The sequence below is a fragment of the Sparus aurata genome, chromosome 17 (genome assembly GCF_900880675.1).
Source record: "Sparus aurata chromosome 17, fSpaAur1.1, whole genome shotgun sequence".
NCBI lineage: Eukaryota > Metazoa > Chordata > Actinopteri > Spariformes > Sparidae > Sparus > Sparus aurata.
Window position 1 is genome coordinate 8,130,697 of NC_044203.1, and position 71,073 is coordinate 8,201,769.

Below are 71,073 nucleotides of genomic sequence, written 5' to 3' on the forward strand. Positions count from 1 at the left end.
TCAGTATAAAGTCTTTGCTCTCCCTCATGTCTTAATCACTTGATTCCATCTTCTTCTGGCTCCCCCCGTGTTTATCCGTGTTTGCCTGTGCTGCTAATCTGTCTTCCTCTGTGTTCGTCCATATTCACCAGTATCGCTGCTTCCCCTGTCATGTCTCCTCATGTCTCACCTGGGTATGTTTCTTGTTTTTGTTTCTGCATTGATGTGCTCTTTGCTTTTGTTTAAGCTCCTTGGTTGCTACTGTTTTCCATCGTGACTTGTTTTTTTGTACCATTTGGGTTTCAACCTAAATTATAACAGGAACACCTGGTTTGGAGTGGCGGTCCTGTCTTTGAAAAAAAAATGCATTGTGGTTTATTATTTGCAATTTACTGAGGTGAAAATATACCTAAAATGAAAAGTCATTCAGATTGAAAATAATGCTCTAAGTTGAGCCAATTAAATTGTATTAAAAGTTGAATGAATTTGATAAACAAGAAATAAGTGTCAGCTCAATTTTTGACTTTAGTGTTTTTAAAAAGTACTTGTCATGGTTGTAAAAAGTACATTTATTATTATTCAGTCTTGTACATGTTCAAAACAATACCGATTCAGTGCTGAATGAGTGTACACATTCCACAGACTGCAGTTTAAAAATGCCTGTTGTAAAAAGGTCTATGTGTATACCTGCCTTCAGCAACCTCCAAAGTAAAACTGCAGAGCTTAAGTTAAACACTGTTGTTTTTAAGTACAAATCAAAAGAAATATTGTTACCTTTTAATGTTTGTAACTGACATAGCTTTGACCAAATCAGTTTAACAGATTAAGAGTAAGAGAGAAGGAGGTGTCAGGAGGAGGTTGGCTTCTCATCCGTTCATCAGACAGGTACGACAGCAGAACTGACGGTAAAGCTTCTTTTCACATAGACGGTTGGATTTGACCATCTCACAGAACACCTCGTGAGCTGACAGAGAGAACAGAGGAAGAGAATCATCATTACTAAATAAAGACAGAGCACAAGAACTTTACTTCCCATGTCCTGTAGCCAGTACAGTCGAATCGGATTAACCACTGACTCTCTTCTTAGATCTGCTTTTCTATTGAATGTGTCTTTCATTTCTGAGAACATATGACTGATCAAAACTTGAACTGTGACCTCAAACACAACCCATTACCAATGGTGATCTAAAACCTAAAAGCTCATTTTCGTCTGGTATTAACATCCAGAATAAGAATTAGCTTCACTGACCAAGTACATGCATACACACACTACTGTTTATCAACAATAATGTGAACTGCAGGTTGTGAATTGTGCTATATCATAGGGAACTGGACTTGTTTCAGTTTCATGTGGAAGTTGACCCAACTGGCCTCATGTGGGTTGCTAGGGCTACTAGAAAAACTGGACCTTTGTCAAAACCTCTAAAATTTCCAGAGCAGACAGAGAGGAGGGCACGGAAAAACGTACAACATCGTCATTCCTTATGTTGCGGGACCATCAGAGAAACTCAATAGGATCTTCAACACCATATTCAGGTTCACTTCAAACATGCCAACACACTGGGGCAGAAACTTGTCCATCCTAAGGAAAAAACACCCAGGCATAAACAGAGTGATGTAGTTTATACTGTTCAATACAGCCAGGACTGCACAGATTTGTACATTTGGAAGACAAAAAAACCTCTCCATGAACGAATGGCGCAACACAGGAGGGCCAACTCCTCAGGTCAAGACTCTGCTGTCCACTTACATCTGAAGGAGAAAAGTAATTCCTTTGAGGATAACAATGTAAACATCTTGGCCAGAGAAGACAGATGGTTTGAAGGGGAGTAAAATAATCACAATGTCTAACTGGAACGACCATCTTTGAGCAGAGGAGGTGGCCTACGACATTACTTATCACCACCTACAATGCAGTATTGAGTTTCCTCCTGGGGCAGCTTAACAACTGTGCTCAGATAGCCCCAGCAACCACCATGAAGGCCGGTTGGGTCCACAACCCACAAGTGGCCCTAACGACTCAGAGCTCAGAGCTCACACGTGTCCTTATAACAACTCTGTAAGGACACTCCCACACAGGGTTTAAAGTCTGTAACTCCCCCCCAGTTAGTGAGAACTGAAGAAGCCTCTTGGATGAGAGCTGAAACGTCTTCAAGAAACTCAAACAAGTACAGTTGCTTATATCCAATAATTAGAAGATGTGGGTTACTATTTCGAACTCACCATTATTACATGATGCATTCACAATACAAGTCCTGCTGATCAGACTATAACCCTCTTTGCATTTGGTGCAAGTTGTTCCAGGGCCACTGCAGCTCAGACAGTTTTCCTCACACCTGGAGAGACAAAAAAACAAAAAAACACAAAAAGAGAAAAAGAGCTGCCTCAGGGGACTCGAGCAGCAAAATGATCATTACTTTTTTTTCTCAGCAGCTCTCCAGCTGAAGCTGATATGGTTCATTCTGCCTCTGCACCAGAAAATGTCAGCATGAGTCAAATATAACTGACCAGCCGAGATTGAGATTTTACAGCAGTTTGAATTATTACAAATGAGAAACATCACACTGACTGACTGACTGGCTGACTTAATACTTACTATTAACTATTAATATTTACTTGCAGCGCTGTTGTTGTGAGGAAAAACATTTTCATGTAATGCAGGGTTGAACCAGGGATATCTGTCAGACTGAATCACACACCTGTGACACATCTTATGAGGGGCTCCTGCTGCCTCTCCAGAGTAGTAGCCAGGAGCACATGTCTGCACACACCTCCACTCCTGCTGCAGGTGGCCCTCAGCACACTGGATACACTCCTCCTTACCTGGCCCTGGGAAGCCATCATGAAACTCAATGTCATGCAAGATGAAAACCTCCAGGTCACTTTACAAGCCATTATCAGAAGCACACAATCATTTAAAAAATATATATATATACCTGAATGCTTTCAACTTTGTCTGCTATGCCACATTTCTTGTGTACCCCAGGTGTTCAAATCACCATTTCACTTACAGCTGAGAGGTTTTGTTACTGCTGCTGCTGCTGCTGTGAAGGCACTGTAGAAACTGCATATACCTGACAATCACACTGACCTGTACACGTCCTACAAGAGGAATGGCATGAGCTGCACGTCATCTCTTCCAGATTGAGGAAGGTTCCGGTGGTGCATTCAGGAACACATGTGATCCCAGCCAGACTATAATCAAAACCCCACAACTGAATTATAATATGTAATTTTAAAACAAAGTTTAAAAATAAATGGCAGTCAAATGCTCCGGACACACTGCCTCTTGCTTTTAATTTTTTCATTTTTGAGCCTAGTAGTGTGTCCTGGGTGTGACTGTCTTTACATACCTATAGCCTTCTTTGCAAGCAGTGCATCTGTCTGCATACTCCAGGCAACTCATACAAGTTTCATGACACTTCACACACTGTCTCTGATCTGGCAAGACAGAATATACAAGCATTAATATAGTGATGAAAATAACAAAATTAAGGGTCCTGGATTTTCTTTACAGTTTACATGAATGTATGTATGTAACATAAAAAACTTGTGAAACATGCCCTTTAGTTAGCCACAAACTACACAGTATATACGTTTAATCAATAAAAGTATTATGACTGTTATCATCATAGTTGTGCTCAAACTGAGTACTGAGGAGTAAGTCTAAGGATGTGTTTGCTCTACCTGGTACATCTTGGCTGTACTCAACTCAACTCATTTGCTTTACTAGGTACACTCTCACTTTAGTTTTTAACTACAGATAGTTTCCATAGGCAGGATTCTTAGCTGATTGTCATTGTGATGCTGCATGAACCTGCCTTGACATCATCTTCAGGTCTGCCCTGTGTCTTGTCCATGCTCGGGACCAGATAATCTTGTAAAAAGGGTAATGTAATCTAATGTAGTAAACCTTATTCTCAATCTTTTTTTGGCACACGCTATAGTTCTTGGTACATTACCACCACTGACAGGGAGATGAGACTGCACTTTTTATCTACATAACTGCTACATATCATATATTTAAAGGTGAAATAAGTAAGAATTTTAGTTGAACATTAAAAGGTTATCTAAAATTATAAACAGAATGTGAATAAATAACACTTTTGATATGTGATTTCTGTATGTTAAGAATATATAGTATACAGTCCAAAGATCCCTTGCTAGCCATGTAAACACAAACGCTTCCAGACCGTTATAGCTGCCCTGCCAAGTGAGCTTACTAGTTATTGGCTGCCACATTCAGCAGCAGTTAGCAGTGTCAGTGGTCATTTGCTGACCCCTATTTGCTTAAGCATCAATTCAACAGGTGGCCAATTCTTACAAACTGCATCTCTAATAAAAGTTCAATTGTGTTTGGTCTAGACTGGATGTAGACTTACTGTCATCAGCAAAGTAACCTGGGGGGCAGTTATCACTGCAGCTGGAGTTGAGTGTGTCAAGGTAAATTCCCCGTCGACAAGAGAGACAGTCACCAGCTGATTGGCCAACACATCTCTCACAGCCTTTATAACAACGTCTACAGCAACGAGACGCTGTGTCCTCGTAGTGTCCCAGTGGACAGTGGCTCACACAGCTTCTAAAATCAAATGTGCATAGAGAGTTAGCTTACATATCATATCTCAGAAAATTAGCTGGTCATGGAGTTTGGATTTTTTAATTGGTTAAACTCCAGTAGGCTTGGTTGTGAGCTTCACAACCAAAATATCTTGAGCTCAAAACTGACAGAGCAGCAACAGGAAAAGAGCAAGGGTATTGTTTCACATGGAGCGCTGCTCAACTTTTTTGTATTGCTTCAGTGCTTGGAAATTCAGAAATGTAGTCTGAAGTATACTGGAACACACTGATATAAAGGTTAAGGGTTCAAGTCAAACTTTGGCTGGGGTGGGTGTTTTCTATTTGGATCCTTTGGGCTCTGTGCAGACATCTCACTCCACGGATGGTACTGATGTTGGTGATGTGTGATGAGCACAATAGGTTCTCTGTTCTTTCTGAGTTTATTCTCAGGAACCTATAACTCTTCACCTACTCCACCTCAGCTCCACTGATGTAGACAGGGGAGTGTCTTGGCCTCCTTTTTCCTAAAAATCAACTATCAGCTCCTTGGTTTTCTTAAAGTAGATGGTCTCTGTGCACCACTCTGTATAATTGTCGATATACTCCCAATATCCACACTCATTATTGTTTATATTTATATTTATGGCCGAAAATGGTGGTGTTATCCTCATACTTCACAATAGAGATCTCCTGATGTCGGGGAGTACAGTCATAGGTGTACAGTGTGAACAGTAGGGGCCCGAACACACAGCCCTGAGGGGCTATGGTGTTGAGCACTAACGTAGATGAGGCGTGGCTGCTAATCCAAACTCTCTGGTGTCTGCTTTTGAGGAAGTCCAGTGTCCAGTTGCAAAGTGTTTTACTGAAGCCCAGAGTGTTTAGTTTTATAGACATCTTCATGGCGAGACTCTGTTAAATGCTAAGCTGCAGTCAACAAACAGCATCCTGACATAACTATTCTTATTCTCCAGGTGTGTGAAGTGACGGGAAGTAGATATGACATCCCCTGTGGTTCTGTTTGTTCTGAAAGCGTACTGTTGAGGGTCCAGGCTCGCAGGGAGGTTGACTTTGATTTCCTGGAGAACCAGTTTCTCAAAGCACTACATCAGGATGGAGGTCAGAGCCATTGGGCAGTAGTCATTAAGACACAGAAAATGTTTTAGGTAGAGGGACAATGATGGCTGTCTTGAGGTAAATGGGAACAGTCTCCTGTGGTTACTGACAGTGGCTGGTCCTCTAGATGTTGAGTAGATTGTACAGATGACTCTTGGTTGAGAAAATCAAAGCGAACATAAAAAGTGTTGAGAGCATGTTGCCTTGTTGCCAAATGTCATCGTTTGTTGTTAGGCAACAAACTGACACCATCAGAGTCAAACTATACAGAGACTCCCATCATCTAATATAACCTCTACTAATTAAGAGCTTATTCAGCACACGCTGGAATAAAGGAGAGGAGGCAATCAAATGCATGTAGGCAAAGTTCACATTAAAATACTGTTAACCCTGCCTACATACAAACTTGTAGAATTTATATGGCTAATCATCGACATCAGAGTAAATTCACTGAATAAATTATTAATTGTATTAACTACATTAACTATATATGACATATAATTACTTTCCACCGTTTCCTTATTTCAACACTTACCTGTCACTTTTCATGCTGCCTAAACTGAAATGGACACAGTTGCGGCAGTGGTCAGCATCTGGTCCATCACAGCCCTGGACTCCACACTCACTGTGGCAAGGTCCTTAATTGAACACCACATTATTTATAATTAACATCACCGTCATCATCACCAGTTAGAATGCATCATAAATCTCTGTCCACAACAGTGTTGTTCCATTCATTATTCAATTGCATGTGACCAGATGAGACCAGGAGACAAACTTATATTTAGCTTTATTCTTACTAAAAGCTCAAAGAAATGTTTTGCCAATTCTAAGACATTATTTATAACTGTAACAGCTGCCTAAATTATCAATAAAATAAATGTTCTTGCCTGTTTGTGCTCTACGTGAAAATGAAAGAGTCGTATTTGTAGAGTTGTAAAATGTATTGTTTTTAAATATATATATATATGTATTTTTAATTTTACAGAAAATAAATGATCTACTTACATCTTACCAACCTACAATCTTTGTACATCTAAATGATTTATGTGTAATGTATGATATCTTCTCCACTTATTAATTATTTATTTATTAATTAATTATTTTAATTTATTAATGATAATCGAGTGCTGAAACTATTGTCAGACACATTTTTATTAGATTTAATTGATTCTGTGTTGCAAATTCTTTTTTAAAATAATTAGCAATAGAGTACACTTATCATCTCAGTTTATATGTAAACGTGTGATTCTCTCACCATCGTACTCATCTTCCTCCTCCTCCTCCATCTCCGGCTCCTCCAGGATCTCCTCTGGGGCTTGTATATCCGACATTGTTGAATGGGAGTGCAGACCACTGCTGGGATGGTAAGGATTCTGAGATGTGCCATAGAGGATCAGTCTCCATTCTTTCAGATTGCCTGGGCCAACAACAACAATAATAATGTTGCTTTTCACAGTTTGCTCTGAATAAGGACAGCTACAGGTGTAAATCTAAATACAAGTGCGCCTGAGCATGCATATGTTTTTTTAACCTTACCCAGCACCTCAGGATTGCGTAGCTTTGACAGTGAGTCAATAATCTCTAAAGTCCATGTGCCCTCTGCCCTCTCCCCCCAGAAATGAACTGTCATGAACTCCCAGTTCCTGAAACCCTCGTTGGAACTGTCAAACAACCTATAGACATAAAAGTAAGGTGAAATATGACTGACAGAGGTTAAGGTTAAATGTTCAGGGTGATTTATTTGTCATTATACAACACTGAGTTGCATACTGAAGTTTTTGAACTCCTTTATACTACACAAACATAGAACATGTATACAGTTATTTATACACATATATACATTAAATGTTGTAGTAAAGACAGGTCTCTGTAAGGATGCAGACACAACAGGCTATGATTTCCCATAGCTTGGCCAGCCTGAGTTCCATTTCAGAGTCCTGTGACCAGAAATCAGCCCAGAGAAGCCAGGCTCCAATTCTGGCTCTCTACCCTCTCCTCCAAGGGCTGGTCTGGCCCGTCAAATTGTTGAAAGATACTGCAGGCTCTTAATCCAAAACCGTTGCTTCTTTTTCCACTGCTGATCAATGTATTTCTGTCACAGGTAATTCTTAGTTTCAGCAAAGAAGCCCCAAATAACAGCTAAGAAACAAACATTTTGCCAAATGTAAAGCTACCAGCAGCTGCATCTACCTACGCAACTAACCTTGAAAGAAACTGACGAGTGGCTCTTTAATATCTGACCTCATCCACAAATCTAAACCCTCCACCTCTCAGCTTGATCCAATTCCCACCACCCTGGTCAAATCTTGCCTCCCATCTGTGCTTCCCCTCATCTCTGCCATCATTCACTCTTCACTCACCACTGGAATTGTTCCTCCATCCCTCAAAACTGCAGCCATCACCCCTATCCTGAAAAACCCTGGCTTGGATCCTAATAATTACAATAATCTCCGCCCCATCTCCAACTTACCTTTCATATCCAAAATCCTCGAAAAAGTAGTTGCCACTCAACTGCACACATCTTACACAAAATTCTCTTTACGACCCTTTCCAGTCTGGTTTCCGCCCCCACCACAGTACCGAAACTGCCCTCATAAAAATCACTAATGACCTCCTTACTGCAGCTGACTCCGGTTCTCTCTCCATCCTCATCCTCCTTGACCTTAGTGCAGCATTTGACACCATCTCCCACCCTATCCTTCTCAGCAGACTCTCCTCCATCGGCATCACTCACACCCCCCTTCAATGGTTCCACTCCTATCTCTCAGGTCGTACTCAGTTCATCCAGCTCAAATCCTTTAAATCCGACCCCTCCCCAGTCACTACAGGTGTGCCCCAGGGCTCTGTCCTAGGCCCCCTCCTCTTCATCACTTACCTCCTCCCCCTTGGCACCATTTTCCGTAAATTCAACATTCAATACCACTCCTATGCTGATGACACCCAGCTCTACCTCTCCAGTAAACCAAACTCCACACTCCCACCCTCTTCCCTTACCGCCTGTTTATCAGAAATCAAATCCTGGTTCACCTCAAACTTCCTGAAATTAAACAGCGATAAAACTGAAATTCTTTTAATTGGCACCCAATCTACACTATCCAAAGTTGACTGTTTCCCCATTCTCATCGACAGCTCCTCAGTTTTACCCTCCCCTCAGGTTAAGAGTCTGGGTGTCATCCTCGACAGCACTCTATCCTTCAAATCCCACATCAATAACACCACCCGTTCTGCCTACTACCACCTACGAAATATCAACCGACTCCGTCCCTCCCTCACCCCCAGCACTGCCTCCATCCTTGTCCACAGTCTTGTCACCTCCCGTGTAGATTACTGCAACTCTCTTCTTCTCGGTCTCCCTAACAAGTCCCTTCATAAGCTCCAACTGGTTCAAAACTCTGCTGCACGAATCATCACCAAAACCCCTTCTTCCCACCACATTACCCCTATCCTACAGCAGCTTCACTGGCTCCCGATTAAACAAAGAATCTAATTCAAAATCCTTCTGTACACTTTCAAAGCCATTCACAAACTCGCCCCTCCTTATTTGTCTGATCTCCTTCGCATCTCCAATCCAGCACGCTCCCTCAGATCCTCCTCTTCCCTCCGCCTCACTATCCCCCCAGTACACCTCCGCACCATGGGGAGCCGAGCTTTCAGTCACTCTGCTCCCCAGCTTTGGAACTCCTTACCACCCGACATCTGTAACACCAACTCCCTCCCTGCTTTCAAAACCAGACTCAAAACCCACCTGTTTAAAATTGCCTATTCACTCCACCCCTAACTGTTACACCGCCCTACCTCTATTGTTGTTCAATTTTGTTGCACACTGTATTTTCACTGATGTTTTTGAAATGTTGTTAATTGTTTCTCTTTCTTTGTATTTGGATGTTTGAATGTTGTCTTATTGAATGTTTTAAATGTTATTTTTATTTTTTTATCCAATGTTTTTTCGGATGTCCCTCTGTAAAGTGTCCTTGAGTGTCCTGAAAGGCGCTTTGTAAATAAAATGTATTATTATTATTATTATTAATAAATGTACATAGCACAGATAGTGCTGCTGAAAGAAATAAAAAGTGGTAAGTGTAGCTGGAAGCAAACTCAGGTCTTTTTGAAAACAGTGACAATGGCAGATAGATATCAGAATCAGAATCAGAATACTTTATTAATCCCCGGGGAGGAAATTGTTTTTGTTCCAATGCTCCATACAAAGTAGAAATAGAAATACAGCATGAATGGAAACAAGAGATAAAGATAAAGATATAAATAAAATACTAAAATAGACAATAAAATAAAATAAAATAAAATATTAAAGTAGACAATAAAATAAAGTAAAATATTAAATTAGACAATAAAATTAAATAAATAATAAAGTAGACAATCTGGAAATATATACAATGTACAGTGAAATGGTTGTAGCTTTATAAATGAAATGAGAATAAGTAATTATAGTTTGTTTTGTTTTGTTTTAGCCTCTCGCTGAAGTTGCTCCTCTGTTTGACCAGAGCGTTGTGGAGAGGGTGAGAGTCATACTGCAGTATCACCCGCAACTTTGACAGCATCCTCCTGTCTGACACTGCTGTCAAAGTGTCCAGCTCCACCCCCACAACGTCACTGGCCTTCCTGATCAGCTTGTTGAGTCTGTTGGCATCTGCGACTCTCAGTCTGCTACCTCAGCACACAACAGCAAACAGAATAGCACTGGCCACCACAGACTCATAAAACATCCTCAGCATAGTCCGGCAGCTGTTAAAGGAGCGGAGCCTCATCAGAAAATAGAGGCGGCTCTGTCCCTTCTTGTAAAGGACTTCAGTGTTCTTAGTCCAGTCCAGTTTACTGTCGATGAACACCCCCAGATATTTGTAGTGTTCAACGATGTTCATGTTAGTCCCCAGGATGGAAACTGGTTCTCCTCCGATCCACCACCAGCTCTTTGGTGGGGTTAGGGTTAGGGTTAGGGTATATTTTGATGTAACACCATATTCTGCAAACGCAGAGAGATGCTCTGATGCTCATAGCTTATCTTTCAGTCTGCTATGTAAGTCCTATACTGAGAAACTCTAGCTGATTTCTCTTGATTTTGTAAACCTTAATAAAATGTAAACACAAATGTTGAAATTACCTTATTAACTTAAACACCAAGCAATAACACACAAACGCACAACAACTCCGATTGTTGTGGTTTTTGCATTAACCAGTGTTTCCCACACATTTAATTATTTGTGGTGGTCAGCTGTTAAGTGTTTCTCACCTGGTTGGTATCACCTGTTGGATCTTTGTACTTTGTACACTGTACTTTTGAGGCTTGTTAATGTCAATTTCATTCAGCCTATTGTCTTTTTCCAACTGGTCTCTTGTCTGAGCCAACTCTTGGTGAAGTTGGACTGTCAATTTCTTCTGACTGACGTATTTGGTTTTCTCTTCAACCAACTTGTTCTTCAGCTCTGTATTTTCTTGAGAAAGTGCTTGGCACCTGTTGGACAACCTCTCGCAAGAACTGTCTCTGAGCCGCCGTTTAGAGGTCCTCTGGATACTTTTCGAGTTCCTCACAGACAGCATTTTTTCCGCTGGCATTTCCTCAGAGTAATGCTCAGTATTACACATGTTCTGATGGACTGATGTCACCTGATGAACAGATGTCGTCAGGTAAACGGATGTCGTCTGTAGCAGTGATCTGCCTGTTGATTGTTCGCTTTGCTTTCCCTCTTTATCAGCAGTGATACCTGTTGAGACGATTGAACATATAAAACGATGAGACAGTCTGAAGAACAGCTGTCCCTTTTATACCCCTGCTGACATGCATCATGGAATCTTTGCTTTGATGATTGGAGGGTCCATTTGTCTTTGTTTTTTTTTATTTTTTAGCTGGACAGTTCCATTTTCCTTCATCTCCTTTGATTCTAAATGTTTACATTCAAAATCACATTTTGTGATTCACATCTAGACAACATGGCTGCCCACTAATTAGTGTGAATGCTGAATGCACGAAATATTCAGCTTTTTCTGCAAAGTTTTCCCCAGTCATCCCCATGGGGAATTTTTAAAATTTCGTTCCGCTCCTTCTTCAGCATATGTTCAGCTAGAGAAACCGTCCAACTATCAACATTTTTTATTTTTTTTTACATTTTTAGAAAACGCAAAACTCACTGCTCGGACATGACAGAAAATGAAAAATATTTTGCCTGATTATTATGTACGCATCTCTTAACTGTCTGTGTTTCAGACAGTGCAGGAAAGGGTAAAATGTCATTTCCTGTGTCCAACATATGGCGCTGTGACTTTAACTGTATATTGGCCTATGTGTTCAGGCCTCGACTCTTATCAAACATGTGAACTTTGGTCCAGATAGGAATGAGGAAGTTTGTCCTTTATGATTTGGTGGCCTGCTCCTGCCGGTATTAAATACTGTACGCTGAAGTCAGAAGAACTCTCTGCAAACTGCATAAAAACAAAATGGACTACAGGTGAAAAGTCGCTCAAAGTAATCTGTGGTCAGTTGTGTTTTGATGATTTATTGGCGGCAACATTGTCGGAGAGTGTGCTCACATTTTAGTTGCATGTCATCTTGTAGTGTATGATATGGAGGAAAAAACCTATAAATGTCATGGAAATAGGATGTTTGTCTGAATTCCTGTCCAGTGTCCAGTAGGTGGCGCTATGGATATGACACGGTATTGATGCATGAAGGTATTAAGGGCGACATCGTATACGTGTGTGATGAATTTGGTGTACATGGGAAATTGTATGTTGAATTTATAAGGACTTGATGCTTTATGGCGAAGCATGAAAATGGACCGCACCATGACACCCACCATGTTTGACGCAGGCGAAAGCTTTTGATAACTTTTCACGTTCAAGGTTTGAGGAGTGAATTGGAAGGCTGTGGTGTTCAATCCGTAGGAGGAGTTGTTAAAGTACGAGGCATGGAAATGGATCAAAATGGGGGTGAAATGGGAACTTTGAATCAAAATGGCCGACTTGCCGTTGGAGTGACAGTTTGGTACCCCGGCTGTTTTTTGTGTGTCTTGTCATGATACATATGCATACCGAATGTCATTCATGTCCATTCATGTAGGAGGCGGGGCTTGGATTTTTAATATTCCAGGGGGCGCTACCGACCAACCTATTGTGGAGATATAAAACACTTCAATTTAAAGAGCGCCACCCTAGGGGTAATCGGTCAAAATTTTGCACAGAGCCTTAGGGACTCATGAGGAAGTAGTACCCTGAGTTTCATGTCATTAGGACACACCAATGTGTAGATATGCAACACTTTGTGTTTCGAGAAAAATGTACAGGAGGTTGTTATTTAATAACTTGAGTACTGTTCGAAATATCAAAATTCTTTTAATAATGTTTTCTCAGGAGGGTCCACAGATGCTGTGTGGAAAGTCTCATGCAAATCAGTGAAATCGCTTGCGAGGAGTTTGAAAAAGTATGTTTGCAACATTTCAACAATTTGCGAAAAAACAGATGCAGATATGGGCGTGGCCTATATCAGGAGACTCAACACAATTCAGTGAACGTGTGGATATAAGTTTTTTGAATGTGCCATAAAGTATATGGGAGTTACAAGGCAAAAAGCACTTTCCTGGATTATAGCGCCATCTAGTGGTGGAAATTCACATTGACAATAGATTATAACATTTTTCAGCAGGTGTGACCTATATTCCAAGTTTGGTGAGTTTTGGGGTATGTTCAGGCAGTGAAAAATGCGATCATTTGGGACAAAAAAGTCGTCAGTATAAAAACAATAGGGACCTCGGCGGTGGAGACCTGCTCAGGCCCTAATAACAGTGGGCATATTTTCCATCCAGCCTCCTCCCTTTCAATCTCCCGCAGTAAGACAAGGCAGTATCTAGATGGCAATCAATACAGAGCATACAAACATAGCAAGGCTACAAGGTGTTTGTTTGATAGTGAGCACTTAAGACAAAGTCACAAAGACAGGCTAAACTGATCTCGTAAATCCAGGTAGCAAGGACAGCATGGGCCCGATATGCTGCAAGTAAGGGTCCCAGACCTTATAGAAAGCATCTAGAAAAAGTGTGGGTGTTGAACCCTCTCACCTGGAAAAGTGTGGGTGTTAAAACACCCAGATCCCCCACAGGTGCGATGCCCCTGTCTGCCAGTGAGGTAATCCACAATCCAGGACACAAGGGGGGGATCCACCAGCATCGCCAGTAGAGCAGGCCCGATGGTATTGAAAGCACTGGAGAAGTCAAAGAATGTGACCCTCACAGTGCTCCCCAGCCTGTCCAGGCGGGCGGAGACATGGTTCAGCAGGTTGATGATGCCATCCTCAACTCCAATCCAGGGCTGGTAGGCGAACTTTCCTGGAGGGGAAACAGGTGCAGGCCTGACCAGAGGCCTGAGCTACTCCAGGACGAGTCTCTCCAGGGTCTTCATGATATGTGACATCAGTGCCACCGATCGGTAGTCCGAGAAACCACTGGGCTGCGGCGTCTTTTTCACTGGAACGAGGCGGTGGTGGCTGGAGACAGTCAACAGGAGAGCCAGCAAGGGCCGGGGCTGCAGTATCAAACCAACTGAAGAACAGATTTAACCCAGTGGCCCTAGCCAGACTACCATCAGCTCCACTGCTAGTTGGTCTGAAACTGGTGATGGTCCTCATGCCACTCCAGACCTCCCTCATGTTATTCTGCTGGAGTTTCCTCTTCAGCTTCCTTCTGTAGCCGTCCTTAGCCTCTTCAATCTTGGCATTCAGGTCCCTCTGAATGTCCCTCAGCTCCTCCCTGTTGCCACCTCTGAAAGCCCTCTTCTTCTGGTTGAGCATGGCTTTGATGTCTTTTGTTACACAAGGCTTGTTGTTTGGGTAACAACGCACAGTCCTTGCTGGGACAATGCCGTGTGGAAACCCTTGGTGGAAACGTTGTGGTCAGGAACATCCGCGTGTAGCCATAATTCCGAGAAAATCATCAAACCACACTCCTGGTATTTCTGATGACTCCGGTTATGGCTGTAAGATCGTCCATCTTATTCCCCAGTGATCTCACGTTGCACATGATGAGAGATCGGAGACACGGCTTGTATGTCTTCCTCTCGATAAGTCTCTGATGTTTTGCTCCTTTCCTCCGCCATAGCGATCCTTTCCATCTGCAACCCCGGTGTGTTTTCCTCCAAAGTTCAGCAGGGATATCCTACGCCACCACAGCCAAGCCGGCCGGCTTCAGCTCTATCAGCTGATCCCTGGAGTAAACCATGCGGTGCTGCTGAGTGCGGTCGAGAGGCAGAGTTAAGGAGGGGTAGCATACCCGTAATCATTCATAACAATGTGGTAGCCTCTTAAGAAACTATGCAGCTGAGAACTGGGCACCAGTCAGCCTCAGGCAGTGCTTGAATCTCCAGGTGCTGAAATGCGCTGGGTGCGGATAGAAACGTCACAATTAGGGCTGTCTCGCCGTCAGCCAGGGGGGTGGGGTTGTCGCATTTTTTTATTTAACTTGCTCCTCCGGCGCTCCTCATGGGCTCCCGCAGTTCAGAGTGCTGTTTTCACAATATTAAAAACTCGCCAAATGTGGACATAAGCACCCAAAATTTTTTTCACCCGCCCAATGTATTTTTTTCCCACCTTGCGTCAACAAAAGTAGCCCAATTGGGCGGAAAACCGCCCAATCTGGCAACACTGGTTAGGAACCTGATTCTGTATGTCTGTCTGTCTCTCTCTCTCTCACACACACACACACACACACACACACACACATACAATCTCTCTCTCTCTCTGTCACACATACACAATCACCCTCTCTCTCTCCAGGACTGTCACCAACCTCTTCAGCTTATCTGTTGTTGGCATGGTGACTTTGGTCTCATGTAGGGATGAGCTTGCGTTGGCTTGCAAATGATATTTGAGACTCGACATGCTTCAATGGTAACTCACTTCATGTCGACAGTACGTGCAGATAACTTTTGTCCTATCGACCAAACCATCTGGCAGTGTTTTGAAAGTGAATTTGCCGTTCATAAGTCCTTTCTCCATTTCCTTTCGCTTTTCAGTCCACCGTGTTTTTCCCGAACCGCCAACCCCACTTCTTCTTCTGATTCCCTTTCTTATTCTTCTGGCACCATCTGGATCAAGACTACGGACGGCCGTAAATCATACAATGCGCGTTTCTTTTCTTTTTTTAGACCGAGCGTTAATCGCGCGTTAAAAATAATAACGGCGTTAAGAGGATATTGCGTCAACTCGTTATTAACGCATTAACTTTGACAGCCCTAGTTACAATCCTACGATCTAATTTGTGTAATCAACACAAGGTGAATATTTTCTTTGCATTTGGTCTGAAAGTTATAACAAAGCTTTTTTAAACAAAAATACTTAAGAGTTAATTAGGTAATTAGGTAAAAACAGAGTATATATTTGTTGTCACTTCACGGCCTGGAAGCATACGGCACGCTCAGTTTAGCAGAGAGTGGAGAGTGACGTTAATAAATTCCACATAGGTACATTGAAACATAACTTCTTCTTTCTTACAACAATGTTGCAGTGAGTGCAAACTGTAAACTACAGCATGTGCATGTTTGGATATACCAAGGGTATACTGTAGAACTGACCCTTTAATAAAAAGCCAACATGGGCTTCAGATGCAGTCAGAACTGCTCAGTGCATTGGTTTGTGCAGTGTAGCTCTCACCTCTTGGCTAGTAGTTGTGATTTTGTTCCAGACGGGGATATGAGGTTGACCTCCAGGTCTCCTCGTCGTGGGTGGACAATCAGGGCCTTGACCACCACATGCTCCAAGTAAACCACCTGCTGCTCAGGTTCTTCTGAACACCCAGAGGTGGTTATGCTGCTGTTCAGTCTTTGACCTGCATGGATATACCTGGGACAGCCATAAGCATGATTATTATCCAACATATGGTCACTGGCAGAATAGATTACTCTCCCACATTTCACCTGAAAGATGCAATAAAGCACATGAGCAATGTTGGCAGTATGTCAGGATGTAAGTGAGGGACAGCAGCAGTCCCTGAACAAACTCCAACAACAATAGTAAGAAAGTTTGAGAGAAATGTGCAGTCAAGACCTCTATATTATTTCATAAATTTGTATTTCAACTACATATTGTGATTTGTCTTTATGTAAGCACTAGCATAAACACAATCATATTTAGTTCCCTGTAGGAGCCTGTTCAGACCTTGTATTAGTCACACCCATCCTGAGTGATTTGATCACAAGTGGACAGCTTTAAGGCGACCCACTTGTGATCAGATCTTCACTATATGCAAATAAACACTTTACTGGGACAAACGGACATAGTGTTTTTGGCATAAAGAAAGAAAGGACTTTTAATTACAAATATTTGAGAAGTTTCTCCTTATTTAACAACTTTTAAAAATTGAGAGATTTTTAAAAAGAAGTCTGGGGACTTTCTCAATGGATGACAAAGACACAGACTATGGTTACTGTTTACTGTACAAATTTGATATGTTAGCATCAATAAAATGTTGTCTTTTTTCATAAATTGAGTGTAAGTGGTGAAATCTATGGAATCAGTGCGTTCAAACTGCTGCTACATGTTGGCAGGTAAGACACACTTTAGACACAGAAGCAGACAGATTGGTACAAATGGACACTTTTTACAAGGAAACAAACAACTTAATATAGGAGATCTGAAAAAAAAAATTAAATAAGGAACATGTAGTGGAAGCATTCAAAGTGACACTGCATCATGCATCTCAAATGTTCACTGTGTAACAGTAGCCTAGTAAAGTGACTGTGCATGCGTAATAGCCAGTCAGCTACATACCACACTGGCCTGCAGTTCACCTCACCTTGAGCGTCGCTCACGCATCTGGCTGCAGGTGTGCTGAGGAGGAACAGTCCTCCACTTTTTAGCCTCCACCACCATGGCCTCTGCATCCACCAGGCCAAAACCATACAGGTGGCTGACTGAGAAATGGACATATATTAAGTCAAATCAAGTCAGTCACGAAGCAATGAGCAACTTGAAGAGAGTAATTGTGCTTGTAATATTATCTAAGGCTTCAGTGTTTTTGAAAGATAAAACAGTCAACATTAGTATTAGAAGAAGAATGCAATGTGCCTCTATGTCCAACAGCATTGGTCTTCCAGTCATCAGCTTTCAGGTGGGCTGGTCTGGATGTTTTCACAAGAAGATGTTGTACATCCCTCCATGTCAGCAAAAGGCTGCAGAGAACAAAGACACTACTAGTCTCACTTGGCCAAACAGAGCAGCTAATTACCTTTATCCTTGTTAGCTCTATTTGGCATTTCACTCTTATGATAACAATACGTTTATTTTATTCCACCATGTTTGCTGAGATGACCATGTTTTTGCCAGATGCTCTACGAGACAACTTCAGCATTTGACGACATTCAGACATGACGGACACAAGTAAAGGAACTCATTTTAAATGTCTACATTTTTCTTTATGTCATCAAATCCCATGAAAAGACTCAAACCAACTATGAATGTATCATACTGACAATATTGTGTGTGTATCCAAAGCCTGAAATATCTCTCCATTGTTGTCAGCAGCTAAAAATAGCCCCTGAATTCAATCTGACTAAATACAACAGTGGCCATTAATTTAAATGAAACTATATATTTGTGAGCCGTTTTAAAGATAAAGGGATGATGTGACGTGTTGCAGAGAAAGGACATCATTTCCGGTAAGTAAACTTACTTGAGTAAAAATAAGTAATAAGTAATACATACTGTTCCCACAACTGCAAAGACAGGCAGATGTTTTGGATTGACGGGCTTTATACTGCCCCCTACAGGCCTTAGTGTTACATGAATCTTTTTATGATCTTGTTGATGTTGTGTTGATGCATGATGCAGTGGCTGCATTCTTATATCCCTGCTGCCTATTCTACATTATACTTTGTTACAGTTACAGCCTAAGAAAGAATGATCCCTTTAAAGGTGTTAATATTAAGAGGGTTAAGGAGGTTGAATGAACATGGGGTCAGGGTAAATTGAGCCACGGTTGAATACTGATATATAAATGTGGCACTGGATTGTGTTAAAAGCACTGGAGAAATCACAAAATATGAACCACACAGGACTGTCTGCTAGCACTGGGGCCTATTATTCAATGTATAAAAGCAACATGCTGTCCAAATGAACTCTTCAGCCCCAATAGAATCTCATTTGAAACACGTGTGAAAAAGAGTTTTTCTGAGATTTGTGGGAGACTGTGTCTTGCAAACAATGCAAATACAGAATGTTTCCAATTGTTTGAATGGTGTAGCCATAGAAATGGCATCATAGAGCTTCAATCAAAGGAATAGTTTGGGAAATAAGCATATTTGCTTTCTTGCTGAGATTTAAGAGGATGATTGATACCACTCTCATGTGAGTTTGGTTAATCTGACGCTAGCACCAGCAGCTGATTAGCTGAGCTTGGTACAAAAACTGGAAACAGAGAAACTACTGGCCTGGCTTTGACCAAAGTTTTTCCTTGTTGGTTTTATCTATGGATTTAAAAAAGAAAAGAAAAAAAAACACAAAAAACACAAAACATAACACACTAGCCTACTTTAGCAAATTTAGTTACCTTTGGACTGTTTCTCTTATTTCCAGGATTTATTCTAAGCTAAACTAACCATATTAATTACCATACAGGCATGATGGATCCTCTTATCAAACCCGTGAGGAAGAAGCAATGCAATGGCCTTTCTTTAACAGTGTGGACAAACAGGTCTAATGTACTCTATGTAATATTTTGAATTGGATTAAGGTATGTGTGTAACCGTAAATATATATTTGGCTGTGTAACTATGCAGTATCTACATAAGATTGTCTTGCCACAGCACCCTTAAGTTGGATGTCGGCAGAAGACGTAGACAGATGTACTGATGGACAGTGAGCGATAGTGAGGGTTTTAAAAAATTGACTGACTTAGCCTCCAGGGCAAGAGCTATGATTCCAGACACAATGGGAGCAGAGACAGAAGTGCCAGTATGACCATCAGTGCAGCGCTGCCGGAGGTCAGTGGTTACCTGCAAGGGATCACAAACATAATATGATTTAGTGCATCAAATGGGATTTCCACTTATTATTAATTCAGTACTTTATTGGTTGTCTAATGAAATAACCTTTCATTTGACAGCACAATGATCAGACAAGACAGTACATTACACATGCGTATACATTGAACTGTGGAGAGCGTCACAAAGCTTTCAGAAGGTCTGAACAAGTCTGCTTTTGCAAAGTTAAAACTAATCACAAAGAAGCAGCATTCAGTGAAGTGATTCGGGACATTTTATTTATCTTTCAATACACTATATTTTTTCTTGTCCTGTTTAACATGTCTTTCAGTTTATAATTTATTGAAGAAGTTGAGGAAAATAGGAAGGGAACAACTTCTCTCTTTGACTGCGTTTTTCAGTTGTTTATTCACACAACACAAAAGAAACTACAACAGCGGGAAAGCCGCAATCTGTTGCCATGGGGACCAGACAACTCTTAACAACTCCTCGTTGGGGTGGTGTGCAAGCTATCATAGATATGGGACCTGGGCCATGAACTGGTGCCTCACCAGACCCCTGGGTATTCTTTTTCCACAAAACATATTACAAACAATTTATGTAAAAGAGAGAATCCATCCATTTTCTAATCCAGTCAGTTTTAAAATACTAACTGGCCACTCTTGTGTTTTTTAACTTCTTTTCATGTGGAGTAGTGGAAGATGTTTTTCCAGAAGAAGCTGGGAAAAATCATGTGTCAATGTGGTGACGTTAATGGCTGGTTAAGTTTTCTACCAGATTGGCTGGCTCTAAGTTAAAATGCTGAGGAATATATGTTGTTTCCCATATGACAGTATGAATATTTCCAACAACTGCCAGTCAGACATAAATGAATATATATATATATATTTCACAGTTATTTAATTAAATCATAGGGAACATTTCATTTCATTCTCTGATAAGAATCACTGAGGTTCATGTTAATGAGACCTGCTTGGACAGCTGATATATTCAAGTGTGCTGACGGGTTGCTTCATCTTAAAAATATGTCTATGAAATACAATGTGTTTGTATTCAGGGTGGGGTTATTATGACAGCCTTAAAAGGAGTGAGTCGCTTTAATAAAGACTGTGTCTTTTTAAGGTAAAATACATCAATAAGATATTGCAGTCTTTTTCACGTTGATTGTGTTTCAAAATTTTGGAGAATTATTAGCAGGTCTGCACTGACATAGCCTGCAGAGGAGGAGGGTAAGGGGTTATTTTTGTGGAGCTGTTTTATCTATATTAATCTAATCCTGAAACTGGAGTTACACCTTTATTTCACAGTGTTATTCAGTCTGCTACCATGGTCATGTTAGTTTCTCTTTTTGTTCTTTAGTTTTGCCCTGTCAGGTCAGTTATGAAGAGGTGAAGGAAATTGGAGGTGGACCCAAATGCAGACTCACGAAAGGCAGGATAAGGAGGAACAAAAGGCGAGCTTTATTTAACAAAAAGCTGAATGCAAAAAACCAAGGGAGCTAGTTATACAAACTAATAGAAAAAAAAAACAGAAATCAAAATCAAAACCAGAAACTGGAGACACGAGCAGGCGCACAAAGAACTCGAGGGGGACATCGCACAAACACTAACAACGAACTGACAAAGAGTACATGGGGAACCAAGGCTTAAGTACACAGAAACACTGATGAGGGAACGAGGAACAGGTGAGGAGAGAGGAGGAGGGAGGACAGGTGAGATAATGAGGGGAAGGCACAGAGGAGAAAGCATGAAGGAAACAATACTGACAGACAGAGGGAGACAAACATGCAAGGAGGAAGTAGAAAAGACAGAGGAGACACAAGAGGGCAAAGAAACAAGATGTAAGACAAAACAGAACACAACACAAAGATCGAATCATAAACCATGACATCAGTAACAAGTGGCATGTACACAATGTCATTTTCAGTTGCTACGGAAGCTGTGTTGTGTGCTGTGTGAAAACAGCAATTAACATTTGCCACGGTGTAGGAAACATGTTGACTTACAAGTTATCATTCCATACATCATAAGACTAAAAGCAAAACTAACATTGCCTTACTGAATACCTGTTTAACATTTCTGTGCAATGACCTGATTTGCCTCTATCATGTTCTTTCTTTGTTCAAAGGGCATAATTCGTCATTAAACAGAATAGGAAACACTCATAAGCACTTCATGCAAAAAATGTACAATAGATGGGAGAAGGTCTGTGTGTGGGATCCTCTCTACAAGAAGGCCTGGCTGTTTGGCCGGCCTCTACTAAGCACTGCACAGGGGAGCTGCTTCTCTCATCACTCTGGTTAGTTTGACACAAGCCAAAGCATAGTATTTACAGGGATTAGCTTTGTGTGGGACTGGGCCAAATTAAACCATACAATAACCTTTGTACATGCTGGCCTCATGTCCTCATATCTTTTGTTTTTCCTTGTATTAAGGGGTTACAGCAGGATACTGATAGTGGTTGCTCAATTCAATAACCATAACATGAACACTCATCCAGGAAAACTTTGCATACCGTCACGGTCACAGGTTATTTGTTATTTTTGGTTGGCCGCCAAGCTTCAAAGAGTCGAGTGTTATCTAATTTTTTAACCTGAGTCAATTGAAACCAGCCACATGGCAATGTTGTTAACATGTAGCACAAGCACACAATAGAGTGGGCAACACTGTGGGGAACATGGACTGATGTCATACAGTTAGCTGACTTCCCTCATTGTAGCATAATATAACCTTATGAAATAGTAACGGTGCATGTGTTAGCAAACAATTTTACACATCTAGCAGAAAGAGAATTTCTTTGTTTCCTGATGAATATCATTTTAGGTCAGTTGTGTTCTTCATAATCTCCTGAAAAACACTCTACATTTCAGCCCCTAAATGCTCAACTATATCAACAAGCTGTAAGCTCACTCAGTGTCCTGTTTGGTGCTGGACAAAATAGCTGCCTTCAGCTGGAAACAATGCAGTAGAGTTGGTAAGCTGTGAAACCAAACCAAATAGCAAATAGATCTTAACAGAGTTAAAATATTTGTAGCTGCTATATTTCAATTAACATTTTTAATTTTGGTACCTAGTTAAAGGGTAATACATCAAAATATGTTTTGCCCATTGCTGATGTGTGTCTTTTGCTGTGTCTCAATTCAGGGTCTGCATCCTTCGTAGGCGAGTCCTATGGAGAGACCTTGTTAACCGTGTCAACTGCTGTTAAATGGGATGGTCTATCCTTTGGAGCATTTCCTGGTTGCGTCACCAGATGTTTTACCCTTACGTCACAATTTCTGCCGCCAAGGCCCGCGAAAGTGACGATCTACGCCACGCAATGTTGAAATTTTCTCTCTTTCTTTCTTCTTTTTTGGGCATGCAAATAATCTTGGGATATGTGAGACCACGAAGGATAGTAGCAGTGCATCCTCCAAAATCAGGGAAATGAAGGCTGCATTTGGAGGAGCCTTCAAATTTGGACAACCTTTGCCCGGCGTTGTGACATAATTGGCCTTCAAATGCGACCTCCGAAGGATGCAGACCCTCAATTGAGACACAGCATTTCTCTCTCTTCTCTGTCGCTCAATGCCTTTCCAGCCACCCGCCTGCCATGTCTGCTTGACCCAAGAGTCGTAGTCCTGTAAATCACCTCAAAACTGTATCCCCCATCTTCAAGCCCTGTTTCCCTTGTCCCCAGGGGCATAGTGTGGGCAGACTTGTGTGAACTAGTAAGGCCACAGCTCCATTAGACTTACTGAACTACTTGCTTACAGTTGGTTGCTACAGTCAAAGACAGCTACAGCAAAGAGTATAGCGAGCAGCAGTTAGTGGTTATGTCCTACCCTATAGTTTTATATCTACCTTCGATTTCTATTTTTTTACAAATGTCACCTTCAAGCCAGCATTAGTGTCACATTGTACTGGATTAAACTTGTCCGTGGTGTTCAAATATTTGTTTTTTAATTGTCATATTTATCAAATATATTTTACACGGCTGTTAGAGCAACATTTGATGAAATTGCCATTTACCCAGTACTCACTATCTTCCTTTCGTCAAACTCTCCACTGCTGTAGGTTGTGGCCATGATGGAACTGCACATCTCCAGGTACCAGGGCTTGTTTCCATTCTCTGTGGTGCTGGAGATGGAGATAGTGTAGATACTGCTGGTGTAACCATCACATGAACAGTGATCACCCTGCTGACCACCGTTTCCGGATGCCCAAACAAAAATGGATCCCAGGCCTTTGCGCCCCTTTGTGACATAAAAGAAAAAGGAAGTCAATCATTTGAAGAGAATTCTGCTCAGAGAAGTTTTGTGTCTTTTTGATTGATCAAACCTTAATGATGCCCTGCTCAAAAGCCTGCTTAGTAAGTGGCCCTGGGCCATCCACTGTCTTTCCATCATCTTTTGGGCCCCAGCTGGCACTATAGATGTCAATGTAGTCAGGTCGGATTCCCAGGGACTTGGCCTCGACTATATCAGTCACATCACCATCCAGCATTCGAATGCCTGTGTACAGGGTAACATTAAAGACAGCACATCACACTTGCTTTAAATGGAATGAATGTAGGCCTAAAACACAATAGCATGCTGTATTTTAAATGACTCAAAAGTGTATAATTAATGTATCATTAGCTGTTTAATCAATATCTCCATATTGGTGTTGCTCCTTCCAAACCATTATCAATGATTTTCCAGAACCCTCATTGCAACTGACCACCTGTTGTTGAGATTTGACATTGCATTGAGAATCACTTTTTGACATTGCTACTGACATGTCTTAATCAATGTTGCTCTAGGATCATTGCTGTTGGCTATAGAGCTGTTTGGTAAAGAATTTAAGTTGTAAATTATCCACCAACAGAGTCGCTATAGGAGAGATGGCAAGTCCCCCAGAGAACACTTTTAACTTGGACAGGATAAAATTCCGAACCTGCAGATATTCTAGAAAGTATATATTCATCAATGACACAGCCTGGCCATGGAGGCAGCCCCTGAGCATTACATATCTACCACATTTTTCAGAAATTGTTTCAATGTCAGACAGGCGCAGGTGTTTGCTGATCAAAATAGCAACCCCTCTGCTTTTGCTAGTAAATGAAGAGCTAACTACCTGCCCTACCCAGTCAAGCTTTAACTTGGAATGTTCATTGATAGACAGGTGAGTTTCTTGCAACTTTGCTATGTGAACATGCTCCTTTTTTAGAAAACTCAATTTTTTGTTACTCTTAAAAGGGTTGTGTATCCCTCTCACATTCCAGCTGCAGATCTTAAGAGTGACTTGTCACTCACCATTTTATAATGAAAAAAGTAGCTTGGCAAACCATGATCAAGAATATAAATGGCATCCACAGCCCTCAGAAACTAACAAAGGGCTTGTAATATAGACATGAAATAAAAAAACAATGCTTTGCTCAGTTCAAAACCATAACTATATACAACATTCATCAAACACAAATTACGGTTCCACATAGAGGCATCTTCAGATTCAGAGATGCGTTGTTCAGCTTTGGTAAGCCGGGTATCAAATGCAGCGAGTTTAGACGAGCAAGCCTCTAGCCTCTTGAGGACAGGGTCAATCTTCTTGTCAAACGAGACTTCAACACATTTGAGCACCTCATTAGTGATTCTTATTAACAGGCTGTCAGTCTCCACTTGACTCACAGGTTGCGGCGGTGCATGGTCCGCCATGCTAGCTCAGTTTGTCTTGGGTGACTGTTCGGCATTCTTGAATCCGTTCCAGGTGTCCCACTACGCCCAGTGTTTTTCCTATGTCTGAAGTTACATCGAAAAACTGTATCAAGCTGCGGTAGCCGAGGTGGTGAGCTGTTACTCCAACATTTGCGTCACGTGACCCCAAACTTACACTTTTAATTAAAATTACGAGTTGGGTGGTGCTTGGTTTTGGCTAGGAGGCTGTTTTGAAAGAGGAAACACAAAAGCGACAAGCTGGTATGAAACAAAATGCTATTACGTCTAAAAAGTACACTAAAACATGTTTCTGAAAACATTTTAGGAGATAAATAGACAATGAACAGGAGAATGTTTCATTTTGGTTCAGCACTGCCTTGTTTTACAGTTTGATCAGAGGTTACAGTTAGAGTGTCTGTGGATACCAGCATACAAAATATAGAGAATTATTGCTGGCAAAACACACAGATCCTTCCTTTTTCAGGTAAATGCTTATGTATTATGCATAGTAACATGCTAACAGTAACAATGTTATCATCCTAATGTTTAGCATGTCTAGGATAGTCTAGGATCCATAATCTGGGAACCATAAATATCTAAACCCAATTTTGTGCTGATCCATGCAGTAGATTATTGGATGAGTAAACCTTTGACTGCTGGTGGCACACCAAGATACAGACGGACTGATACTACCAAGGCCCAGAGCCACACTGCTAGTTTGGCTAGAAATCTATGCTAGGGTAGTGACTCAAACACATGTGACAAACAATACAGTATAATAATAGCAGAATACACCGATCCTTTTTAAGTACTGAAAAAAAGATGGAAAACGATACCACCAATGTGAGCGTTGTAGGCAATCCCAACGATGCAATGAGAGTTATTGGCCACTGCTGCAACTTCACCTGCACACCGAGTTCCATGTCTACATGAAAGCACAGAAATGAAAACCTGACATACAGCTGTGACACACACAAAGTACTGATAATGATTCTTGAAAGTATCGCTGAAATATAATAACCTGACCACTGTAAATACTGGTGCTTATTTTATAAACCACACCAACGCTCGTTTTGTAGATCATCCATGTGTCATCACATCAGTAACATGTGGAGAGAGCTTACTTGTACCCAAATTGGCTCAGTCGGAGAAACATTATTCACAGGCAGAAACAATCCCTTTCTTTACCTTTTACAGAAAGGAGTGCCTTTGGATAATGTAGTGGAATACATACAAACAACAAAAAAATACACACTTGAGCTGGCAGTCTGAACAAGGCATAAGTAAATAAAAACAGCGACTCATTATAGCCCACTTTTAAATAATTTTGTATCGGTCAATTTTGCTCAAATCTACTGTTTGTAGCCGTGCACAGATCCACACTAGGGTGGCCCAGAAGGATTTAACTAAATGCACAATATGAATGTTAAAGACACAATACAGATGTTAAATTCACAACATGGATGTTAAAGTCACAACACAGATGTAAAAGTCACAACATGAATGTGAAAGTTTAAGAAGTAAGTGAAACATTATTCCCCATCTACCTATGATTGCTATCACTATGTTATTATCAGAAATGAGCAATGTTGTTCATATTCATGGACCTTCTGGAAGAATAAACACCCAGAGTCAAATCAGATTCTGCTCTGAACCGGAGCATTTTCACAACATTATTCTAACAGAAAATACGTTGTGCAGTTATTTACCGTAACTTCCTGTCACATAAACTGCAGTTCATTGTTTAACGCTTTATTTTCCTCTGAACAGAAATACTCAGTTCTGTTTTGTGTTTAGCTCAACTGTAAGCTCCATTGTTAGCTACCTCAGCATTGCATGGCTGCTCACAGCTAGCTAACCAATCAACCAACCAACCAACCAACCAACCAATCAATCAATCAATCAGTCAATCAATCAATCAATCAATCTTTATTTGTATAATGTCAGTTCACCACAAAAGTCATCTCATTACGCTTTCCAAATTGAGCAGATATAAACCATACTCCTTGATAAATTCATTTAAAGGGACCTAGCAAGCACGTGGCAGGAGAAAACTGCCTTTTAACAGGCAGTAACCTCGTAGCAGAACCGGACTCAATAGTGGGTGGCCATCTGCCTCAACCGGCCATCTATCCATTATCTTCTGCTTATCTGTGGTCGGGTCACGGAGCCAACAGGCTTAGAAGGGAATTCCAGACCTCCCTCTCCGCACCGCTTTCCAGCTCAGCCAGGTGTTCCCAGGCCAGATGGAACATATTATCCCTTCAGCAAGTTCTGGGTCTTCCCTGGGGTCTCCTCTCAGCTGGTCGTGCCTGGTACACCTTCAAAGGGAGGCGCCCAGGAGGCACCCTAACATGATGCACCTCAACTGGCCCCTTTTCGACTCGAAAGAGCAGCGGCTCTACTTTGAGCTCTCCATGATGACAGAACTCCTCATCCTATCTCTAAGGCTGAGCCCAGTCAACCTACGGAGTTTACTTATTTCAGCTGCTTGTATCCGTGATCTTGCTCTTTCAGTCACTAGTCACAGCTTGTGGCGAGGTGCGGGTCGGAGCATAGATAGTCTAGTAAATGGAGCCACACCAAACCTACTGTCTATCTAACAATGTTTTTTATGTTGCATCCCATTTGTTTAATGGGAGTATTAGGTGTTCTGTCCATGTACTTGGTCGTGTTGTGTGTATTTGCAGAACCTCTCCAAAATGTGTTGTCAAATAAATGTATTCTTTTGCTCGGGTTTTTTCTATTTGCATGTGTTGGATTCTCTTGTCAAAAAGAGCTTTGAGATGCTGTTAGATGATCAAACAAGCACATTGTTTGAATCACAGTAGCCCTTAGTACCTCTGGATATTTTTAAAGTTGGTCATCAGAAGCTATTCTTGCAGTGGGCACTTGCCTTATTCTTAAAGATAGACATGATTAAAAGACAGAGTGATAGCTGGAGGAACTGCAGAATAGATTTAAGTTGACTATGGCAAGAGTGAGTCATTGATGGTATTCTTACATGTTTTCATTGCGGGGGTCATAACGTGGTGTAGGGTCATGGTCATTTCCATTGACATCATAACTTGCTAGATGGTCCTGCAGAAATAATAAAGGACATGGCAAGCAAAAGTTGAGAGAACTGCTCACAGTTACAAAGTTTATGAAAACAACAGTGTGTTGCCCTGTGCAGATGGAGATGGTTGGATGGATAGCATCATACATAGTTCTGAGCCAGATCGGGGTGGTTCCTCTCAATGCCGTCATCCAATATGGTGACCACCACATTCTTACCAGTGTAGCCCCTCTGCCAGGCAGCCAGGATGTTCATCTCTGAGTGACAGTGGCTGCTCTTATCATTGCAGTGCTGAAGAGAAACATAGATGGCAGACACCAAACATCACCAACATCTTGTGTTGTCAAAATGCAAGTAATGAATGACTCGGTGTACTGCACTTACAATGTACCACATGTTGGACCATTTAGGGTCATTGAAATGAATAAGGCTTGGGTCATTTTGGGTTTGCCTCTTTACTCTTGGCTTTACTACCTGCTGCTGGGCCCATTCCACCTGTGGCAGGAGCACCATGAATCAGTTTCATACACAAATGAAAAGAAATACAGTGATGAGAGAAAGATGGAAATTTCTGATAGTGTTTTGCTCCAAACTAGGAGTGTCAAAGTTAACGCGTTAATAACTCATTAACATACGTTAAGGTAAATTTAGAACAGAAAAAAATGTGCCAAAAAAATTGAGATTAATTTGCAATTAATCGCGAGTTAACTATGGACAAAATGCGATTAATCGCGATTAAAGAAATGAATCGTTTGACAGCCCTACTCCAAACTGTTTCTAGGGTTAGCAGGTCTGCTTTGAAAGCTTTAGACTAAAGTAAAATGTGTTCATGTGACTATGCATCCTCTGTTGTACATTTTGACTTGCATGAGTCTCACCTTGTGATCCATATGGATGAAGCTGTGGGGACCCTTCAAAGAGAAAGCAGCTCTGCGAACTACTTTGCTGTGATGGAAATGGTAATGATCCTCCAGACTTCCTATCTGAGCAAACACATCCAACATTAAGAAAACTGAAACAGTTCCACTGAAGATAGGCAGAAATAAACTATTCTCAAAATATTCCAAGTCTCTATACAGCATTTATCTGAATGGCTTTTACATTGATGTGGTCAGACTTTTTACAATAAAAACCCAACCTTGATTCCAACCAAGCTTTCTTCATTCAAACACATTTGGGCCTTCTGTCTATAGTATTTGATGTCACTTTATAAATATGCGTGTTCTAACTTGATTTTTCACCAAAAATGTGAGCAGGATTCTCTGCACTCAGAATCCAGTTTGCTCATTCCTCTTACTACATGTGTCTTCACTCTCGCCCTCCCTCCTTCAACCACCGATAACTTGTCTTATTCTCATTTAGAACCGAGTACTTTTTTGTTTCTAAAAGAAGAGGATTTTTTGACCACTTTCTATGGCAACCTTTGATGAGGTTTATGAAGTGTTAAGAGGGTAAGTGGTTACTTATAGCTTGTAGTTTTATTAATGTTAATGGATTATTAGCTGTAGGTTACAGAACACTTTTAAGTAAATAATGTGGTAGTGTGCTCATCCATTCCTACTGGTGCAGGACACAAGCAGTATACAACAGAGACAGGAAAGTTGTCCGTACATTTTGCAACCTCCAGAAATCCTTTATGATGCAACATTTTGAGCCACAAGGTCCTATCAAGGTAAACATCCACGTGGACAAAAAGCAGGCTATACAAACATAAATGGAATGTTTGTATAGCCTGAACAGACATGCATCACTCTTGGTTTTGCTTGAGAGCAAAATCTTTCACTTCAACTTGTTAAAAGAGAAAAAGTAAGAGTTGCATTTGAAATTTTGTTGAGTGTTCAGAGTGTGAGTGAGTGTTTAGAGATCACAGCAACAGCAATTACCCCAAAATGATGTACCATTCACATAGCAACTGACTATAAAAGGATTGCAGCCTATACAGAACACATTTTTGACTTATTCAATATTGATGTCCTTATTTAAACCATGTTATTTTGTAGCATATAATATCCTTTTTCTTGGTGGAGCGGCTTTCATTTCTTGTCTGAGTTCTTGTGAGTAGCCATTAAGTTCTGGGCTTTCCAAGTAATGAAAACACATACAGGTATTTACTTGGCAGTTACAGGTATTGAGATATATTAATAAATGTTTCTGTTATTCACAGTTATTCACACACAAAATTTTGCAATCTAAGATAAATTCATTGTCCTTTTGGATAAACACCATGACCACTACAACCGCTACAAAGCCACAGGTTTTTGCTCAACCTGGCAAGTCACAGGGGTTCACAGCTGTATAACAGCGATCATCACTTCACATTAAAGTAAACAGGAGACATTCATGCAGAACAGTAATACTACATCTGCAGAGCTGTATGCCCTGCTCTTACCTGTCCCAGATTTCTATATCCATATTTTGCTGCGATTTTGTCCGCTTGTTCCTGACCACCTGTAATCCGCACTGCCCAGTGGTTCGTATAAACGTCCCCGTGGCCTGACACCATGGTTTCAACGGTTATCAGAATGAGAATTATGAATGATGTCATCCTAAATTCTTTGTTGGTAGATCGAAGTTGGCGCTGTGCAGTGTGAGCTCACAGCAGACAGCAGAGGGATGACCGAGGTCAAAGTGCCGCCGCTTGCGAAAACCGGGTCAAGCCAACTGCCCTTTATTTTGATGTGCATTTATTCCAGCTGTTACGGTAGTTTTTAGCGTCCACTAGTGCTAAACCTCTGCTGAAAGTGTTTCGATGACCATGATACGGCACTGTGCACGGACAGTCATCACAAAAGACATGACACATAAATAAACACATTTATTCAAGAATTCAAAATATTTTTTCCTTAAGTGATTAATTTGCAGCCTACAAAAACGGCAACGGATCATATGCATTGTCATCATTCACTCATACTCCTGTCATAAACCTGTCATAACAAAATCTGACGTTCACCGGAATCCTGTTCATGATGGCCCTTACCATTACCATTACTAGGAGTTATTTTGCTGCATGTTTGTAATTTCCTGTTTGTCTCTCTGTCTGTCTGTTTGTTTGTTCGTTTGTTTGTTTGTTTGTTGAAAATTAAAGGGGAAGACCGGTCAAATTACATTATAACAAATTAATAATTAAGTCATGTTTTTCATTTTTTTTTTTTTCTCTCAGATGTCTCTGAAAAGTAAAGGGACATGGACATCAAAACATTCAAAATGTAGCTGGCACAAGTTGAAAACAGTCAATAAAACCCACAAGAGAAAGAAAATAGATGATATTTTAAAAATTCACATACCACATAAAACAGACTGGACCGGATATAATGGAGGCATGTGTGATGTTACAGGTCAGTTAAAGTTAAACAGATCAACAACAGGGAATATTTATTCGCTAAATGATGCTCATTTATAATTTACAGGTAGGTGGCTCTGGAGGGAGGTGCATGAAGCAGGAGCAGGAAATTCAGTCTTTATTTTTGACTCTATCGCCGGTGATATGTTGTGGTTTCTTTCTTGTGACAAATGTACTTATTGTAAGTTGCTTTGGACAAAAGTGTCTGCTAAATGTAAATGTTAATGTAAAAAGGTAAGGTGTGGTGCAGAGACAAATGGCTCCACATTGAAGGGTAGTTGTCAATCCTTGGGAACATAATAAAAATTGTGGCTTCAGAGCTGCCCAGGATGCAGTTTAATATTTTCTGTTTTCTCACATAGTGCTTGGACCATCTCCTCTAGTCTCATTGTATCAAGTTAGATGGCGTTGTTATTCAAAAATAATTTTGAAAAAAGATTCTAGAAGAGAATGTTCTGTTTCATTTCAGAATAGAATGTTACATTGTGGAATGACTGCTATTTTTTGAGTGAAGTTACTGAGTAGTCATTATTTAGCTACTGAGTAGTTCCTGGGAGTTCACAACGAGCTCTTTAGTGGCAGCAGCATTCTCAAAAAATATCATATATAATATAATAATATCAGTTTTCTCCTGAATTCAGTAGGTGCGTTTCTGACAACCTGATTGATCCAGGCCTAATATCACCATCTTCAGTCTTTCTGTTTTGGTCTCCCTGAGAAATGTATCTGGCTCTTGAATGCTCCACCATGTTTAACAGCGAGCATCTAACTGTCCGTCTGCTGTTTGGTGCTGGGCAGATAGTGTACAGTGAGTTTAAGGACCTTTCTTTAATGAAAACAGTTGCTTGTTTAAAACAGGTTGAGCCTTGTTATTGTGTTGAAATCCTTTTGACAGTTTATTATAAGTGGCAACTATTCAAATAAGGAATGTATTTCGTAATGTAATTGCACAACGCAGTCAAAACAGGAAGTCATAGCTTGGTGTGTGCTACTACTACAAGATCACAGACTTTTACCATATGTGTTGTAAATGTACTTTGAAGCTCAGCCTGATCCAACAAAAAAATCGTTCATTACATTTAGGAAACAACATTAAGGAAATGTCTTTTTTTGTCTGTTTCTTGCTGGAGCGAGATTGATGTCCATCCTCATTTTCCTAGAAAATGAGTGTATCTAAAGAGGAAGTACTGTACATAGAAAGGCAACCACAATGTTTTGGGTCATGTTTTTCAAAATCATTGAATTACAAACTCTTCATTTCCTTCCCCTTTATCCGAATCTTAGTGTTTTAACTAAGTAAGCACTGGGTTTCTCCATGGTGTGCAGTTTCCTCTAAACTCTTTGTGTTTGTTTTTAAACAGCTAGTTGCGCAAAAGTATTCAGATACGTGTACTAAATAAAAGTGACACTGCAAAATAAAACTGCTCATTCACAGAAATACCAGATATAATATACATAAGGCCTTTTTCAGTTTTTTAGTCTTATAAAAATGATAGTATTGTATCATGTACTCTTTGAAATGACATGGACAGCAAGATTGGAGATTAATTTAACTGTCATTATGCAACTCAAGCCTGTAAAAGTGAACCTGGCCCTTTATACTATATTTGATACCTGCATATGGCTATACATGTTGTTGTGATCTGTATACACAGATCTAGTAGACATCCTGTGTAAACAGAACTGCTCCATCTGTTTTGGAGTATATCAAAGGGTCACTGTATAGTTTTGGAGAAGAAATCAAAATTCAGAATTTTAATATTTACAGTATTAATGAGGTAATAAAACAAATTAGTTTTTTCCATACGTTCTCATAACAAGCTGTTCTCAGAGGAAAATAAGGTCCCTCGACACCATTTGAAGCTAGAAAGGTGGCAGGGTCTGCCTCATATAAACAAAGGAAAACACTATAAATTGTGTTATCCTTTAAGGTCCGTTTGTTTGTTCAGTTTATTCAGTCATGAAAACAAAGACAGTTTGATTTTTTTTGTTTTTTTAGGCAGAAAAAAATTAATCAGCATACATCTTTCTCTTGTTGGTCAAATTTCTGTCCCAAACCTACAAAGTGCTCCTTTAAGCCTCATGTGTGTCTGGCTGAATTGTGTAGAAATATATACAAAACTAGAATGACATTCAGTAGAGTGAATTCCAAGGCCAGACAGCCCCCCATACTTCAGCCAAGCCTAAACCAGTATCGGAAAAAATATATGTAAACCTGCTAGATCCAGAATCCATTTGGGATCTGCATTAAACTTTACTCACTCATTGATACCAGACATATAAATACCCCTGACTTTCCTCATCAACACAGATGAATCATTCCCTGAGAAATTCGCCAAAATGTAAAAAATCACCCTATATCAGTTTTTAAAAAGTTAGAAAGTGTGCCTCGATCTGTTCCTTTTCTGGATCCGCATCAAAAGTGAATGAAGTCTATTCTGGGCCAACCCATCCTGCGACCAAGTCTCCTGGAAAATCTTTTCAGTAGTTTTCTCTTTGTGTAATCCTGCTGTGGAGTGTAGGACAGCTGATACAAACTATTAGCCAACATGCTATTGGTGTAGAGAGTAATGTTTTCTCCTGAACACTAAGAAATTTAGGGGGGAAGGGAGATCACACTGCACCTGACCTGTAGCGTTTTATAAACCATCCTGCTTGTTGGAATTATTCCTTCCTGTCAGGCACATACACTTTTTTCAATTCAATTAACTAGACTTGTTATAGACTTTTTTTTTTTTTAACATGATTAAACCAGGGACTCTCTATGACTGTCACTCACTGAGACAAAACTCTCATGCTCTTTTTAGTTCACTTACACCTGCTCTGATGTCATTTTCTATAAATGCTCAACATTTCCTTGTTCAGTGTAACTGCCTTGCCTGGAGGCACATACTGTAAGTCAAGCAGGTGTGATGCTACAGTCAAACCACTGGCTCATTATCACTTCCAGTTAAACAATATTTTAATAAACAGAATAGTCACAATAGTGCCACCCATGTAGAATGTATGAAATCTCTTCAACTAATATCTCTTCCCCCAGATGAATAAGGAGCTCAGTGGTTGCCATTTTGACAATATCCAAGTTTCAATAAAGAATTTTTAGGCTCAGTTAGAAGAATATTGCATTGATGTTTTATGGAAATTATAAAAGAGAATCAGAATTAATGCGCAAAGTGTTTGATGGAAACAGATTTGCCAAAGAAACTCTGACATAGCGAACATTCAACTCACAACACTGACCAGCTGACATGCAAGAACAATTACAGCTTGCCCTATTATAAGTAATTCATGAAGCCCTCTCTCTATTTTGTCTCCTGGTTTGTGTACGTCTAGCCTCTGTTTACTTGCACATCCACACGTGACGTAGCCTACACCGTGTCGTCCTCTGATGAAATGATGCTTTACCCAGTTAATTCGTTCAAAGCGTTTTTTTCGAAACGCACCGGATTCACAGCTTGCATATGTTTTGGATTTTTTGCAAAGCTTAAAATTCAGTTGACATTTATTGGAAACATGGCTAGTGTTGATCACCGCTATAGACAGCTTTCTGGAGATCCAGATTCTGGAGATTATTTTATCTTTTTAATGGAACCATATCCTCCACAACACCTGGACCAAGTGGTTTAAAGTAGGGGGGGTGAATGTGTCACAGTTTTTGTGTCAAAAGTCAAAAGTCGCCTGAAAACTTCTCCAGGTGGCTGGACTGCGAGCAGTATCTGAAGTCTGAGGTGGAGAGTACGAACAGAAAAGGACACAGAACCGTCCCCTGAGGTGACCCCATGCTGCTCACTATGATGTCTGACACATTATCCTGCAGCCTCACACTGTAGCTGACCTGTGAGATAGCTGGTAATCCAGGTCTCATCAACCTGCATGTCCAGTAGCTAATTGTTGAGTGGGGCAGGTTGTACAGAGTTCAATGCACAGGAAAAAAAAGAAGATATGACTCCTACAGGAATCAGTAATGCAGTAATCACAGAGAACTCTTTCAACTATTTTGGAAATGCTTTATTTCTCATAGAGACAATTTCAAGGCAGATGCCAAATGTTCCCATGTACACAAACAATGATAAATACACATAGAAATAAGAATAAATAAATGTCTGGTGAGGCAGACTGAGGCCTACTCAAAAGTCCTCTGAGAACAAATCCACTTCTTCAGAGCTCTTCATGTGACGACTTCACAGCAATGGTGTTTCCACAGACAGCAGGTTGTAAATGTCTGTTATGGTTACAACTGAGTGACTGTGTTTGTCTCGCTTCTACTACACAAAGCTGTACCAGTATTATTGTGTCCATATTCAAAGTTCAACAGTTTTTTTCTAAGTAACTGCAGCACATTTGCTGTGCTCATGTTCTAGGCCTCACATGCTCCAGTTTGAGGCAGAAATAGATGGACCAGGGGTCCACCCACCTGCTGGGGTCGTGGTCCTCCATCTGCTCTTCTGTCTCCTCCTCTTCAGTGGACCCGTCCACCTCATCCTCGTATGAGCCTATCTTCTCGGTGCTGTTTCCCCTCACACAAGACATCTCTTCTGCCTCTGTCCTCGAAAGGCTGGAGTGACACGTGGAGCAGACCCTCAACCATTTAGTTGGATGAATGTGTGGAATTATCGCTCGCTTCTTGGAGCATGCACTGCAGACCACAAAGCCACAATTCCGGCAGTGGTGTCGACGCTGGGTCACAGTGAACTTGTTTGAGCAGTGCATGCAGATGGATGATGCCTGGTCTGGGATCCAGGTAACAGCGAAGGTAGAGCTGGGCCTGAGACCGCTGCTTTGCAGAAGTCTGGACCGGCAGTCCTCCATATGCTCGATCCAGGCTCGCTTCTCCTCGTATGAAGATGCCGCCACATAGAAGGACTTGCGTGGTGTGCGGATCAACCATTGGTTCTTCATAGTTGCACTGTCCTCCAAGTCCTCCAGCTGGATGTCTTCTGAAATAATCAAAAAATGATATGTTAATACAAGGTAACAAAGGTAACGACATTAATGGAAACAGGTACATCCACCATAGGAGCATTTGCAAAAGTATTTGTGTAGCTGGATCAGGTGTTCTGGGGAAACAGAATGACTTGCTCACCTAGAGGGATGATCTGTTGTTTTTTGTGCCAGCGGCCCTTTAGAATGATGCTGCCATACACCAGCACATCGTTGAAGAGGAAGAAGACTTTAGGTTGTAGCCCCCTTCGGCTCTGCTTCATCAGCCGGCCCTCTCCAATCAAAACCCGACCCTGCTGGAACAGCGGCTTTCCAGATGGCCCAAATGAGTTCTCAACAGCGTGGATCCGCTCCCAGTTCTCCTGAGAAAACGCAAGCTGGTCCACCATGGTGTCCTCAAATCTATGTCACAAGTCAGCAAGTTTTCAGTGCAGCAGTGGCTTTGTCGATAGTTCTGAGCTTCTGTTGTTGCGTTGCGTTGCGTTGTCATGTGTTCGTCTCGTCTCTGTGATGAGAAAGGCAGCAGAGCAGAAGCTTTTAAAGCCTTAGTACTTGGTGACGCAGTGTGGTTTTCCAAAGTAAGTTCTGCTTTCGGACGAACACAATGAAAAAGGGGCGGGAGCAACATTCAGATTCAGAGGAGTTGACACAAGAACTTCTTAAATAGGAAATTCACAGAACATCAACAATCTTAGGACAGACTTTCCAATGTAGGTTGGCACGTACACTTCACTTCTAACGTGCTGCAACACATGCCGAGAATGACATCTGTTGATTGAGTGTATCAATCAGTGTTTGATTCTGACAGAGATAGATCTGTGTAGGTATTTGTGTCAACATGCACTGTCACAATCAATATAAAGCTGCTCACTGTACAATATACTGTTTGTACATATAAATACATGTATACATGCACATACTGTACATAATCATCTACACCATATGTACCCATTTAAATCATTTCCTTGCAATATGTGGGTTTTACTGCAGAACACTCAACTTGTATTGTTGTTTAATTTATGTGCTATATTACATATTTATTACACCTATTTTTCCTCATAGGTGTGTATAAAAAATGTGTTTCTATTATTTACCTGTCTTTGTTCAGCTCTGTTGTCATTGTGAATCAACCACAAACATGCTTTTATTTACAAAAATGAATGAAGTTGATAAGGGTAAAACACTAAATGATCTTGTCTTTGTACAATTCAATATACAGAATGAAAAAGGATCGGCAGATCATTTCATCCTGTTTTATTTCTGTTGGACTTTGTGGAATCCTGATGCTGCACCTGTGTTTTTCCTGCTGTAGAATGTATGTAGCAAAATGTCTGCTGTGAAAAAGTCCTACATCTCGGTCAGTGGATTAGTTGCATTGCACTGAACAGAGTGATATATAAGTACAGTACAGTACAGTAGTAAATGTACTCAGTGACATTCCATCACTGGTCTGATACTGGGAAGTCAACCACAAATATTCACTCATATGAATCCTGTACATTGACATATATTGTTGAACCCCATGCTGTCTGACATCAGAGATTTTGTCCATCTGGTTGCCAACATCTTTTCTTTTTGTTAATCAATTGTAATCAATCAGTGAAATGACTCCCACTGACTAAAATAATTCTGTAAAATCTTCTGGTAATATTTCTTTGCTCCTCTATGAGCAAACCTCTGACAAAGACATAGTATTGAGAAAAGTTTACTGTTTGTTTACTGATCCTCAGGGATGGGTACTGACTGAACTTTAGGAGCTGATGCTAACAAAACAATACACTTTGTGATTTTCCCTGAGGAGTACAGTGTTAGATAATAAGAAATAGAACATAAAAGTAACATAGGAAATGTTTCTTTAATTCAATAAAATTAACAAATTAATAATTGAAATAGCCATTCAAAAGCCTAAACAGAAATCAGTTAAAATCATCAAAAAGATTGATTTATTATTAAACAGCGACACAAATGATTATACAACCATTTACACTGGCTGTTTGGTACTCCCTGTGACATTCTGATCCAGGGCAAGAGGAGTGGGTGGAGTCCAATTTCAAACTAAAGTGAGACCTGTGAAAGTGGTCCACATGCAACGAGGTAAACAACTGAAGCTGAATTCAACATTTTAAAATGATGTTCTCAACAGTAAACAGCCACAGAGCATCGGCTCCACACTGCTACGACATTGTTGTTGCATTTCCTGCTGACTGCCCATAGAGGGCAGAGAGCATGTGATAGTTCATTGAGGCACACTCGATCCTCAAGTGACAGTCAAATCAGTCACAAGTCGATGGTTCCTCTCACTTTAAACTTCTTGGCAGAGCGTTCACTGGCTCGCTGCTCAAACTTGCTTCCATAGATGTGGGAAACAAAGCCGTTGATCTCCACTGCAAACACACTGTTCCGCTTTGGGATCACTGTCACACAACAAGGAGTTGTGGGACAGTGGGTGGAGGGGTGAGGAAAAAAACAAAGGAACAAATGTGTTAATCTGTGAGAAGCGACGAATGTAATTACACTGCTATCAAACAGGTGCTTAGACAGACAGTGTCCAGGACTGGAAGGTTTCATCATAACTTGGTTGAAATAGCCCAGTACTGTTGTGGGAACCAGACGGATCTTTGAGCTCATGTTTTATTTGCTCTTGCAGATGTGACCTCCCAATCCAAAATCATCTCCATCCATCTTGTTTTGCGTCAGGCCAATAACATCTGTTTATCTGATAATGAACAGATTTGTTACGAAACAACCAAGATGGCGGAAAAAGGGAGGTTGGTATCTGACGAAAAGATAATATTTTCGCTTATAACTCTATTTCAACCAAACAGAGAAGGTGATTGCTGGAACAGTTCAAAGTCTGTGAGTTACATTTTTTTTCTGTCGAGTTTGTATAAAATGAGTTTTAAAATGATCTGCGAGGTAAAATGACTGTGCTTGTCAAAGTAGCATGGTGTCTTTGAGGAGAGCAAGACAATGTCCATCTGTACGGATCCTTTATAAAATGTTACCAGCCACTTTTATTGGACAAACTTTGGTATTTTGATCTTCACTCGTGGATAAGACCCTTTGGAAATCGAAAAAGAAATGGAAGAAAAAAATACATATTTTCTCATTTAATTTGGTGAATTAAGGGTTTATATATAAGTCAATTATATTTTTTATATCATTATATCCTGGTAAAAGTATGTAAAATAATCAAACTGATCAGTCAATGCAAAGAAATGGACCTTTTTCACTGCAGATGTTTTGGCTGGAGAGTGAGTGAGCAGTGAGTCACTTATGTTAAACCATGCTGCTCAAGGTTAAGTACAGGTGGAAGGTAAGTTTCAGTGAGTGAGATACGTCCATCAGTCTCACCTTTTAGTTTGTCTTCTTTGGTGATGATCTTGAAGACATGTTTGAACTCTTGGACTAGAATCCCTGTAATCCCTACATATGATGGGCATTTAGACCGGACCACTATGAAGGAGAAGAAAAGAAAACAAAGTATTAGTACAACACTACAGTAGCCATAGGAATGCATCCAGCTGATGGTCTTTGAGCTGTAAGGAGTTGTGTTATTCTACACATATCAAAAGCATATGGTCATAAAAAAAATAATTATTGTTGTAATCTTAAAATTATAGCTCAAAATTATTAGTATTAATATGACAATATGACCTCATAGTCCACACAGTAATAGCTGATGAGGCAAGAGTTGGTCTATTAACACACATATTAATCTAGGGGAAATATTTCATTACAATTTTAGCAAAACAAAATCAGAGTGTGGTAAGTGACTGTGTCTGTGTACATTTTACAGGTCAAACAGCTTTATAGTCAAACATTTGTCCACTTATCTACAGACAAAGATGTGACGACAACAATGCACAAAAGCACAGTGATGACTCTAAAAGAACACAGAGATTTGGGGACTTGGATCAGGTAGATGTAAATGGCGCTGCGCTCAGCAACGCAATGGAGCCTGAAAGGAGAGAGTACCTTTGTATCCTCACAAAATATAAACATAATCTTTTCTACACCTGATTGGACAAATACACAACTCATTAACTGACCCCATGCTGGAGCTATAATAGCATGTATTTGTCAATAACTTAACAAAAACTTAACTTAAACACCTTTATTGTTAGACCAATGCGTTTTCTCTTGAGTTAGATAAAATGTCTCTTCGTCAGGATTTTTGTCAGATTTGTAGACTCTCCAGTGGGTGAAGTTGTGATAGCTAGTGTTACCGATTAAAGTCATTTTCATGTTAATTTTAGAGAAAAACTAAAAAACTACCTGTGATGATGGCACCATGGAAGTCTGCTTTCAGAAGCTTCTGCTGGATGAACTGTGGACTGCTGTAAAGACACAACATGACATATGAGACTTAATATACAGTAAAAGTAAAGAGGGCAAGAGGGCTTCAGGGAGGAACTAATCAGGAGTGTCAGGGTTCAAATCTGTAGAGCTGCAAACTGAGTTACCTTGTTGATTTCAATCCACTGCAGAGGTCAGTAATGTATTGTCTCCAGAGTTCATGCAGAGGCAAGAACAGCTCGTATCTATAATGATAAAGATTGAAACAGTGATGCTGGGAAAGGGCAGGGACAATAATAAAAAAAAGATGTTGTGTTGTGATTACAATCATTTTGACTAGAACATTTTGCTGCAGTCATGTACATTCAAGTTGTGTCATGGGGGTGCAGATTCCTGACCAACCTCTGGTGTTCAGGCTTGATCTGGAAGATCTTCATTGCTCTCTTCTGCCGAGCGTTCAGTCCTTTGGCTTTCTTGCTGTTCCTCCTTGACTTGTCCTTCTTCGGCCTGGAGTATCCAAGGATCACAGCCTTGTGACTCAACATGCTCTGCACTTTAAGTTGCGACTGCTGCTGGGTGCTGTTCCTCAGGAACGCCTTGGTAAAAGCCTGTGCTTTAGAGTTTGTCTGAGGCTGGAAATGAGCAAAAGACACCAAGGACATTAACACTGATTAAGTGATAAGTTTTTTGTTTTGATTTCACAATATGTCAAGTCTGTACATTTTTAGGTCAAAATAATAATTATGAGTGAAAATAAAAATATAGCAGTACATTGGCTGATAATCTTTGTGGCAATAATCCCTACAATTTGTGTCATGTGGAGTGACAAATATATGGCCTGAGGCAGGATGTTTTACAGTTTAACATTAACTTAGTTTCAAACATCAACCTTCAGTTTTATTAGTACATTTTACTAGACTAAATCATTGTTGCTGTTCCCCTGAATCTAATACTATGTATTATTACAATTTCTTTGTTAGTCGTTTAGAGGTTAACCAGACATAATTGCTACAAATTATTTCAGCTAGACACCATATACACTGAACAAAAATATAAACGCAACACCTTTGTTTCTGCTCCCATTTTTCATGAGCTGAACTCAAAGATCTAAAACATTTTCTACATACACAAAAGATCCATTTCTCTCAAATATTGTTCACAAATCTGTCTAAATCTGTGTTAGTGAGCGCTTCTCCTTTGCTGAGATAATCCGTCCCACCTCACAGGTGTGGCATATCAAGATGCTGATTAGACAACATGATTACTGCACAGGTGTGCCTTAGACTGGTCACAATAAAAGGTCACTTTTATGTGCAGTTTTATCACACAGCATAATGTCACTAATGTTGCCAGTTTTGAGGGAGCGTGCAGTTGGCATGCTGACTGCAGGAACGTCCACCAGAGCTGTTGGAAAAGCACCTGGGATAAACATGTAACAGTGACGGTATAGAGATCAACACATGTATCTGTTTACCTCCACACGTAGAAAATCCACCAGATCACGAGGAATTGCCACCTGAACAAGTGCTTCTGTTGAAGGGAAAAACAAAACTGGAATCACTCAAAACCTGATCACTTTATGCAGCAGTGGTCAGAGGACCAGTGTCGTCCCAGCACCGATCCACAGAGACGCATAACAAACAAGAACAAATTACACTGATGACCAAGTTTTAACAATGACTTATTCTGCATCCAAGCAGGAAATTGACATTACTGAATCCATCATTCCAGTTCAACTAGTTTGAATGACTTAGACTTCTCTGACCTGGATGAATCGGAATTTGACCTGGTGACAGGCATCAAGGGTAACTATAATTTAACAAAACAGGCCAATCTGCTGCTGTGCTGCTCTGCACAACTCAACATCACACTGTCTGGGTGATCAGCTGTGAGGACTAAGGACACTAAAAAAACACGGAGGGACTTCTCAACGCCACCGACTGTCTGCTCAGATTCATAGTACAATTTACTCACTCACACATCAGACGCTTTCAGATTTTGACTGCAGTTTGGCCAGTTTCACTATTTATTCACGCCAGGTTCTTGTGCAGGAGCAACAATTTTGTGGAGGCTAATGCGGCTCCATTTAATATCAAATATGCACGTTTCAGACACGGTCAGCAGACTGTCGGGACACACGTCGTTGAATTTTAAACGAGCTTTAGCAGAAGTTACAGCAGACTGACGTCGGGCTTTAGCATCAGTGAAACACCTATTACGTCGTTTTCACCAGAACTTCGACAATTAAACTCACCGTCCATGTTCAAAGTTCTACGGACTCCCAGAAGAAAACGTGACTGAATTCATTAAAACAGTTCAACACGTTTGTTTTGAGTGTGAACACGAGCAGGATACAGTCAGCCCGTCGTTTTCTTCTTCTGTCCTTTGGCAGTTGGCAAACAGCGTTCACATGAATTAGCGCCACCTTCTGGCCCTGGTATCTAAACACAGTGCAGCCCAGTCATCCAGCTGCAGGGATCCTTCCAGCTCCAGTCTGGTGCCATCTTTTTCTGACTCAAATCTTTGAAACTTTGCAAAATATCTATTTGAAATCTGGATTTGGATCACCTTTTTACAAACATTCATGAAAAGCAGACTGAAAAACACGACGTATAAAGTTAATGCAGATGTTGGACATTTGCATTCCTTCCTTCTGACACATTCAAACTGCTATCCATAAAAATATTTCTTCTACAAATAAAATGTATTTTGAGTGTTGATATAAATACCAAGGCACAAGAAGAACATCCCAATTCAGACAACATAAAGTGTGAATCACAAAAAAAAAAAAAAATGACCCTCTTACAGTTTAATTTATGAATCAGTACAGTAGCTTTATGGCAGGTTTCCCCCTGCAGACAGAATATATCTGATACTACATCTTGTTGATGGGTGGTGATTCAGCATGTAGCCTCCAGCCTCACAAGTTAACAGATCAGATACACCAACCTGCTCACCTGCTCTAATTATATCATGTTGCTTATAAAAAAGAAAAAAAAAAAAAGATATTTGCAGCAATATGATACAACATGTTTAGCAAGCTGAATATCAAAAATTGCTTTCTGGCGAAGAATGGATGCATTCTTGGTGCTCTTGCTGTTGGTTTTTTAATCGATATGTTTGTCACTGCTGGTGAAGGGATGTACGGCATAATTCTGCTTGTTCATAGCGATAAAACTGTTATGTTTGACACATTTCAGGACTCATTCTGTGTGAAACGGTTGCCTCGCTGCTGTACCTTGCCTTGTCGAACGTTATCCAATTAAACGCAAGACTCTTGTTTCAAATAATGTGAAAACAGCTTTGTACTTTCAAACACCATGCTGTCTGAGGTAACTATGACAGCAGCTCTGCCCCGGAGGAAGGCGGCAGCAGCAGCAGCAAGGGAAGAGAAGACGGCTGCTTCCCTTATTTATGTGCAGTTATTTGCTGCTGTTATTCTTGCCTGACCCGCTGCTAGTCTCCCGCTGTACAGAGGAGAGAAGACACCAATACACCAACGATGGTCCATCATGTGCAAAAAGGAAAAAAAACATCCCCCTCAGAGGCAAACACACTGGAGTCAGCAATCTGACATTCAATTATTTGTGGTGGTCAGCAGTGTTGGGTATAGTTACTTTGGAAAGTAGTTAATTAGGTTACAACGTTACCATCAGTTAAAAGTAATCAGTTACGTTACAGCGTTACCTATGAATAAAAGTAACGCGTTAGAGTACTCGTGCGTTACCAAAAATCAAAAGCCGTTTGCAGCGCCTCGCACATGCTGCAACTTAACTGACACACACACACACACACACACACACACACACTTCTTTAAATGCACCGAGAAGTCGTGATTTTTTGCGGTCGACAGAAGCTTTTCACCAACGCAGAGTGTGCATTTTACCGTTATGTTGTTCTTGTCCTTTTCGCTGGCGAATTGAAAATAATGTGCGTACTTCCACGATGCAAAAGCTGTCCTCTCTGCCATCTAGTCGGGGGTTCGAAAACACTCACACACACACACACACACACACACACACACACACACAGGTAACGTAGGTCAGCAGCAGGGCACAGACGCACCACAGCGCTGCGCCTCCGCTGACACATCCGCAGGTGGCACAGTACTGTCTGACAAAAAGCAGGCTGCAGTCGGGATTTTCCTTATCCGGAGAAATTCTTAAAATAACGAATTACTTTTTTTTTTTTAAATAACGAAGTTACTGATTGCTTGACGCACGAAACGCGTTACGTTACACGAAAAAGTAATTAGAGTAGTCTAACCACAACACAACACTGGTGGTCAGCTGTTAAGTACAGCTTCAGAGAGCCTCTAGCATCGCTCTCAGAACTTGTCGCCAATGTGTTTTCATTAGTGAATGTAATAATGTTCCTGTTGGTCAGGATTTTCCACACACCTGTCGACCATGTGCATAAAATGAACTGCCACACCACAACATCCTACAAAATACAATAATTAATGCACAACAATTGATTTTCAATTTTTATTTTTCAATTTTATTTCCAAATGTATTTTTCAAATTCATTATCAATTTGTATTGTTTTTTTTGTGGGTACCGGAGCACCCAGGGGAAACCCACGACCCAGATCGAAGGAGTCACTGTCGACGTTTTTGGGAGAGTCTCCTCAGGGACTTGATCTTCCTCTGGGAGTTCAGGGCCAGTGCGTTATCGGTGGACTTCAGGGAGCGATTATTGCTGCTCCACTGGCTCTTCCTCACACTTCTCCTCACGCCTGGCTCTCACATCACCTGTGGTCTCTTGCTGCTGGACATTGATCTCCTTTGCCATCTTTTGACAAAGGGTGTTCAGCTCAGCCCTCAAGTTGTTGATCACGTGCGAGCCTACCAACACTGCGTCTGCGTGAGACTTTACTTCCTTTTCAAGCTTATGCTGAAGAGTGTCGGCCTGCTGTCTGGCACTGATGACATCAGTTTGGTATCTTTGGCTGATCTCAAGCTGTGAAACTCTGATCTTCTCAAATTGGAGCTGAGCTTTGTAAGCCTGCTGTCTGAGAGTGTTGATGTCATTTTCATACCTTTGGCTGATCTTATGGTATGACACACGTCTTCCGTAGTTCTTCTTGGAGAAGAAGGTTCTTTTCTTTCTCCACATGAAGGTCAGCTGAGAAATTCTCCTTCTGGCTGAGCAACTCCTCGTATTCCTTTTGAAGGCGTTTGTGCTGCTGGACTCCATATTCAAGCTCACGCAGAAGGTTGTCGACCTGGTGTCTGGCATTGATGACATCGGTTTCGTACCTTAAGGTGATCTCGTTGTGTGAAGCTTTCATCCACCCCAGTTCATCTTGGAGGAGCTTGATCCTGTCCTTGTCCACATGGAGCTCAGCTCCCGACTTGTCTTTGTTGATTATATGGGAAACTTCGACTTCCACATAATCTTCTTGAAGGTCTGTCTTCTTCCTTCTCTTTGCGTTGTTTCTCACCTGGTTGGCATCACCTGTTGGATCACTGTACTTTGTACTTTGTACACTGTACTTTTGAGGCTTGTTAATGTCCATTTCATTCAACCTATTGTCTTTTTCCAACTGGTCTCTTGTCTGAGCCAGCTCTTGGTGACGTTGGACTGTCAATTTCTTCTGACTGACGTATTTGGTTTTCTCTTCAACCAACTTGTTCTTCAGCTCTGCATTTTTTTGAGAAAGTGCTCGGCTACTGTTGGACAGCCTCTCGCGAGAACTGTCTCTGAGCCACCGTTTAGAGGTCCTCTGATACCTTTCAAGTTCCTCACAGACAGCATTTTTTCCGCTGGCATTTTCTCAGAGTAATGCTCAGTATTACACGTGTTCTGATGGACTGATGTCGTCAGGTAGACGGATGTCGTCTGTATCAGTGATCTGCCTGTTGATTGTTCCCTTTGCTCTCCCTCTTTATCAGCAGTGATACCTGTTGAGACGATTGAACATATAAAACGTTGGGACAGTCTGAAGAACAGCTGTCTCTTTTATACCCCTGCTGAAATGCATCATGGAATCTTTGCTTTGATGATTAAATGTTCCATTTGGCTTTGATTTTTTGCTTTTTCATCTGGACAGTTCCATTTCTTCTATGTTTTGATTCTAAATGTTTACATTCAAAAATCACATTCTGTGATTCACATCTAGACAACATGGCTGCGCATCAATTAGTGTGAATGCTGCAAGCACAAAATATTCAGCTTTTTCTGCAAAGTTTTTCCCATTCATCCTTATGGGGAATTTTTCACATTTCGTTCTGCTCCTTCATCAACAACACATGTTCAGCTAGAGAAACTGTCCGACTATCAAAATGTTCAGCTTTTTTTTATTTTTTTAAGTATTTTTATTGCATTTTCTCAAAACGCAAAACACAGAACTGCTCGGACACGACAGAAAAAGAAAAAAACAGCAGAGTGTGGGCATGTGGGTACAGTAAATAAAAATTAACTATGAAAATAAAAATAAATTAAAGCTGCAAGCAGCGATGAACGGGCCCTCGCAGTCCATGCGCGTCGGGGCGTGCTGCTGTCGGAGCGTGCCGCGTACCTGGCCCCATTGCCTGATTATTATGTACGCATCTCTTAACTGTCTGTGTCTCAGACAGTGCAGGGAGGGGTTAAATGTCATTTCCTGTGTCCAACATGTGGCACTGTGACTATGACACAGCCCTATGTGTTCAGGGCTGGACTCTTATCAAACATGTAAAGTTTGGTCCAGATAGGAATGAGGAAGTTTGTCCTTTATGATTTGGTGGCCTGCTCCTGCCGGTATTAAATAATGTACGCTGAAGTCAGAAAAACTTTCTGCAATCTGCATAAAAGCAAAATGGACTACAGGTGAAAATTCCCTCAAAGTAATTTGTGGTCGGTTGTGTTTTGATCATTGATTGGTGGCGACGCTGTCCGAGGGTGTGCTCACATTTTAGTTGCATGTCGTCTTGTAGTGTATGATATGGAGGAAAAAACCTATAAATGTCATGGAAATAGGATGTTTGTCTGAATTCCTGTCCAGTAGGTGGCGCTATGGATATGACACAGTATTGATACATGGAGGTATTCAGGGAACATCATATACATGTGTGATGAATTTGGTGTACATGGGAAATTTTTATGTTGACGTTATAAGGACTTGATGCTTTATGGCGAAGCATGAAAATGGACCGCACCATGACACCCACCATGTTTGACGTAGGCGAGAGCTTTTGATGACTTTTCATGTTCAAGGTTTGAGGAGTGAATTGGAAGGCTGTGGTTTTCAATCTGTAGGAGGAGTTGTTAAAGTACGAGGCATGGAAATGGATCAAAATGGGGGTGACATGGGAACTTTGAATCAAAATGGCCGACTTCCTGTTGGCGTCTGGTCATGAGACATATGCATAGTGAATGTCATTCATGTAGATGCATGTAGGAGGCGGGGCTTGGTATGTTAATATTCCAGGGGGCACTATAGAGTCCGATGGTAACACCTCTCATCAGCTATCGTCAGGAGGGCATTGGCAATAATTGTATCAAGTTTTATGTTAATCCGACCAACCAATGTGGAGATATAAAAGACTTAAAGAGCGCCACCTAGGGGTAATCGGGCAACATTTTGCACAGAGCCTTAGGGGCTCATGGGAAGTAGTACCCTGAGTTTCATGTCATTCGGACACACCAATGTGGAGATATGCAACACTTTGTGTTTTGAGCAAAATGTACAGGAGGTTGTTATTTACGGTGGCCCAGAGGTGTCAGGCCAAATACAGAAGCCACAACACGAATACAAAAGCCACAACATGAATACAAATGCCACAACACAAACACAAAAGCAACAAGACGAATACAAAAGCCACAACACGAATACAAAAGCCACAACACGAATACAAAAGCAACAACACGAATACAAAAGCCACAACACGAATACAAAAGCCACAACACGAATACAAAAGCAACAACACGAATACAAAAGCAACAACACGAATACAAAAGCCACAACACGAATACAAAAGCCACAACACGAATACAAAAGCAACAACACGAATACAAAAGCAACAACACGAATACAAAAGCAACAACACGAATACAAAAGGAACAACACAAATACAAAAGGAACAACACGAATACAAAAGCCACAACACGAATACAAAAGCAACAACACAAATACAAAAGCAACAACACAAATACAAAAGCAACAACACGAATACAAAAGGAACAACACAAATACAAAAGCCACAACACGAATACAAAAGCCACAACACAAATACAAAAGCAACAACACGAATACAAAAGCCACAACGGAAGTGACCCACAGCGGAAGTGACCCACAACGGAAGTGACCCCGGAAGTGAACGGCAACGGATGTTGACAATGCGGCGGATTGATGCTGCCATTTAGGACCCGTGTGCCGGCTGTCTCTGGGCAACACAGAGTCCAACTTCGTCGCTGACTTTCCTCCAAGCTCTCTCCTGTTTTGTCCAAGTCTATGTGTATCTGTTTCTGTCCCGGAGCTCCCGAACTCCGGTCTCTGTATGCGTAGTGTGGTAGTATAGTACGGAGCTAACGAGCTTCGGGGCGCCGAGCACGGAGCATTAGCCCCAGTTAGCACAACAATAGAGCAGCTAGCTTTTCTCACTTGTTGTGTCGTTCCGAGCCGGGCTGCAGCGCCGACAGCAGCGCTCCGGTCTGCTCCCCGAGCTCTGTACCACCATACCGCTGTACACACTTAAGCCTGATTTATGCTTCTGCGCCGTCGCCGACCCCTACGCGGACCCTACGCCGTAGCCTGACGTGCGCCTCCAAAAAATCCTGACTACGCGTCACGTCGACGCGTCGAGACGCGAACGGCAAGGACTGTGATTGGTCCGCTCAGAACGTGATTTCCGGCAGTTGCTTTTCCGGTCAACAGTATAACAACACCGCCACCGCATTTGTTGTTCAATATCCACGAGCTCTATCTCCAAAAACACCCACTCCATCTCAGCTTTACAGAGACCGGACAATAAAGGAGAGTGCTTGGAGAAAATCGGAGAGGAAGTTGGACCACTTGCTAAGTAATGAAAATATGTGTCTGTTACTTGATAACAGCTGTCTGTTGTACTTTATTATGAACCACAGTAGCACAATCACAGCTGTACAAATGTACGCCACCATGAGTGACAGCAGAGATGAGGAGTTTCCTCCGCCGCAACAACTTCACTTGCAGAATGATGCCAGATAATTCACCGAGAAGGTGGCGAAGTTTGTGACATTTTCAACCCGGATTTTTGAGAGGAAGGAATTAAACGTCTGTCCCAAATAAACGCCTGGTCTGTTAAGGGATTGAAACAAATAAATGCCCCGGCTATTGAGATTGAGGAGTCACGTGCTGATTTGGGTTGATTTGGGTGGGGTCTGAGCCGGTCGGCCATGATGGTAGGAGACGCTATCGGTTGTCAGGGGCAACGCCTGCAGAACTTCACAGAGGCGCGACTAAACAGTCCAGAGCTCTTTAATTTCTGCGCATTTATTATTTCGGCGGGACAGAGACGGATCTACGAATACGAGAAAGAAAAGGAAGAAAGTAAAGCAATGCAAAAAGATAAGGCGAAAGAAAAGGGACCTTACAGGAACAAGCTCACACCAAGCGCATAACAGCGGTATTTGGAGAAGCTCTCGGACATCCAAAATATCGACCCATACGAGCTCCCTGCAGAGGAATGGCACAGAGACCTGGATCATTTACCTCCATGCACATACATGGGCTAATGCTCCGTGCTCGGCGCCCCGAAGCTCGTTAGCTCCGTACTATACTACCACACTCCATACGCATACAGAGACCGGAGCTCGGGAGCTCCGGGACAGAAACAGATACACAGAGACTTGGACAAAACAGGAGAGAGCCTGGAAAAAAGTCAGCGACGAAGGTGGACTGTGTGTTGCCCAGAGACAGCCGGCACACGGGTCCTAAAATGGCAGCAACAACCCGCCGCATTGTCAACATCCGTTGCCGTTCACTTCCGTTTTGGGTCACTTCCGTTGTGGGTTACTTCCGCCGTGGGTCACTTCCGTTGTGACTTTTGTATTCGTGTTGTGGCTTTTGTATTCGTGTTGTGGCTTTTGTATTCGTGTTGTGGCTTTGGTATTCGTGTTGTGGCTTTTGTATTTGTGTTGTGGCTTTTGTATTTGTGTTGTGGCTTTTGTATTTGGCCTGACACCTCTGGGCCACCGTAGTTATTTAATAACTTGAGTATTGTTTGAAATATCAAAATTCTTTTAATAATATGTATTACAATTGTTATTGTTCAAATGCACATTATCTAATTTCTCCGTCTAGGGGTCTCTCAAACAAAACAAAACACAAGATGTTTGCCAAGCCTTGTGTGGGGAGGGCATTGTGGAGAGGGTCATATCAGATTCTTCTTCTGAATTTTATCTTAACTAACGCTTATCAATCTGACTGCAGCAGTGATCCACAGAGGCCTCCATGCACACCGATCACATGACAAGCTCTCTGATGGCAGGGGTGGTTAGCAATCCAAACTGTCCTGAGTAAAAAACATCCAAAACAATTAGATAATCAGTAAGGTACATGCATTTACACAAGTACTGTGCTGAGGAACAATTTCAAGGAATTTTACTCAAGTATTTCCATTTTCTTGTACTTTATACTTCCACTCTACTACTTTTTGGAAGCGAACATTGGACTTTTTACTTACCACATCACTTTAATAACTTTAGTTACTAATAACCTTTCAGATTTCTTATTGTATTAGAGCCAAATGAGTACATATTGGATCTTATAATCTGCCAGGTCGATAATCGATCAACCCATAGTCATGGCATACATGTAAATATATGTAGCCTATAATTTACTTTTACTTGTACTTTTGATACTGAAGTCAATTTAATAATATTATGATACTTTAAGACTTTTACTCAAGTACTATTTGTATGTGTGACCTATGCTTTAACCCAAGTGATATTTTAAAATGATATCTTTACTTTACAAGTATATAAGTACTACTATACAACACTGGGAATCAGAATAAAGCCTTAGAAAGAGGCTGTAAAACTGGGTCCTCTCGAACTTAATTGGTGTCTGAAACTGGAACAATAATACAAAGTCACATGTCAAAACACACAAACACACATTATATAAGATATGTTATGTTATTGCATAAAACAAGATCCAAAATGACCTAAATTCACAGATATATAAAAGTTAGATAAGAGAGAAGTTCAAAAATGAACTCACCATTCTATAAAAGTTTGCTGGATCAAAACCTCAAAAGGAAGAAGAGTCCCACTGTGGTTTCAAATTTAGTTTAAACTAGAATGGCAGGCCAAACAGTCCCCATGAATTCAGTCAAGCCTTACCCAATATCAAATACACATATTTAAATCCACTAGATCTAGTCTTCAATTTGGATCCACATGAAATTGTACTCACTCATAGATATCAGCCACTAAACATAATTAATTTGTCATCACAATGCATTTTTTCCTGAGAAATTCCCAAAATAGAAAGTAAATGTTAAAGAAACTGAGAAAAACTGTCCTGGACCTGTCCCTTTATCTGGATCCACACCAAAAGTTAATGGGACCTATTGGCCGAGACCAATCCTCCATCCAAGTTTTGTGAAAATCTGTTAAGTAGTTTTTGTGTAATCCTGCTGACAAACTTACCCAACCAACAAACAGACAGAAGCAGGTGATATAAACTTGGCAGAGGTCATTATTAACTCTTCTTAGGAGATCTAACCCAATTTTAGAGTTACTGAAAACAACCTCTTGCTGCAGCTGCAAACAACACTGACCTCCCTACCAGCCAGCCAACTCTTTTAAATAGATATGAGACACGCTGTTGTGGACACATGAACAATGTGGACATATCGCCCTCTGCTGATAGAACTGGTGTACTGCATGTGAAGCAGGCATGGACAGTTTCTTCCCCTTGAGTATGATTGTGTGATGATGGTGTTGTTGCACATAAAGACTGTTTTGGCCTCGTTTCTGTTTTTCGAAAAAAAATTCAAATAACTGATATTAGTTGTATTAATAAAAGCCAGGGTGTTGTGAAGTTTGTCGTCTTTTATGTCTTTGACTGAAACTGACAATTATATTTAACCGTTATAAGAGACATATTCAAAAGTACGTATCTGTCGCCTGCAGACACTAACATATTTTACCAGTGGAGAGACACACTTGAAGGTCAGTGGCGTAGTGCTGGGCTGAGTGAAAAACAAACCTGTCCCATTCCAATAAGTTCACTTTGCGCTAGGCAGGTTGGGAAATGTATTTCTTGCTCGTCTCGTCGCATTTGACAGCCGGGTAAATGCGAACTTCATTTCCCATGGCTCTCTGCGCGCTTGGGTTTGCATGCTGCTCTCCACGCACTCTGTGCTGCTGCAACGATAAATGTGGTCCTTGAACGACATATAGCCCAGGTACCTTCGTATGGCCCTCAGGATTAAGGGGTAAAGTTTTGTCTTGACCATACAAAATAACTTCCAACGTAAGTGTTGTCTGCTTTCTGTCCTCTGCTTTGGTATGTTTTACTTCATAATGACATCTTAATTCCCTGTCTGTGAGGGTTACCAGTGCATCTAGCTAGCTGCTAGCTTGCTAGCTAGCAGCTAACTATCTTACGTCAGGCGTCAGAAGCCAAAGTTGGCAGCAGTTCAGAGACTGGCCTTCACAGGACCGTCTGTTACTCAAGCTAACAGTCTACTTTAATAAGATACACGCCTGTACTTGACCTACCACTGGACAGTGTCCCGACCTAGCTTCGGAAACGAAAAGCTGCTTCCTCCTTGTCCTCCAGAAATAATTGAGTAATGTTAACGTTAACTACCCTAAAACAGGGCATGTGTGTAGGTAGTATTTATATAGCCTTTAACATCCGGCGGCAACTTCTACAATGAGCCAGGACAGCTTCCTACAGTCTGTTTGAGTACGTTTATTTTGAAGTTAAGTGTGCCGACCTCCTCTCTCTCTCTGTGGGGCTGTGTCACCCAGCTCTTGTAGCAGTTTGGCTAGCTGCTCGCTGCACCGTTGAGAAGAGAGTTGCGACACTCTGTGAACTCGCCGTCACGTACTTCATGTTGTGCTCAATGTTTCCATAAGCGCTGCTGCCCGATGACATGGGCACAGTTTTAAAGTATTACAAAGTACAAGTTTAGTACTATTTAATTTCAGATTTTACGTTTGATTGTTTATTAGTCATCATCTGATGGAATCATAATAACTTAAGCTTGCTGCCTCCCCTCCCAGATAACAGTTTTCAAAGTCACATTGATCACTGTGTCACTGTTCCGTTTATATTCGTCTGTTCCTATGAAGCTTAGCACTGTGCATCAGTAAGGTAATAATATATTAATAATAATAATTCAACAATGTACATTATGAAATAAACCATGGTACTTTTACCTCTAGTACTGTTAGTATATTTTGATGCCAACGCTCAGGACTTTTACTTGCAACAGTATTTCTACACCGCAGTATTATTACGCTTCCTCTGATCTACTGTTGAATTACCGAATGTACATTTTTGATTTTGTGGTTGAAAGCTCGGTCAATAATGATAACCAAGGACAGCAACTGCATATTAAAAACTAACATTGTACTATATAACATACCGTGTTTACAAGGAGAAAAAGGAGATCGGGGATATTAAACAAACTCTGAGCTTAAGGCTTATAAACAAAGATAAACTTTTCATGCCAACCATACACCAAAAACTACAATTTAGTTCAGGTAAACTTGGCCATCTAACATCTAATTGTTGTAAAGTTAGCTCATGAAATGTTGTTATTAACTAACTAGCTAATTGCAATTATTATGTTATCAGCTTAGGACAAACCTTCATTAAAGCTGTAAAATGCCATTATTGCGTGCTTGGAAAACACTGAACATGAATGAGGTTCTGCCCCATGACATGCTTCAGTCCTGCATTCTGATACCCACAGGAGTCTATGGGAGTGTCACAACTCTCATATTCAACAATAGTAGGTTTGCCAGAAGTTTGGTAACATAACCCAAGTATGCCTAGTTTTGAGTAGTAGCCCTTTGAATAATAACCTGTGTAAGCTACGTTTTTAAAGCATAACTTGAGTTAACGTTATGTCTTTGAGATGAACATTCTTCAACTTTCAGTGTAACAATCCACCTGTTTGTTTTGCTTCAGGTGCGGATGATTGTGCGGTCATAACACAAGGTATGTTCGGACCTTTTAATCTGTCATATAACCTGTGTGTTCAGTCGATGCAAAGCAAGGTAATGTTATAGTTAATGGAGGAACTGGGTCACGGTTGGTTTTCCCAGTGAACAGATAAAGATAATATGGCTTGGTAGTTTTTACTGCTATTCATCTTTTTATAATGCAGAAACTTTTCTTAATGAAAGTAACACATGTATGTAGCAAGTGTTTTTCTTAAACATATGTAACATATTTTTATAAAAGAGAATCAGGGCAGAACTGTATGTCTAATTGGCGGTGGTGAGGAGAAAAAAAATGTTGTGTTGGTGAAGGTTTAGTTTCCTTAGGTCAGCAGTCTAGATTTAGGAGTAACCAGAGGTCACGCTTTTAACAGCAAAGTAATAGGGTTGGGTGTCTGCGGAATTGGCATATGACTATGTCTACAGTGAAACATCATGATGGACGATGACATCGTTTATCAGCCCAACCCTACAAAGTAATGTTACTATTGGCATAAGGGGGCATGGTTGAAACATGTTTGGTAAACATTACATGAATCTTAAGTCAACAGTAGAGTATACAGCTGTCTATACAGCATAGATAACACTACTTATGATTCCTGGTTACTATAAGTCAATGTTTGAATTTGAACTTGAGCTTGAACCTGGTGTCCATGCATGTCGCTGATCCAGAGGTCATAAAGCATTCATGGTGTTACCCAGTGATCACTGGAATGTAGACAACCAGAATAGACGACAGGTATTTTATTTGACTTTTAAAGACAGATTGAGGGGATCTGATATATAGTTCAGTTTCTCATAAGAAGAGAAATCAATCAACTGCAATCTACAAATTCATGGAGGACCGATCAGTTAGAATTTCATCAAAACTATTTATATAATTGATCTATTCCATTTTAATTTAATTGTACATTTGGGTGCTTCTGATAGAATGTCATGTGAAATTTTGGTCCAAACATGAAACTTAAACTACTCCTGTTAAGAATTCAGCCTTTATTTTTCCTGTATCATGTTAGATGCAAACTCATCAAAAAACGTTCATTATGAAACTGGCGGGACAAATTAGACTGGGCTGCCAAAGTATAGGTAATTATTGGGAAACACTGAAACAGTAATATATAGGAAACTTTTAGTCAATAAATCAAGTCCATCACCAGAAAACTTCAGCAGCTATGTAATGTAACACTCAGTGCGTTTACATGACACTCAAGAAAACCGAATTACTGTGTTAGTCTGACTAAAATCGGACCGGATCGGATTTCTCATAGTCGAATTAAAGCACCCAGATTATTCGATTGATAGTCGCATTACTCCTGCATGTATATGTTCCATCAGATTGGATCGGATTTGTATTGGATTTTTTGCGCAGGCGCGAGATTTTTTCCCCAGGGCCGTGAGCCGGAAGTAGACGGACAGCGGCGGCATCTTTCCTCCGAAATCACCTCAAGAAAGAGCGCCATTGTGCACCTAGTTTGTGTAATTATCAAGTACACCATATACGAAATGTACAAAGATGTAGCTTCGTCTCGCTCTTCGTACGCCATCTTTCTTGAATGCCGAGGCAGCTGGTGACGTAAAGAGGTCAGCCGGAGGTGTCTCTGTTTCCACTAGTGTAAATGGGTACAGCGCCACCTAGCGTACCGGGGTATGACATGCTCCGGCCCAATAATCCGATTTTCTCACCGGCATGTATACTCGGATATTTGCAGTTGTCTGATTGAGTAGCATAGTCGAACTATGGCTGTAATCTGACTAAGCTGTGCATGTAAACGCACTGATTGTAGGCAATATTAGGCAAAAGTGGAAAGAAGAAGAAAGTTTTCTAAAGTCAATATTGATAATATGATAAGTCTATGATGATTTAATTATACATTAACATTACCTTGGAATTCATGATATTCTACACAAAATGATCGATTAATCAAGAATATTATTGGAAGATTGCACTAAACAATAATGTAATCATCAAAAGACTTCACTACCTATATAAAGGGTTTATTCAGTGTCTTTTGTTTGTTCTACCCTAGTCTGTGGTTAAACGTCACAGCAGCAGAGAGGAGGAGAGGAAGAGGATGATCATGCAGCGCGTCCTAACTCTAGGGATACTGCGGCGGGTGGCAGCAGTGCACCCATTGCTGGCGGGCGTCACTGTCCCCAAGCCACCAACAGCATATTGTTGCTGTGCCCTCCGCCTGTCACTGTCACCACCGACAGGTCAGCGCTGGCTGTCTACCTCCACCTCCAGCAAGGCAGCACAGGAGCAAAAACAACTGCCAAGACAGGAGGAACCAAAATCCAGCTCCCTGTCTGAAACACAGGAAAAAGTGGAAGCTGGAATTGAAGCTGCAGAGGTGGACCCCCTGCAGGACAAGTCCATTGGTCTGGTCCAGAGGTTTAAGAGGACGTTCAAACAGTACGGGAAGGTGATGATCCCTGTACATCTGGTGACGTCCTCTTTCTGGTTTGGAACCTTCTACTACGCTGCTATGAAGTGAGTGTTGTGTTTTGTTTCGGTGATTTTGTATTTGTCCCCCCATGACTAGTTCATCAGCTGTCTCTTCTCTGGTAATCTTACCTCTATTGATTCTTAAAGTTAACAAATCACGTTATTAACAGTCATCCCACAGTTTTTCAATGCTACTATAAATTCTTTCCCATCTTGGTGATTTTCTCTCCCTCAGAGGTGTGAATGTAGTGCCGTTCTTGGAGATGATTGGTCTACCGGAGTCACTAGTTGGCCTTCTGAGAGATTCCTCGAGTGGCTACGCTCTGACTGCATACGCCATGTACAAGGTAGTTTCATCCAGGATCTCTGGGTTTTTATTGAAGAAAACATTGAACATTACAGCTCATTGATCAGCATTACAACACATTGTTAAGAAAATATACATATACAAGTGATTCATGAGTAATGCTCGAGTTGGGAGATAAGGCCTTAAAATGATATTGCCATATTTACACACCTGTATATTGTTAATGAAAACATTTTAACCTGATGATATTCTTAGTATTTGAGATGCACCTATCTCAAATAATGGGAACATAATGGAAAAGTCATTTTTTCTTGTAATTTGATTAAAAAAGTGAAACTTCCATATATTCTGTATGCTTCCATAACACCTCAGCAGTGCCACAGGCTGATCGGCTCCATGCCACGCTGCATTGATGCAGTAGCTGTGCAAAAGGAGCCCGACCAAGTATTTATTGCAAAGAATGAACATACTTTTCAGAAGGTCGACATTTCTGTGTTATAAATCCTTTTTCTATTGGACTTGTGTAATATTCTACATTTTGAGACACTGGAGTTTTCATGACCTGTAGGCTGTAATCTTCAAAATTAAAACTAAGCAAATGTTTTAAATATTTCACTTGATGTGTTATGAATCTTGAATATATGAGCTTCACGTTTTTAAATTAAATTACGGATTTTAGTTTTTACTTTTCCATGATATTCTAATTCTTTGAGATGCACCTGTAATGTCAATATATTGCCCAACCCTAAATGGATTCGAGTATTAATTTTCCTCTGCTGACCAGTCGGAATATTTCTTTGTCGCCCTACAGATTGCAACCCCTGCTAGATATACAATGACTCTTGGCGGTACATCAGTATCGGTTCAGTATCTCCGCAAGCACGGCTATTTGTCCACACCACCACCGGTTAAAGAATACTTTCAGGACAAAATGGAGGAGACGAAGGAGAAACTGACAGAAAAGATGGAGGAGACAAAGGAGAGATTGTCAGAGAAAATGGAGGAAACAAAAGAACGTTTCTCTGAGAAAATGGAAGAGACTAAGGACAAGTTTTCAGAGAAATTGCAGGAAACCAAAGACAGAGTTTCCGAGGGAAAAGCTTTTTTCAGAAAAGAAAAATGATTAGAGAATCTCGCTCACAGACTGGGCCGCTGAATACGTGATCCTAGTTTGTTCTCTATAAGTAATCAATGAGGTAGGAGCGAGAAACACTTCTAAGACTGTTTGGAAAGAAGAAAAAACATTGTACTATCCTTGTCCTAAAGTTTCATCTCACAAATCTCAGATATCAGCTGTTGTCAATTTAAGTGTCAAAATTCAGTCCCTAATTGTCCAAACTCTGCTACGATGCACTGTAAGTTAGACTATACGGCAGCTTAGCAGACTCCTGGCAATGCTACATCCTGGCTCAGTCATCTCAGACTGGATTTAACCGGGCATAAAGGACTTTAACTCTTGGTTGACTGTTTGAAGAGAAGCTGCGTTTTCATTTCACTACATGGGAAAAAAAAAAAAAATCAATCTGCCTGCATAAAAACTCATCCAGAGAGAAAGAGAGCATTGGCTGTCCTTGTGCTTGATAGAAAATAAAACTTGAAGCTCTTGGGTTACCTGTGTGTACAAGTCAATCACAGCCTTTCTGAAGGCTTGGTATCACCTTGTGTCTTTTCTAATGTATGTCAATGAAAATCATTATTTCTAATGAAATTTTATCCAGTAGCCCAAGATAATATATTGTACCACTTTATGCACTGATGGAAAGTTGTGTTTGAAATGACCAAGGAAGATGATTGTATGAAAGCTGTTCCTAAAGCGGTCCAAGTCTTATCATTTACATGTGATGAGTTGTAAGTCATACATGTAAACATGCAGAGGCTTCAGAGTGTATTGACAGTAGATACTGTGTGTAATGCATAGTGTGCCATCTGAAATGTCTTGGGTACAAATGTTCCTGACAGATTCAAACATGTTTTGTTGAAACCACAACTGAATAAAGTAAAAAATGCTAATTATCAACATTTGTATGCTGCATTTAAAGGGTGTGTGAGACTTAACTAGAAAAAAATGCTAGTCAGGTTACATGATCTGTGTAAATGAGGTGTAGACACTGCAGCTCAGCTATACACCATCAACATTTTAGCACCTTTCAGCTCAGAGTTTTGATTTCTCAATCCAGTTATTTTTTGGTAAGTTCTAACCACTGTCCTCTATGATTTATAGCATTAGCTGATTTTAGTAAACAAAAAAAACATATGTTTAGATTAAACCACTCTACACCAGGGGCAAAATGTATAACACTGTGTGTTCAAGTGTAGAAATCTATGTACACACAAAATGGGAAACATGCATACAGTCTTCTTCAGATTGAAAAAAACAAAAACAAAACACGTATGTCTGGTTCCACGTGTCTTTTCCTCACACATTTCAATCATTTGAAATGTTACACATGTTCTCGAGCTGTGGGACCATCCCCACAATAATGTAAATATAAATGGCACTAAACATACCCCCAAATTCCCCGATGTGCATATCAATGGCCAGAATGTAGTTCAGTGATGAAAAGTGTTGGATCAGAGAAGCAGATGAAGAACAGAAAGCTCAATGTTACAGACAGTGAACTTGAAGTTATAATTGATCAAACTGACGCACTGATGTTTTAATGTTGCGTGCCATGGCCCAGGTTGCTTTGACAGTGGCCTTCAGCTCGTCTGTATTGTGTTTGGTGTCTTACTGGTGTTTTACTCCATAGTCTCTCTATTGGGGTCAGGTCAGGCTGGCCAATCAAGTGATCAGTGATACCATGGTCAGCAAACCAGTCACTAGTAGTTTTGGCACTGTGGGCAGGTGCCAAGTCCTGTTGGAAAGGGAAATCCACTGTGTAGAGATGTTGATTTCCTTTTTCAGCAGGACTTGTAAGTGTTTGCTGACCATGGTGTTACTGTGACTGTGCTTGATTGGCAAGCCTACTTGCTTGACTGCTATCATCAAAATTGACCCTCATATGCACTCCTCAGGCATTTTTGTACATTTTTCTAAACTTTTTGGCGATCAGTTTGGCTGTGTTACAGCTTGTGGCATGAATTTTTTGCAGGAACTTTTCTTTTTAGTCCATTTTTTGAAATCCAGTGTCTTTTACATGTCTTTTATTTTCTTTTGATGCACTTTGCACCCTCTAACCACCTTCGTGGCAAAAATGTACACACACAAAAAAATGCCATTAAATCACATCACTATTTTTTTTTCATAAATCACTTTCAATTATTTTCAGGATTTTAACTTATAATATGGAAAATAATACATTTTTTGTGTTTACTTATTTGAATTATTAATTGCCTATAAAAAAAACTAGCATTTAAAGGGTAAACATCCTGAAAATGATTGAATATTCGATCATTTTGATCAGGGCCGGAGTTGATTGAGGGATTCAAGCAAAAAAAAACCAGAAAAAATACTGATGTATGAGGATTTTTATTTTTTTTGACATTTTTTATTTTTATTTTGTGAAGGCATTACAATACAATAGTTACTTTCAGGGAGTATACAATGTTACTTCTGCCATTCGCAATTAGTTTTTTTTTTGTGTACAAAACAATAAACAAAGTACACAAAGTTAAAAGAATTACATCTGAAGACTTTGAACTAACTGGGAAAGATAGATCTACATAAAAGAGCAAATAAAGAAATGTTACCAGGCAGTTTTGAAGTAAAGTATGAGTGATACAGATTAATCCTTAGGTCCAACAAAACATTCAGAGAAATAAAGAAAATAAAATGAAATAACAGCACTGCAAGCTGTAGCTCAGTGGGTAGAGCTGGTTGACTGGTGATCAGAAGATCGCTGGTTCAAATCCCGGCTCCCCAGGGCGGGACTGAGCTGCATGTCGAAATATCCTTGAGCAAGATACTGAACCCCAAAGTTGCTCCTGATGTGCAGTTGGCACCTTGTGTGAAGGCAGCCACTGCCATCAGTAAGGGTCCTGCGATGAACTGGCGACTCATCCAGGGTGTGCCCTGGCCTACGCCCATAGAGTGAAACTGGATTTGGCCCCAGTAAGCCCCGCAACCCCTTAGGGGGGAAAAGCGGCAACATCCCGCGACCCTCACGGATAAGCGGAAAAGAAAACGGAACGGCACTGCAAGGTCACCCATTCTGTACTTCTGTCTGATCAAGACCGGCATATTTAACCCACTTGGCCCACCTTTTAGTAAATGTGATTTTTTGAAGGCGGAGGGAGGAGGTAATCCTTTCCATAAGGTAAATGTCATTTACGATACTTATCCACTCCTGTATTGTGGGTGGATCTGGGAGTAACCAACGTCTTGTAAGTGCTTTTTTACCAGCAGTTATCAAAATATCAAATAAATATTCATCAGCTTTCCTGACCTGTAAGTCAAAAATTCCTAAAAATAATGTGGAAAACTGCATAGGTAGATTAGTGTTAAATAGACCACTTAATACTTTATGAATCTCTGCCCAAAAGGATTCAACCACCGGACATCCCCAAAAGATATGCCAATGATTGGCTTCCCGGTGTCCACATTGCCTCCAACACGTAGCCTCCCCTCCTGTAAAATGTGCCTTTTGTTTTGGCGTAATGAAAAAACGGACCATACATTTCCAACCGAACTCTCGCAATGAATGAGAGCTGGTGCATTTCCACTGGGATTGGCAAATGTGGAGCCAATCCTCCTCAGATATTAGGAGATTACCCTCTCTCTCCCATTTTTTCCTAACATAATCTGTATTGTGGGACTTTTTAGACAATAAGCCTTTATAAATTCTGGAGATGACACCCTTGTTTGATTTTCTTTGATAAGCATCAATAAAAAATTTGGATATAGGGTCATTAAGGTCTGTTTCCTTTCTGATATGTTCAAAACGACTACGTACCTGGAGGAACCTAAAAAAATCAGTTCTGTCCAGGTCACAGTCTTCCTTCAACCTATCAAAGCTTTTAAATTGTCCCTTTTCTGTAAGAGAATAGTATGTCGTTATCCCTTTCGAAATCCATGATTTAAATCCCTGATGTATGAGGATTTTATGGCAGATTTTGTGCGTGTACATTTTTGCCACGAAGGTGGTTAGAGAGAGTCTTTGTTACTACATAAAAAATACTGATGCAATCAAATCAGTTTTGTTGGTAATCTTTGACATATCCAAGACTCTGATCACCACCAAAGTCCCATCCCTCAACTACTTATTATATGGAAAATATTTAGGTTGTTTTTGTTTTTTTGGAGGAAATATGGAAATAATTCAAATAATAAAACTTGAGAAGGTCTGAAGGTTGTTTAAGTGATTTATGAAAAAAAAGCAGAAAAAAATATTGATGTATGGTGATTTAATGGCATTTCTTTTGTACATGTACATTTTTGCCACGAAGGTAGTTAGAGGGTAGTCATTTTGAGGAAGGCACAAGGGTTTATATAAATATTTAACATTATGTATAAAGTAGAATATATGAAAATGTCATTTATGCATTATGGGATTATGAATTGTTTCCATGACATTACATTGTTTTGGGATACACCTGTATATCATGACAGTCTTGAGTTTCAATGATTTCTACAGTTTGGAACACATACTACTGTGTCACACAACAACAACAAAAACAAAACATTCATGAAGTTTGGTTCAGTAATGAATTTATTATTATTTATGGCCTCTTAGCTTCTTCTGAATAATTCTGATTGATAACAGCCGATGACTTTTCTGGGCCCATTTAAATAGGGCTTGTTTGATACACCCATTACACTCAGCCACAGACACTTCAATGGGAAAGCCTTAAGGAGCTCAGCACTGATCTGAAAGAGCACACCTGAACACATCGGGAAAGTCACTTGGAGCCATTTCAGAGCAGTTACAGGTCCCAAGATCAACTGTACCAACAACTGTAAGTTTAAAGTGCACGGCAAAGTTGAGTCGATGCCACGAACAGGAAGAAAACACAAACTATCACATGCCTCTGAGAGAAAACTGGTCAGGATGGTCAAGAGTGAGCCAAAAACCACCAAAAGGGGAGGACTACCAGAAGCTTGTGGATGGCTTTCAAATGCATATAATTGAGGTGAAAATGGCAGAGAGACATTAAACCAAATATTAGAATTACTGTATGGATATTTTTGATCGAGCAGATCAGGACACATTTTCAGAAGACCTATAATAAATTCATTATTGAACCAAACCACATGCATGTTTTTTGTGACATCACAGAAACACGAGAGCTGTGGAAATCACTGGAACTCAAGACTGCCATGACATGATATTGGATTACATTCATATATTCTTTTACTCCCAGAGCCTGAATTTGAACCCATGCCGGCATAAAACTTTACTAGCGCAGCTTCAGGAACAGTACGCGAGTAAATGTACTTTCAACCCCCTCTGCTTTTATTTCACAGTGCTAGGTATTTGTTCCCAGCACAGAGATAAAGGCACAGCTACACACTGGGAGACAACAGGCAGGGTCGAGCTCAGTGGGTTATGGTCAAGGTCCACACCACTTAGCGAAGAGTCTGTACAGTGTGACACTTTGTTTTCCCTGCTGTCAAGTGTTCCGAAACGCTAAACAGATTTAAACATCACGCTGTCAGAGCCCGGACGTGCTCTGGCCTGCCTCCTTCATTATGAATTGTATCTATATGTAAATACAGTGCTGCTCGGTGCTGATGGGAAGCGTGTGCAGGTTACGGTGACCGCTGCTGTCCAAACTAATGAACAAGTGTTTATGCAGTCCACGGGAGCACCTGTCCGTTCTCCCACAGGGAGTGTGACACAGGAGACAGAGCCGCGCTGCAACTCCTGAAATCATTTAAGTGTAAAGACAATCTGTGTTCCTCAGGTGTGAGTCAGTCGCTAAACATGACTCAAGTGTCAAGATGCCTCTGGGAAGCCTGAGGTGAAGCACGGGTCAGGAGGACAAAAAAAAAGAAAACTGTCCAAGCCGTCTGAAGTCTGTGATTTTCTGTACTTTAAGTCTTTTCTTACAAAAGGTCAGTGGAGACAGTTTTGATGTAGCTGACAGACCGCATGTGCATGAGGGAGTTTGAGTGGGATAAGTTAAATGGTATAAATCTCAAGGTTGCTGTTAGAATCTGCAATATTTAGGAATATTTCTTTAAAGGAATACATGTCCTGGGGAATACAACTACATATGTGAAGAAGTGCTGTAAAGCCTTTCGTGGCAACAGAAGAAGCTTCTAATATGAAAAATTACTTCCAGTGATATCACGCAGTTGCTAAGCTGCATTGAGGGTAATGTAGGTGCCAGGTTTCAGAAGCAGTCTAGCCTCGAGCGGCGATTGATCATTATGAACAGTTAAAAAAACAAAAGATCAAAATCCACACAGCTGAACCAGAGATATCACCTTTTTATCCTGACCTTTTCCATTTTGGCGTCTACATTACCCACAATGCAACTTAGCCGTAACATCACTGGAGGCAGTGTATCAGATGTGCAGCTTCCTCTGGAGCCACAAATGGCTTTACATTACTTTTTCACCTACGCAGCAACACTTCCTGTGAACACACTTTAATGCGAACACACTTTAATGTGGAAAATTGGTGGAGTTACCCTTTAAGTGCCATACCATACCACCAAACTACAGAGCAGCTTTCCTTCCTCAGGCTGTGAACCCCCTCAATTCATCCTCAGCACTACACCATAAAATATGGTTTTAATCTTATGATTGATCCAGCATGGTGACAGGTATGAAGAATAATGATTCCATTATACTGAAATAACAAGTCTCACTAGTCTCACAACCAAAATGACAAAAAATATGACTAAATACATATGGAATTTACATTGTGATTGTAAGAGGATACAAAAAAAGCACATTTACTAAGTGGTGTCTTGGCTGGCAGTGGATTGATTGCTGGTAGTCACATCACTGACACACGATTATCCAGAGTAATGTGGGAATTATGTCCCGAAAGCAATGTTCCTGACCATTTTAAATGTCAACTATAACAATTCATCTGTGAACTTGGGGAGGACTCATTTGACCAAAAAAAAAAAAACAAAAAAAAACTTAAGGTCCATTTCTTAGCTTTTTCATGGGGTTTTCAATAACAAATAAAAATAAAGTAAAAAAATAATAATTCATGGCGGAGTGGAGGATAAATTGAGAAATGTCAGCCTGAGAAAAGCAGCTGCTCTGTTGTCTGGTGGTATGACTGTGGATACTGCTGTATCTTTTGCCAGATGACAGCAGGGTGAACAAACTATTGTCCAACCATATGGCTTATATATTTTTGACCCAGCAGATTTGGCCTAATTATCAGAGGACCTATAATAAATTGATTATAAACCAAACTTCATGAATGTTTTTTGTTTTTTTTGTGACAAATTACTTTGTGTTCCACTCACTCCATCACAGAAACATGAGAGCTGTAATCACTGGAACAGAAAACTGCTATGATATACGGCACTTTATGAGTGAATATAAACTTTCAAAACCAAGGCTCTTAAGTTTTTTTTCATTTTGACCAACTGCTTGGGCTAAATGCTCAATTAAAACAGCAAATAAAGTGAGCGATAGACAACATCCTCACCTAGCTGCCCTGTGTAAATGAAATCTCTCTATCAGGTTTCCATTTATTATAATTCTAGCAGCAGGTTGTTGACATGGTGTCCTTATGCACTGTATTTATTTGCTATTAACTGTCAATCGAGAAAAAGGGACTATAGTTCCCACAATGCTATTTATCCTTTCATTGTTTTGGAATGACTGAATGACTGGTATATATGTTAACTTATGAGTGTGGGTTAGGGTTAGGGGTTAGGCATAGTTGAGTGGATCATGGGCCGATACTATAATCTCCATCTCTGCTAGTGACATATGTATGCATCTTGAAAGTTGGGTTTGGTTCTCTTGAGACTTGTATCCATTCTACGATTCATAGCGACGTTCAGGTATACTCCACAGATTAAGGTTCCCTCTGTGTCAACAGGCACAACATCAAACAGGGATTTAAACATGTGTTGCTTTCTGGGGGTACATTGACAGTTGTCAGTGTTATTGGTGTATTTTACATTTTTCCTTTTACTGTAACGAGCCAGCCTTCCTTATCGTTGTACTCCATTTTGTACTCTGTAGCTGTGTTTGATATTACTGTTAGATCTCCTCATTTCCTTTACACCCCCCATTATATCCTGGTTATCCATTCACACTGGTTCAGTTCCTGTTTAAATGTGGTTGATTTGTGTCAACATTCTTCGTGAGAGCTCTTTTATATCATGGTCGATAATAGTAAGCCTGGCTTGAGATGTCTTTAATGCTGTCTTGCTTTTTGGTGGTTTTTCTGACTTTTCTGACTCACACTTCACTCTGATTGTCGAGTTGCATTAGGTTTGTGGGTTTATACACGCCGACTTGCGAGAGCTCCCTAACTACGCTCCCACTCTCTCCAACATCTTCCCCTGTTTTCAGACATTTTTATCACAAACGTTACGTATTATATCTTTAATTAGCTCACTTACTCTGTGACCTGGTGAGGTGTCTGCAGAGATTTCAATTTAAGCAGTATTGCCTCGGTTAAAGCTCACTACGTTAGTGTCTATCTCAAACATTTCCAAACCAGCGCATGAACATTTAGCCCCTGTTACTTGATGAAATATGGAAGTGTACTAGAAAGCAGTTTCCTCCTCCTCCTCCTCCTCCTCCTCCTCCTCCTCCTCCTCCTCCACTCCTGCAGGATGCTAAAAAGCCTGCGAGGGGTTTCAGACTCTGAAAGTGCATCATGTCTCATATCTGAACCAACTGCAGCTGATGTATGAATGTTTCCTCTGCACGGCCTTTACCGGTCCTGCGGAGATGTGTGTGAGTTCAGTCTGAGGAGAGTGAGTCAGGAGGCAGTGTGAACAGTGTCAGGACGACGGTGCCTCCTCGCAGCGTTTTGTAGCAGGAGGGTCACAGAGAGGACAGGAGGCAGGCCCCCCCTGCACTTGTAAGTGAGGCTAAGTGCCTTGAACGTTAGCTTTGTTCCACTTCTGTGAAATGTTATGACAAGTTACCAGATGGGGCCTGTCTATAAATAAACCGGCCTCGCTGCCGAAAAATAAGGCAACTTATGTTTTATGCATTTCAACACGTCGCGGGGCTGAGTCAGTCACTCGCTCCTGGCTTAAGAGAATCTTTGCCAACAACTCTTCAACAGAAAACATGTACGGAGGAAGAGGAGACTGTGAGCCTGACCTCAGTCTGACCTGGACTGTGCCACTGCGAAATGAGAACGTTTCTGGAGATTTGGCTGACAGGGGTTAAAACCTCACGTGAAGCTCACCAAAGACTCCAACGCGTAAAAGAATGGAAGCAGTGAAGTATTGTGTATAGTATGTGTGGTCTGCATGAACCCACAGGACAAGTGGCCAGTTTGTCTTAAATGTACCCAAAGTATCAGCAATACAAGTAAAAGTAAATGATACAGCTGTGTCCAAAAGTCTGAGACCGAGTCAACAGACTTTTATTTTGCAAATGTTTCAAATGTATTGCTACTTTTTTTCTGTAGCAGACTTTCATTTCAGCTGAACAATCTGAGTGAAACGCTGAATGTTTAAAAACTGTCCATGACTCTCTGGTATCTTAGTATTTGGTATGTTACTTTAGTGACAGCATGTACTTAAACTGGCATGGACTCTAAACTTGACGGCTCCTTAAGACTTCCTTCATTCTTAACCTTGGACTCATCAGTAAAAAGGACTTGTGTCTGGTCACCCACAGTGAAATTCTGGTATTTCTTAGCCACCTCAAGTGTTTGGCCTTAATATTCATGTCCTGAGAAGCAGTTTAGAAACCTCTGAGACCACAACAACAGGGATCTCTCTCTATTTCAGAGGGAACTAAGCTTCATGTGCTTTACTCAGAATAACAGTTTTGACTTGACACTTTCATTTAACATTTTAAACATTCTTATTATTTCCATTTTCACATGAGATTTTCATTGAGCGTCTTAGTTTTCTACCATTTATTTTCATGTATATATAGACTGTATACTATGGGTTGACTCATTATTGGATCCGATATTCAGAAAGATGCTGATTGCTGAAAAAAAAAACTAGATTTAAAAAAACACAACTCTTGCTCTGATGCTGCATGACCTTTGCAAAGTAACTAGCAACTTAAGTCACTAAATAAACAGAGTACAAAGCACAATTTTGGCCTCCAAATGTTAAGTTTAAAGACGCAGAAACTGGAACTACCAAATACAAGTTGGGAATTACATTATGGGAAATGCTGTGTTCTTGGATGTTGACTTACACAATGCGAGTTTATGTTATACTTAAATAACTGTAGTTATTTGAAGTTCCCACACTAAATAATGTTCAACCCTCATGTTCAGCACTTTTTCTACAGGCCATATCCTAAATTGCCTATAGCTTTATAGAACGGGGGTGATCGATACGTTTGTGGTAGAAGGAGATACATTTATCAGCCGCTTTCCATGCATGTACAGTTTAACTCTTTGAGGGATTGTGCAAAAACTTAATAAAAGGTAAGGTAAAAGGTAATTACTTTTGTGGTAGTTTTGTTCCACATCATTAAAAATGGCAAGACTGTCTGACACAATGCTCCAGCTCACAAGTCCACAGAGGTGATGGCTGCCATCCACAGGGCTGGATTTTAATTCGTTCAACACCCGCCCGACTCACCTGATTTGACACCCTCAGACTTCTACCTCTTCCCCGAGATGAAGGAGGTGCTCGGTGGTCCCCCATTTTGACGGTGATGGTGACCTTATTGCTGCCGGAACCATGTCCAATCAGCATGGTTAACATTGAACAGAACTCACTCGTAATGCACCTAACTGTACTGAAATGTGTTATAAAACCATACCTAATAATAATAATAATAATAATAATAACAATAATAATAATAATAATAACAGCATTGGGTGTTGCACTTCGGTGTATCAAGCCTCAACCTGCATCACGGACCAACCCCGGCTTCCAACCAGGCTAATGAGCTGCTGATGTGCCTTTACTCGGGCTCAGGTTATTTGGCAGCGTCAGTGAGGACCGATAAAAAGCTGCTCGCTCCGACTACAGTTATAACATTACAGAACCTCATTATAACACTCAGGGAAAACAACGGAGTCATCACTTTTAAAGTTTTATTCATTACGCTGCAGATGGACTACAGCATAAGTACAAGCATAAAATCTTTGACTACAACAGCACTTAGAGCAACATTTTTTGATTTTTTTCTTCTTTTCTGTAAAAGTATTGCAATAACAGACCTTAGGCCTAAAACCTATTACATCACAACTGCTTAAATAAAAAGAGGCAAAAATACACAACAATTTTACCTCCGTGTCTGGATATATGTATACTGTACTGACTACAGTCATATATATATCGAGACTTGAGCACAGAGGGGGGAGGGGGGGAACGAGAAGGATTCATTTTGTAAATAAAGCAAACCAATGTTACAAAACCCATGATGGAAGCAGTCCTATGGTAACTGTCAAGACAGAGAGAATACCAAACTGTTGAGACGTTATCATTGTTATTATTATCATCATTATTATTATTAAAATCTGGAACGATAAAAACAGCTACTTGTTGTCAGCAGTTGAGTACAGACTTCTGGAAAGAGGGAGCGCGCTGCAGGGGGCAGAAATCAAATAAAAATCAGTCTGAGCCCAAGTTAGTTCTTCAAGCTAGTGCAGGAAACGAAAAAAAAAAAAAAAAAAGGTGTATTAAGAAGGAGAGCCGAGCGGCGCTCCAGTCAAAGTTACAATAGAGACTTTTCAAAATTAAATCTATACAACTGCCACTTATTTGGTGCTTTGAAGAGAAAATGGCGTGTTGCTATGTACATCGTCTATAGATAAGAATGAACATGCTCTGCGGTTATTGTACAGTGTTACGAGTTATCAATCAGTACATACTGTAAATAAATGACTGCAGATTAAACATGACTTTTGTTGCAATATACTGTGCCACATATTACACTGTAATGTTAAAAAATAAAACGTAATAATAAAAGAAAGAAACGTTAAATGACAGTTTTAACGGCATTTTTCACTCGTTTTCATGCTGGCGCAACTTTCCAATCTTGACCAACAAAAAGGGAATGGGCTTTTTTTTCCTCCATGAAATCCTTTAACCAGAGCCCCAGCAGTGCTGAGCATGCTCCACAGATGTATGCTTTGGCAGATATACAAAATTACAGCTGAAATGAACTAAAATATTATCAAGATCTATGAATACAGAAACATATTGTT

At 40.6% G+C, this 71,073-nt stretch overlaps 5 protein-coding genes across 13 annotated transcripts in view; 1 reads left to right on the forward strand and 4 right to left on the reverse strand.

Moving 5' to 3' along the window:
- Positions 1-530: 530 nt before the first annotated feature.
- Positions 531-30,980, reverse strand: pcsk6 (proprotein convertase subtilisin/kexin type 6). Of its 5 annotated transcripts, XM_030394210.1 has the most exons (21): positions 30,748-30,963; positions 29,237-29,341; positions 28,743-28,853; positions 28,506-28,649; positions 28,305-28,381; positions 26,137-26,225; positions 23,946-24,118; positions 23,648-23,860; positions 19,538-19,638; positions 17,714-17,817; positions 17,442-17,559; positions 16,301-16,489; positions 7,189-7,325; positions 6,908-7,069; positions 6,185-6,287; positions 4,362-4,558; positions 3,333-3,420; positions 3,071-3,174; positions 2,679-2,808; positions 2,203-2,315; positions 531-943 (listed from the first exon to the last, which is right to left on the reverse strand). In XM_030394210.1, exons 1-21 carry the CDS (start codon positions 30,901-30,903, stop codon positions 846-848), a joined length of 2,712 nt encoding a protein of 903 aa, XP_030250070.1. In that variant the 5' UTR covers positions 30,904-30,963; the 3' UTR covers positions 531-845. The 5 variants fall into 5 exon arrangements, 2 of the variants coding, with proteins under 2 accessions (XP_030250070.1, XP_030250071.1); XM_030394211.1 differs by lacking the exons at positions 17,442-17,559; positions 17,714-17,817; XR_003981213.1 differs by lacking the exons at positions 531-943; positions 2,203-2,315; positions 2,679-2,808; ... (1 more) ...; positions 3,333-3,420; positions 7,189-7,325 and having other exon boundaries at positions 4,519-4,558; positions 30,748-30,978.
- A 4,711-nt stretch (positions 30,981-35,691) lies between these two features.
- plekhf1 (pleckstrin homology domain containing, family F (with FYVE domain) member 1) lies at positions 35,692-38,293 on the reverse strand. Of its 2 annotated transcripts, none has more exons than XM_030394213.1 (2): positions 36,782-38,293; positions 35,692-36,632 (listed from the first exon to the last, which is right to left on the reverse strand). In XM_030394213.1, exons 1-2 carry the CDS (start codon positions 37,026-37,028, stop codon positions 36,049-36,051), a joined length of 831 nt encoding a protein of 276 aa, XP_030250073.1. In that variant the 5' UTR covers positions 37,029-38,293; the 3' UTR covers positions 35,692-36,048. The 2 variants fall into 2 exon arrangements, with proteins under 2 accessions (XP_030250073.1, XP_030250072.1); XM_030394212.1 differs by having other exon boundaries at positions 35,692-36,635.
- Positions 38,294-38,478: 185 nt separating this feature from the next.
- On the reverse strand, positions 38,479-43,363 carry pop4 (POP4 homolog, ribonuclease P/MRP subunit). The gene is made up of 7 exons (XM_030394215.1): positions 43,193-43,363; positions 42,413-42,468; positions 41,341-41,570; positions 41,106-41,183; positions 40,918-40,979; positions 39,994-40,095; positions 38,479-39,053 (listed from the first exon to the last, which is right to left on the reverse strand). The coding sequence occupies exons 1-7, from the start codon at positions 43,197-43,199 to the stop codon at positions 38,917-38,919; spliced, it is 672 nt and encodes a 223-aa protein (XP_030250075.1). The 5' UTR covers positions 43,200-43,363; the 3' UTR covers positions 38,479-38,916.
- A 9,838-nt stretch (positions 43,364-53,201) lies between these two features.
- On the forward strand, positions 53,202-59,858 carry fam210ab (family with sequence similarity 210 member Ab). Of its 2 annotated transcripts, none has more exons than XM_030394737.1 (5): positions 53,202-53,385; positions 55,057-55,086; positions 57,116-57,579; positions 57,770-57,881; positions 58,653-59,858. In XM_030394737.1, exons 3-5 carry the CDS (start codon positions 57,161-57,163, stop codon positions 58,962-58,964), a joined length of 843 nt encoding a protein of 280 aa, XP_030250597.1. In that variant the 5' UTR covers positions 53,202-53,385; positions 55,057-55,086; positions 57,116-57,160; the 3' UTR covers positions 58,965-59,858. The 2 variants fall into 2 exon arrangements, with proteins under 2 accessions (XP_030250597.1, XP_030250598.1); XM_030394738.1 differs by having other exon boundaries at positions 53,217-53,347.
- Positions 59,859-69,943: 10,085 nt separating this feature from the next.
- The window catches only part of ldlrad4b (low density lipoprotein receptor class A domain containing 4b), a 244,340-nt gene continuing 243,210 nt past the window's right edge, over positions 69,944-71,073 (reverse strand). For all 3 annotated transcript variants that reach the window (XM_030393471.1, XM_030393472.1, XM_030393473.1), the window contains one exon: positions 69,944-71,073. This exon is cut by the window's right edge and continues 5,600 nt beyond it. The gene's annotated coding sequence lies outside the window, so the exon portion shown is untranslated.

What these genes read in the sequence shown, in the direction of transcription:
- pcsk6 (XM_030394210.1), bottom strand. Translation starts at nt 30,903, where the DNA reads ATGACATCATTCATAATTCTCATTCTGATAACCGTTGAAACCATGGTG. An exon ending in GGAGGAAGATGAGTACGATG is followed by an intron (nt 6,288 to 6,907) that starts GTGAGAGAATCA and finishes TGTTCAATTAAG; the next exon opens with GACCTTGCCACAGTGAGTGT. An exon ending in AGGTTACTTTGCTGATGACA is followed by an intron (nt 3,421 to 4,361) that starts GTAAGTCTACAT and finishes CTGTCTTGCCAG; the next exon opens with ATCAGAGACAGTGTGTGAAG.
- plekhf1 (XM_030394212.1), bottom strand. Translation starts at nt 37,028, where the DNA reads ATGGTGGACCAGCTTGCGTTTTCTCAGGAGAACTGGGAGCGGATCCAC. An exon ending in ACAACAGATCATCCCTCTAG is followed by an intron (nt 36,636 to 36,781) that starts GTGAGCAAGTCA and finishes TGATTATTTCAG; the next exon opens with AAGACATCCAGCTGGAGGAC.
- pop4 (XM_030394215.1), bottom strand. An exon ending in TGGATTTTCTACGTGTGGAG is followed by an intron (nt 41,571 to 42,412) that starts GTAAACAGATAC and finishes GCTCATTTCCAG; the next exon opens with CCTCAGACAAACTCTAAAGC. An exon ending in AGTGGATTGAAATCAACAAG is followed by an intron (nt 40,980 to 41,105) that starts GTAACTCAGTTT and finishes GTGTCTTTACAG; the next exon opens with CAGTCCACAGTTCATCCAGC.
- fam210ab (XM_030394737.1), top strand. Translation starts at nt 57,161, where the DNA reads ATGATCATGCAGCGCGTCCTAACTCTAGGGATACTGCGGCGGGTGGCA. An exon ending in TTCTACTACGCTGCTATGAA is followed by an intron (nt 57,580 to 57,769) that starts GTGAGTGTTGTG and finishes TCTCTCCCTCAG; the next exon opens with AGGTGTGAATGTAGTGCCGT. An exon ending in CTGCATACGCCATGTACAAG is followed by an intron (nt 57,882 to 58,652) that starts GTAGTTTCATCC and finishes GTCGCCCTACAG; the next exon opens with ATTGCAACCCCTGCTAGATA.